Below are 72,089 nucleotides of genomic sequence, written 5' to 3' on the forward strand. Positions count from 1 at the left end.
TTACAATGAGGTTCAGTAGAAAGATCATATATTACACTATCAGCGGAGCCATGGCAGAATCTCAAGAACTCGGACAGACAAATTAGAAGAGAAAATTTGGTCAAACTCATCTCTGAATTATTTTGAAATTAATGATTTTCTGAAGCGGGAATCACGGTCTCCAAAACATTCTTGGATGCTTACGTGTCATTGTTTTTTTGCACGCATTGTATTGTCTTTCTTTTTTAAATTGCGACACAAGTGAAAAAAAAAACGTTTTTCTTTGAAATTTTTCTTGAAACAAAAAGTAATAGAGCAGCAAAAAATGAATGAACAAAACGAGCTGTTAAAACATTTAAATTTATTGCTTTGAGGTAATCGATCTATTTGTCTCTTCGCCCCGGGAACGGAAAAAGAGAAAACGAGGAAAGTGATAGACAAAGATATAACTTCATAGCTGTAATCAACTATCACCAGCTGTTGAAAATCTGAAAATTTATTCGTTTGATGAAGTCAAATTTTTTGTATTTTTAACCGTGGGATCGTAAAAACGAGACAAACAAAAAAATTAAAGAGAAAAAAACAAAAGTTCAAACAAATATTTAAATATTAGAAGCTGTTGAAAATCTAAAAAATAGATCTTTTGACGCAATCGAAGCATTTGTCTTCTAACCGCAGGAACGAACAAAAAATCAGAAAAATTAGGAAAACTCGTGACAAATGTGAAACTTAAAGGCATGCTTTTGCGCAACCGATGCATTTGTCTCCTAACTGCAGGAACGAAAAATTGAGACGAGCAAGAATGGTACGAGACAAACATGAAACTTCAAACAACTCATTAAACAATGCAAGCTGTTAAAACCACGAAAACTTAGATCTTTCATGCGATCACAAAAATTGTCTCAGAACCATGGGTACAAAAAAAAGAGCCAATAAACGAGACAAGCGACGAGTTTACTAGACAAAACAAAACTTCAAAAAACTATTTAACAATAAATAATGTTTACTTGCGCCAAACCTTTAGAAGTTTTAATTGAATAATCAATAAATTAATTTTTCCTTAACGTAGAAATAGAAAATTTCTTAACAAGTCTGAAATCATTTCAAGGTTCAATAAAAACATGTTTAATTCAAATCAGTAATTGTAGCAATATATGTTTTGTCAACAGGGCATATTTCTTTACTCAGGTGAGGTGGTTCAAGGATTAACGCTCTTGTCTGACAAAAATGAAATTGGGGATTCACATTCAACGAAAACCTTCCTTTCGGCTGGAAAATTCCTGAATTTAGCAATTTTCTGATCAAAGAACATGCAAGAAGTAAAGTTTTTTAGAGCGTTCCTGCATCTTTTAAAATTTTCATCAAGAACTACTGCCCAGGTGATTGGATGTTTTTTTGAGTTTTTCTTGTCCAGAAAATTTATTAGCGCAGACAAAACTCTGGAAAGGTATTGCTTCGATGCGCTGGATGTATTTTCGGCTCAAAACGGCGGGTAGTTTTTGCTCAGTGACTTTTTAGTTTTTGTCGTTTTGCTTGGGTTAAAGACCTTCCACATAAACAAGATTCTGATATAACTGTTTTGACGATAACTCAATTAAATTGAGCGGAATTTTTATTGTAGAGCGGCTAAATTTTTTTTAATAACAAAGCTTGTGATTAATTAAATTAGTGGATGTGTGACAAAATTTGCAGATGTAATGCGCGAACAAAAGCGGAAGTATATTCATTATTTTTTCATTTAAAAAAAAGAAGTGAGCCCAATCGAAATTGCAGAAAAGAGAACAATACAAATGATTTAAATTTTCCAGAGTGCAAACAATGGTGCAAGCAATTAGGCTTTCTTAGTGCAAGCAATTAAGCATTGCAAAAAGTACAAACAGTCAACTCAAAAAATCAGGAGAAATACCTCGTAATTGAATCCAGGATTTTTCAATGAAAAATTTTCCTCAAAACTGTTTGCGCGCAAAAGTTCGTGAAAAGAAACTCTTTCTGATCAGGAATAATGATTTATTATGTAATTCTAAAGACAATGCTAGTCATTTTTTTGCAGTTAAATGCAAAACAGGGCTACCATTGTTTTTTTTGAAACTGAGGTGGAGTAGATTTTATGTTCATAGTCGGAACCGGGCCTGAATTTGATTAACTTCCAAACAAAAAGCCTCAACTGGTGTGAAGTGAAGTTTCAAAAGGTGTGAAATGAAGTGTGAAAGGTGTTATCAGAAGTGTTAAAGTTGTGAACTCTTTTGAAAGTCAGGCCCGAGCGCCGGCCCGACCCGGTCGATATGAAGCACGGGCCCCGTTCCAGCTCTGTTTTTGTTAACCGTCCTCATATATTGTCTACTGTACGATATCCAATATACTTGCTGAATTAGATTTAAAACGAAATTACAAAAATTTTCATGCTCGCAACTTTTTACTTTGCTCTCTGGGATTTATCTAATTAAAATATCAAAGAGAAAGTTAACTAGTCGAGCTACAAAAAGTTACAAGGCGGATACACTCTTCAGCTTTTCCCTGAAATTAGCCAAACTAGCGCTGAAAAATTCATATACTTTATAGCTTGTCTTCTAATTGATTTCGGAAAACAATTTTTGCATTAACTTGATCAAAAAAGTCACAGGTTTGCCAAAATAACAAGTTTTGGCGGATAGAAACTTGAATAATCAATAGATCCAAGCTCGGAAAAAATCGACCTTTTGCAATTATTCCGGCTTTTGAATTTGTTTTAACGCGTGTGAGATAAACTTTTACCACAGTTTGATTATTTAATTTAAAAAATCATTAGGAAGCAAAGGTCTTCTCAATCATTTTCGCGCAAAAATACCCAATTTGTTCTGTTATTGATAACCCTGCCGATAAATTGTGGATTTTTTTTGAGTAGTCAGTTTATTTCGTGGAACCAAAATGTTAACGACTGATGCAAGTATATAGTTCATAGTACATAACTGTTATGTGTTATTCATTATTCAATTATAATAAACGCAATTGTTTCATTGAGTCAATACATAAAAAAAACTGAAGACATCAGTAAAATTTTGAACAAAAAAACATCTTTTTTCCAAGGCCATTTTTTTCCTAAGACTTTATCCAATGAAGTACATAGTTTTTGTACATCAAACTTTTTGTACAAAATCGAAGCCCTGGCGAGACAATTTATAAACCCCTCTTATGATCACATTTTTGGTGACATTTAAAAAAAATTATAATCAATCTATAATTTATCAAAAAAAAACTTATAATCTCTCATAATATCTTATGTTTTTTAAATTCTTATATGAAAGATTACAATCCCTTTTTCTATCAAAATGTTATCTCACGATAAAACTAACCATATTGGATTATAAGTTATCTAATCTGCATCAAAACACAGTAAAAAAAATAGTTTAGGTTTCTGCTGTTTTAGGTTTAAGTTTCTTCTTGTTCATCTGTTCCCTTTATTCACGAAAGAAGTGAAGGCACGTTAGATGCATCTTCATGTGGAAGGTGGTGCAGGTAGGATGCACCTTCAGGAGACAGGTGGGTGTAGGTACGATTGGTTAGACTAATCAAAACACCAAACGTCCACGTCCCCCCACATTCCCAACACCAGACCCCCCTCCACCCCCCAGATTGGAATTATTACCGGTGTAGTTATTACGGGAATAGTTACACCCCCCTCACCCGGGCTGAATTACTATAACCTGAACAATTATGTCGCCCAAACTTGTTCAGTTTTCAAAAACTTCAAGCCTAGGTAACTTTTTTTCGAAAAACTTCTCATAGTGAAATGGGTTCTGTGTAGGTCGCGCTTCATTTTGATATAGATCAAAACACTACGGTCGAGAGTGGCAGTAAAAAAGATAAATGGGTTCAATAAACAAAAAATACGTTTTGAGATTTCATAAGATGCATAGTTCAATCCCCGAGTAGAATAAAACTCAAATCCAGTGTTTTAATTCGTCTTCTTTGATCGTGAACGCCATTTACCTTAGTAAATGCCATTCCGAACCACATAATTGGAAATAAAGTTACCGAGAAGCTGGAAGCCCCAGTAAAAGGCCCGAAAAAGAGGTAACCAAGTTATCCCAGTAAAGGAACCCAAATGTAGTAAAGGTATTCCAGCAAAGGTACCCAAGAAAAAACTTACTACTATCGAACTCACTTATTATGACTATTTTCGACCTCACTTCTGATGATTATTTTCGGCCTAAATTCTGTCGGCTAAATGGCCGCCAGTACCCTGGAGAGACGTTGACTCACCTAGTTAAAACTATTAAAGAAGACGTTTATTATCATGTTTTTTGCTTTTTTAAACTGTTTTTTGAGGTCGCATTATTGGAAAGTTTTTTTTTGAAAAAAATTGTTTAAAAAATTGAGTTAAAAAAGGAAAAAAAATTAATATCAACAAAAAATTACATGATTACGTTAATTTGAAACAAAAAGAAGCGTTGACGTTTGTTGTATAATAATGGATTATAATCCGTTAAGATAGATTCTAATTCAATAAAGTTTGAGAAAAAAATTTTTCAAAAAAATCGATTATAATCGATTATATTGTTTTTTTTTGTTTCAAAAAAATAGTAACAGCATTATCTATTTAAAAGCGATTATAATCGATTTTTTTGAAAATTATGGAGACTGACAAAAAAATCCAATATAATCTGTCATTTTCTGTGTTTACCTAATACGGGCTGGCAAAGTTAAAATTTTTTTAAAAGTTGTCCGTTATAATCTATCATTTTAATCTATCAATTTCTGTTTTTACCAAATGCGGGCTGGCAAAATAAAAAAAATTGAAAAATTGTCCAAAAAGTCCAAAACTAGACGATTAAATTAATTTGCTACTCAGTAATTTTGAGAAAAAATCCTAAAAATGGCAACCTTTTTTTGCGGTTGGTTGCTTTGCCTTCCGCGACATTTGCTGATTTCGGTTCGAACCAATAAGCTATGATCTCACCTTCAAATCTAAGGTTTATTAGCGGCTTTTGCAAACATGGCGATTGTCTATTAGATCTAAAAAATGTGTCATATCATTCAATTGAAGTTAGTAATTAAGAAGCAATTCATTGTCTATTTTTCTACTAAAGAAACAATCGGTAGATTTAGTTCGGGAGTTTTACTAAGTTGAAGTTTCATATTTTCTTTTCGTGTTTAGAGCAAACGGCTAACCCGAAAATTGCAATATTTGTTTGAAAATCAGACAAAGTTAGTTAAAAGAGAAATTAACTACACAATTGCAAAATTTATTGTTATATCAACTAAATGATAATCTGTTCATAACTCAAATGTCATAATCAAAGTTGTCAAAGTGAAGGTAAATTAAAAACAACCAAAGAAATTAAACCATTTATTTTTACTTTGTAAAATTTACCAATTAGCCCACAGAATTGAGGTTTCAGATTAATTATTCAACTTAACACAGTCGGAGACTGAGTTGCCCGGCCGATGATTCGAGCGAAATTGTCAAATGATGTCAAAATGTTGTCGGAAATGAACACGGCCATAAATTACCATTGTGTGAAGATTTTTCTCATAAAACTTTTCAAGTCTTTAACTTTACTTGTGAAAAAACCATCAAATTAAAATTTGAAACGAAATCAATGAAATATTGACTTTACGACAACGTCTCATTTTATGTAAATTAAAAAAAACCCAGACAGGTGTAAATTCAAAAATTGTTTGAATTTGCAAAGTCTTTGATCTCTGCGAACACCAAATGCTCATAAGCAAATACTTTTATTACGAGGCCAGGCTGTGCATTGTGTAAATTGTTAGCGAATTCCGCAACAGGCCAGCAAAACAGAACATGGCTATTTTTCTTCGATCTTCTTTGCTGTTTTAGATTCTGTTCTGTTGGATTCCATGACAAATAGCTAAAACACCGATTTGCTCAAAAACACTCCAAAAATAGGCAACAAAAATAGGCAAATTTTGTAAAATCCTAAGCAAACATAATGCTTGTAGTTAATAAACTTAAGATGTCGTGGAATCCACATCGGTAAGTGAAACCAGCAAATTGTAAGCGGAACCCGCAAATTGTTAGCGGATTCTACAAATAGCAGTCAGAATCCGGAAATTGTTAGCCGATTCTGCAAACTGTAAACGGTTGCCGCAAATTTAAAACGGAAGCCGCGTAAATTTGCGGAATCCATTTACATTTGCTGAATCCGCGTAGATTTGTGGAATCCGGAACAACTAACTATGCTCGCTCGTTGCGGAATTCGCAAAAACTAATTTGCCGACAAATTATACCTTACACGTATTTGTACGCGGATTTCACAAAACTTTTGTAAGTGGAAACCATTGAAATTTGGGCAATGTTTTGAAATTTGTCTCTGGAACCCAGGAGCATGCAGACACCAAACTGTGCGCCCATCCATTGCACAATTGGGCCTCGTAGTGTTTCTTACTGATGAAAGTTTCTTAAATTTTACCCTTGCTTTTTTAGACTTGCATTGATTTTTTTCATGTGTGTTATTTATCACACTTTCTTTCTTTATTTTTGGTTCAACTTCCACTGTGAATGATTCTTTTTTACCTTTATAGCGACTCTGTTGACGCTGACAGGTGAGAGTTGGCTGTCTTCCTTGTGACCGATTGGGAGTGAAACGAATCGGTCAGGAAATGCTCGCCACTCGAGTGAAAAAAATCTAAACATATCTGTTTTTGTAGTTAGTTCAACGCGTACCCTTTTTTAAACAATCAATTATCAAATTTGTTATTTTTGAGTTTTTTCTTGCTTATAAGATTGGTGGAATATTACAATTTAATCAAATTTACTTGAAAAGAAATTTGAAGGGCTGGGGTGGCGAGAAATTGACTTTCTGAAGCTCCAAAGGGTCTCCTCCTGTACTTCGTTTCAGTAACCATTTTCGGTCGATCGAGCCAAGAATAAAGTAAACAATGCGCCTCAAGCGCTAATTAACACCATTTTGTGAGAATGAACAGAAGCTGAAAGAAAATGTATTTCTTTGAATGATTTGAATTATTTTTCGGACAATTTAGATTGAAAAATTAATTAGTCCAAGACTCACCACCAATAACGGGATCAACCATTTTTTCAAAAATTAAAAGCCGAACGTTACGAGGCATCGTTTAGTTTCCAATATCTGTTTGCTAGGAGGTTTTCTGACGATGAAATGATTATCATCTTCAAAAATTATGACATCGTTGAACTAACCTATAGGTTTTAATCTACATATAGCAGTCGAGTTTGTCTTTAAGGCCACTTCTAATTTTTTTCGATATTTTTTGTGGCCTTAAAATTGCATCGCCCAAAAAAAAGCAGCAGGGATCAAAGAAATTAAGGATCAGGGAGTTGCAAACTACCATAATCTTCAACCATTGATTTCTTTGAGTTTCCATAGAAGTTTCCCGAAAAGGGGAGCTGTGGGCAAATACACTTAACTATCTCCTTAGCCTTTTAGCCTAAGGCACAATTTTCTAGTCTATTTGTTGTGATAAATTTACTTAAAAGTAGGTTTAAAATTTTGTATCACCTGTGCTCTAGTTGCATTTATCATCGCTGGAGCTTTTTGCTGTGAAAACATGACTGCTGCCATCAGACAAAAAAATTGAACATTTGGACTATTCTATCTTAGGAGAAATAAAAACAGTCTTTGGTCAAATTTTGGATCTTGTCCACGCCGAACAGCAGAACACTGTTGGCATGGAATTTGAGAATGACAAATTAGGACACAACCAGGAAACTATCAAGAAAACGCTGTTTGATATAGAGCGTTATTTTTTCAAATCGTGTTTGATTTTTCATAAACTAGATGCATCAGATCCTGATGATGATGTCTCAAAGGTCATGAACGATCAAATCTATTCTTGTTCATGACATGGACCTCGCAGCTAGTATTTTTCTTCCCAGTGCAGGTCGGAGACCAAAAAAGGGCAAATTTTTAAATAATTTACATCGCGATTTGGTTTGATCATATAAAGATAATTTGAAGAATAAATAAATAGTGCAGGGAAGTCTACCTATGTGGCTTAAGGGTTGACGCCAATGGACAGAGGTACTGGATCACGCCAAAGCTAACCGCCTGTCATCGAAACTAAAAAATGGTCGAGATTTAATAAAAATAGGTTTCAAAAAAGTGAATGAAAAATGGATTGGATTAGTTTCGAATAAATTTAATTGATGTTTTTTTTTTGGTTGGAGAAAAAATGAGGCTGGAGTTTAAATGAGTTATACTGATGCACCCGGTGAAAATGTGGATAAATTTTATCGAATAAAACCCAAAAACGAAGCAGAAGACAAACTTGATCGGCTCATTAATCTTGTGACTCAAGTAACCAATATGGTTTCTCCTCCAGAGAACAACTCGTCAAAAAAGACTTTCGATTGTGATATGAGTTCATTTACTGACGAATAGTTTAAAGCAGGGTTAAGTCGCATAGGATGATAACCACGCTCTAAACATTTTAACATTTTGTTCTTTATCGAAGACCAAGCAAAGATTCAACTACAACAAGGATCGATAAGTGGTTGATTGTTTTTCTCAAAGTACCAATTATAAGACGCAATTTTGTAAAAAGTTGAAAAAACGCTGAACTCGATACCCACAAAATTGGGTCTTATGAAACATGGTTACATAATGACGAACCCTTAGATTTCCCATTAGATTCATACTACCTAGATGGTTGGCAAAAAAACTTTAACACGCGACAGGTAAGGGAAAACGGAGAGGGGGTTTTACGGCATTTGTGATCAAAGGCGCACACAGAAAGATTAAAATTGCTAACTTTTTTGGGTGGCAAAACGGATGAGCAATTATTCTGCATTTTGTGAAGACCAAAATCACGACTTTTTGATAAACTCCTACCCTGTTCGACTCCTCTATCTATTTTTCATTACCCCTCATATCATAATGAAGTGCTGAAATTTTTTTAAAGTATTTTGGAATCAAATCATCCAGTGATCATATTGACATAAGTGGGAAATTGATTAAATTTCGTGCTAAAAGGTATTCAGCTATCCAAAAGCTTATTTGTTCAACCAGCTGTTGATCTATGGAAAGTTTCCACATGTGTGCAGAATAGCCAATGGTCTACAATTTCAGAAGGGCTTTTGAGAGGACTCAACAAAGCTTAGAACAACAAATCTTCTTTCATCAATAAGCAAATTTATTGAAAAATTGAGTTTCAACCGTTTTGTCGTATTTTATATTAGGTTTAACCTTTTTGCAGCAGAACAATTTAGTTTCAGAAAAAATTGTTCATGTATTTACGCTATCATTACAGCAACAGAAGCTATGCTAACATGCGACAACCGAAAAAATTTGAGAATGGCTTATTTAAAAGAATTCCAGAAAAGCTTTTGACACCATGTATCATAATGTTCTGATGAAAAAAGCCAGAAGTCCATATATAAAAGCATATGTTTTAAACAAATACAATCATATTTAAATAAGCGTTACTGATACTTATCATCAATTGGAAAGAAATTGAGTTTTCTACAGATAAATACGGTGTACCATAGCGCTCTGTATTTGGGTCGCTCCTTTTCTGTTAGGCACAAAAGACCTTCCTATCATATCAACAAACTGAAAAAGTGTCTTTTTGGGAAAAAAACAACGTTGTTTTGCACAAATGAAAATTAAGCGGAGTACATCTGTTTAAAGAGAAAGAAACTGTAGACTGGTGATGCAAAGCATAAACAATAACAATTATAAAAAACAGTCAGGTAGCCGAAATTTCAGTTTTTGTCGGAAAACAAAAAAGGCAAAGTATCACTCGGAGGGAAAGAAAATGGAAAATGTAGGTCATTTCAGAAAATTGGGAGTCGTAAAGACATTAAAATGACCTTTACCTTTTGTCAGCATGTTGATACGATTTGCAAAATGCAAAAAGCTAGCCCATTTTATTGGCTTATTAAATCAAGCAAGAAAAGTTTTTCTCAAAAACTTTTTCGGAGATTTTAAAAAGTTTGTGCATGGCCCGTTGTTTCATAAGTCTAAATATTTTATTGATGTTTATAAAAAATTTTCTGAAAATTATTTTTTACTGCAAAACGGATAAATGAAAGTTCGAAACAATGATTCCAGTTTTTTTTTCAATCTAAAATTGAAACCTTCTTCGAAGTCTTATTTGATCAGTTATATAACAAAACAAATGATCAGTTGCTTAAGGAATCTCCACTCAGTTCTCTAAACAAAGAACAATATTCACAGAAGAGTTGCACAAGAGCTCGCTAGTCTAAAACTCTTTATTTACAAATAGTACAAGCAAATTGTGTGATCAGGTCCTTCAGCCAGAGTATGAAAAAATTTTCCATTTTTTTCTTCTTCGAAAAAACTGTTACCTGATATTTGAAAACAATTATAAAAAATGAAATTAAAATTTTTAATTGAAAAATTACGAACTGATTCTGATAGAGAATTCACGTTTTTATGAAAAACTTTTTTGTTCATAAAAGTTAGAATTTCGATCCTCGTATTTTTTTTTTTAAGATCTTGCCTCGACGTTTATTACTGTTTACGCATATTTTCTCACAAAATGAATCAAATCTTTCTTTTTGCCAAAATATCCCAGGCAAACGGATAAAATGCTCGAGCCAAAATGGTTGTTTACGGATACATTCTGTCGGATATTTTTTCTTCGTTTTACCTAGATGCTAATGAGCTGCATGATTTTTTGTTATCAAAAACGCTCTAGGTTGCCCGTCAGAGAAGATAATGGGAAACCAGACACATCCAAGCATATCTTGTAACGAAAATAAAAAACAATGCTTCGCACAATCCTTTTCTTAAAAAAATATTGCATCGAAGTGAATATGTTATAATCACAATCCAAAACTTACATCACCGAAATCAAAGTTTGAGATCTGTCAAGGAATTTTTTACAAATAAATCTTCTAGGGCTGGAATTTTAGATTCATGCGGCTGCATGAACTCAGTCAAATAAACTATCAAGTGTCTTTCTGCTGGCCAGAAAACCTTTTCAGTCTGGTAATCTTGCGTGATCTTGTAAGAGATGCTCCATTCTGCTAAATTTTGCAAGAAAGATATTTTTTACGAGAGTCTTGCAAGAACTGTTTTCCTTGAGCAACTCTTACTATCCTACAAAAACTTCCCATATCTGAGAACTTTTCATAAAATTTGTAGAGCATAAGTGCTGTATATGTACAGTTTCTCACAAAAAAAAATTCTCTCCTAAAATGCCAAATGAACCCGGCAAGTTGATACCAAACTCGAACCAAAAAAATCGAACCAGTCTTTTACGGATATACTTGGTCGAATTTTTGTACGCGAAAACTTCATGGCAAAAACTTCAAAGATTTTGGTGAGAAAAAGCTAAAGCGCGATTGCAAAAAAAATTAGCATTCATGGCAGAAGGAAATAATCATAAGTACTGGCACATAGACAGCTAATTACTATGCAGTTGCCCTGAAATTACAAAAAAAATTTAAAACTGAGATTAATGCGAGTCGCGGAGTAAACTTGAAATTTTATTAAGTCTGTCCAAGCAATTTCAGCGTCTTTCATTTCAGTACAATCTAGATTGATTTTATTCTTTAGAGATCGAAGGGAGTGAAATTGTTTTCTTTGTTTGTTGTAGCTAAATTACCCAACATACCAAACTTTTCTATTTAATTGACCATTTTGATCAAAATCATGATTTGAATGAACAAAAAAATTGAACCACAAAAAATTGAAACAAGAGGTTGATTGCAAGAAATGTGAAACAGTGTTGTATCAAAGTGAATATGTTATAGCCACAACCCAAAATTTACATTATGGAAATCAAAGTTTGAGATCAGATAGGGACTTTTCTGCAAATAGGTGATCTTGGGCAGGTTCTTCGAATTTTAAATTCGTGAGGCTGTGTGACCTTAGTCAAACAGTAAATCGACTGTTTTTCTGCTGGTCAAAAACTCTTTTTAAACAATTTTTTTTAGGATGTTAATCATGCGTGAGCTTGGAAAAGATCTCCACACCGCAAAATTCTGCAAGAAGCAGCTTTTTTTTACATCGAGTCTTGCAAGATCTTGCAAGATAGCTCTCCTTGGGCATTTCCTGGTTTTATCATCCTACATTATCCTCTCAGAGAACTTCTCATAAGATTTTGTAGGAAATCTACGCTTTCGTACAAATTTCATATAGGAAAATTTCTGAGCTAGTAATTTTTCGCAAAGTAGAAAAAATCGGAAGCAGCAATTTGAAGCAATGTCGAGTTCACATAAATATTGACAAAATATCTAGTTTTCAGCAAAAAACTAAAAGTTAGTTGGTTACTCGTAAACTCAAGTAGCAAAACGAATTGTTTGGTCTATGAGTTTGCGTTATTGTTCTCTGTATTGGTGATTTTTCCTAGCTGAACTGGAATTGATCTTTCTTATTCGGTTCAAACTGAAAGATCACTTTGCGATTTATGTTAAAATTAGCTGGTGAAACATGACCTTTAGTCATTGGTTCGAGCAACTTTGTGCGGGTGATTTACCATGTCTATTTGATCTGAATTGCTACTGGAACTATCACTCAAATCTCATTAATTCACTCCTTATCAATAAACCATTTGTCGCTGCAATAACCTTGATACTCTGCGGAAAACATTTAGATTGCGGAAAAAACTCTTCATGAGTTGTAACAAAAAAAATTTAAAAAAAGAAAATGCAACGAAATTTCGAAAAAAAAAATGTAGGAAAAGTTCCTACCTTACAAGTTTTTTCCTCTTCTTAAAAATTTTTCTCAGGAAAAACCCCCATTTTGTATTATTTTTAGAGCCTAATTTTAAAAGATTTTGTAAGGTTCCTTTAAGAAAAGTTCCAAGATAGCACTTTCAGTCAAGGTGGGATAGTTTTTTAAAAACTCTTCAAATCGGTTATAATCGAACATTAAAATTCTTTTTTTTGGATTAAATTTGGATGAAACGTTTGATGTTCAATTAAACCGATTTAAAAGCATTCAATTGTTAAAAAATGAAGAGGCAATTTCTAATCTCTTACAGAAAATCTTTGTAACCTACTGAAATTTTTCATGTTTTTTTTCCAGAGTAGAGTAATTCGTGTTACAAGTTTCTGAGTACTTAAGGTACATAAGGTGTAGGTTCATCTGAAATATTTTCGATAATAGAAGTGACAATGCCCAAAAATAGAGCAAAAAATCAAGTTATAGAGCTGATTCATAATCCAAGCAACCAAGTTCTGACGTTTCGGCTGGCCTGAGGTTTTACATTATTAGCCTTTTCGCATATTTATACGTGTTCTCCTTGCCGTATAACGAGATGAAGCTTCCTCGATTTTGAAAAAATATAAAAAAGTGTTACGATTTTATGAAGTTTCAAATTTTTTCGAAAAAATAAACAAAACAACTCAATCGATGATCTCTCATTAAAAATAGATTTAAAAACTTTCCGTAAGAGGCGAATCATAATCAAAATCAAAATGCAATTTAGTTTGAGTTTGAAATGTAAAAAGTTGAGGTGTAAAAAAAAATTGATGCATTATATAACTCTCAAGGATTGCGTACAATGGCTGAGGATCATCGAGCCGAGGCCCTGCCGAACCATAAAACAAACACACGATTCAAGATACTAAAATGGTTTCTTGAAAGACGGATATAATTATAAGAAAAAAATTTTCAAATGTCGAGATACTACATACAAACTTCAGCGTAGATACATAAACTTTTTTCCTGAATCCAAATTGTTCTGCTACAAGAATGTTAAACTTAATGATAAAAACAAAAAACCATGGAATTGCTTTTTTTCTTTGATAAGTTTGCCTATTTATAAAAGCGAGCTTGTTGGTCGAAAAATTGTCGAGTTTTCGTAAGACTTTGGCTATCAGGCACTTATTTGGATAAATTCCGTAGATTAATACTTGAAGGAACAACAGCACAAAACTTGATCATTTCAATACTTATGCTATCATGACTAATAGATGATTTGTTATAAAGATATTCAAACACTTTCAGTATTATATTTTGATATGCGGGATAGAAAAAAAACAGATTTGTGTTCTTATTGACTCCTAAACTAGTTTTATTCTGGTTATCAAGCAAGTTTGGCTGTTTTTTACCAATGTAAACAAAAATTATTTGAAATCAATCAAAATTTTTGGAACGATTTTTCATTTAGAGTCCTCAAAATACATTGAGTAAAAACGATTTCGACTTTGAATTACAGATAAGCCTGTGTTTTGTCGTAAAACCCTTTTACTCGTATATTTAGACGGAAAACTTGGGAAATTGCATTTTTGGTTGGTTTTGAAATTTACCTTTTGTATAGTCCGACTCTTTTATCGCAAACGATGTTATAATCACGACTCACCCAAAACTTTTTTTGCTGTCGGTTTTTAGCGGGCAAAATTCATGAAAAACGTCGAGAATTGATTTTGTCAACAGTTCAAAAGGAAGTTTTTCAGTTATACTTACCAATCATATGATTTAATCATATGATTAAATAAAATCCAAAAATTCTCAAGCTGAGAGTATATTCAAACGCTAAATTTTAAGGCTGATCAAGGAAATCTACGTTAGCGATTTTGAACAAGAGAATGTTTTCTGGGCGGCAGTTCAATGTAAAACTTTTCAGGCTCCTATATGAGCTTAACAAAGAGTAATCGTGGTGGTCGGTACAAAAAGCATGTTACAGGTTTACTCAAAAATTACCGTATTTCATGTTCACTTTCGATAATTTTTGTACCTACAAGTGTGGCCCAACCACAAAGGCCGCATAACTTTCTTATTTTTCCCTTGCCTGTTGGTTAAGGCATATTGGTAATTATTTAGCTAGGCTTAATCTCAAGGGTCGTCATCATGTAAACATATTTCACAAAAACCTACTACGGTATCTAAGAATCGTACTTTTTCGATTATTCTCTTATTTATTTTCACATTACTGAACCAAATCACACTGATGATGATAGAAAATTTTGGCCACTTTGATCTGCAAGCAACTCCGGAAAAAACGACATCATCGAAAACGTTATTGATAGAAATACCCATTCGGTTGTTATTGACCTTCAAGACAACATCCCAAGGATCTGATGCATCTAGTCAGGGAAATTTTAGACACAATTCGGTGGAATAAAGCTCTATACCATGCATCCCTTTCTTGATAAATCATTGATTGCACAACGTTTGTCATGCGATCATTCTAGGACAACATCCTTCTGCTTTTAGTTGTCATTAAGAACCAGCATTTGAGCAAAGATTTTTTGTTTCTCCAAAAGTAGAAAATGCTGACTGCTCAATTTGTTATATAATGGGAGCGTTCATGATTTTAGAGTAGAAATTCCAGCGAAGATGAATCCAACTAGAACACAGAAGACGTTCAATTTTTTATTAGGTTTATCACAACAATTAAGCTGTCAAAAAGAGTGTTGAGGTCAGAAAACCAACTAGCGCACGGTTGACATTCAATTCTATTTAATAAGTTTATCACAACAATTAGGCTGTCAAACAAGAGTGCTCAGCTTTAAAACTTTAAAAAATAAAAACTTTACTAAAACTTTACTAAAAAAAATAACTGAAAATTAACTGTTGCTACAAAATTGCTTGCCAGGCGTTACTTTTTTGGCATAAAAAATAACTGCGTGTATGTATATTAAGGTTGGATAATGAAAATTCTATGTTGTTTTTTAATCTAAAAACAAGACTAATCTAAAAATCAAAAACAAGTTTCGAGAAAAAATTTTATAGTCCTTCATTGAGTAAAGTTTTGACTGGAAAAAGAAAAATTGCAAAAAAATTCATTGTCCAGTTTAGTTGACATCATGTTGCTTGGATTAAAAAAAAACCAGATGCCCTACGTCTAATATTACCGATGTTGACTTCCAAAGACCAAAAAACCTTTTCATACCGTTCCACGTTTTATACACTTTTCATGAACTTTTGCTGAAATAGTGTAAGGGAACTTTTGAAGAATTTTTTTTTGCTATAACATGAAAAAAGTCGCCCGAGTGAAAAAAAGCTTTGACAAAAAAAGCTACTCAGACCACTTACACAAAGAGAAACTGTATGACAAAGGCTTTTTTTGAGGGCCACTCCAAAAACGTAGAATCGAATTTGCCCTGAAAAGTTTTTGTACTAAAAAAAACAAATTTTGTACTCAATCAACTGTTTTCAACAAAAACTTTCCTCTTCTTTTTTTTGTGTGCATCACATATTCCTGGATAAACAAAACTTGAAAAATTGTTCCTTGTATTCAATTTGAGCTTTTTTATTTCAAGTGCCCTAAAGTTTAAAAAATATTTTGTATTGCAGAGAAATAATGCCTTGGGCAGGACATGATCAATTAGAGTTTCTATGCAAAACTTTATCTAGAAGTTTTTTCAATCTATTGCTCGACCAAATAACTTTTCTTTAGGCCGTTTCCAATGCAGTGTACATGCAAGACCGTCGATACATTTTTATTGGTATTAGCTTTGCGTAACCATAGTCTCTGTCAATTGCGTTCGGTTATAAGCAGCCCAAAAATTTTGAGACATAATTGTACAGTTGTCTTATACGGAAAATCTTTAATTGTAAACTTAGATGCAATTTTGTGATAATTTTATTTGCATGAAGAGTGTATGACTGACAATTTTCCATATATGAAAATTGTAAGAATAGCATTTTGGGTCAAGATTTAGGTGTTTTTCAAGTTTTGTACCTTTTCTTACACAATTTATCTCTAAGAATTTTACAAAACAGAAACTATTTCGGATTAAAATTTTGTAAATTTTTTTTTCAAAAAAATTTTAATTAACCGATTTGAAAGTTTTCCGTAGTTTCAGAAAACAAAAATGAAACCTCGTACGCCAAAAAGATTGTTGTGCTACATAGGTTGCTAATTAAACATCCCGAAGAGTTCGTTTTTGTGGGTTTCTAGTATTTTGAATATTTATACCTGAATACCACAAACAACAAGTTATATTAATGATTCGCAGAAAATGACTTTTTATTTTCTTCAAAACTGTTAAAACTGCCAATTGCGTATAACTAGGATTTATCAGTAATCAAGTTTTCCGTTTCGAATTTTTTTGTTCGAAAATCATCCATGATAACCACTATCTGAAAATTTCTACATGCACAAAAATTGCTCTCTTAGAACTTCTCTGATAAGTAAATTGTAAGATATCGGAAATTTTTCTACAAACGTTTTTTTAGACCTTCTAAGATAAATGAATTTTCAGTGGACGGTCAACCAGGGAGCCCGTGGTTTTTGTTAGAGTCAGGCGTAACAAGTCGACTTTGGTTTCTTTAAACTTTTTCAATAAATAACTGAACCTACATCCATTACGTCGGACGCTATATGACATGATACTACAAAATTGATTTTCTATTGCCTTCAAAACAATTTCGAACCGCTAATTAGGTAAAACTAGGATATTTATTTTTAAAATGAAATAGTTTCATATCTTTTTTTTATTCGAAATGCATACATTATAACCACTACCTAAAAATTTTACGAGCATAAAATGTAAGTGCATTAAGAAGTTGGTATCGTGAAATCTCGATCGGGCAATGCTTAGTTTCGGTTCGCCTTCACATAATTTCTTCACATATTTCTCATTCCATCTTGATTAGCTCAAACACATCTAAGAGACATTTCAAGTCACCAGGCCATTTTTCAGTTTAACACAAATTTTCATGGATTACAAATAAGGAAAACTGACGGAAGATAAATTCTTAACCCTACTCTTCATGGCTCGGCAGTTAAGAATTTTTTTCTAATTTAACAATACCCGCACTCTTAAAATGAATTAGGATTGATTTTAGAATAAAATGAGTATATACATTCAATTGAGATCAATTTTAGCATGAAAGAAGCACAAAGATTAAATAAAAAAAGTAATAGTTTGATTTGGGATTTTCTAAATCGATTTAAATTGATCTGTAATCCCAGCTACATAAATTCAGAGTTTTTGATAACATTCAATGATTTCTTTGCTTAATTTGAGAAAAATCTGATTCAGATTAAACATTTTCTAGATTTGTAACATTGATTGTTGCCAAAAGTTGATTTACTTTGATAATTTTCTATGATTAAAGTTGCTTTTTTGAGCTCAAACTCTAATTTGGAGCAGTTTCTCATCTGTTACCTAAGTTTTTCCAAAAGCTGACTGACTCTGATGATTTTCTATGATTATTATTTTGCTTTACTTTGAGCTTAAAATTGAATTTTTATGGAGATCTTTCTAATTTGTTTCATAGGTTTTAATTGATTGTAATAGTTTGTACCCAATTATTTTGTTTGTAATTGAAAGTTTGTTGTTAAACAAAATATCGACCTTAAATTTCAATATGTAGCTTATGCTCGTAAATATGTTGTTGACTTTTTTGTAAATCAATTAACATAGAGAAATTTGCTGAAACGAATCAGATGAAGCATAACCACAGGCAAGTCTTTCATAGCATTGATAAATCGTTCCAACCCGGGTTGACGAAAATGTAATCATAAAACTCTTATACAGATTTCCAAAGACTTCAGGCATTTGAAAAACCGTAGAGAAATTTTTATGATCTTCATTTTTTATATAAAAACTGAATGCCAACTGGAACCAATATTGGTTATAATGAGGTTTTGTCGACCAAAATCTTGACCAGATATACTACACGCACTGGAGTTCAATGGATAATAATCGATTACAATGGGAAATTGTTGGCTAAAATGTTGTCATTAAATTACAAAAATTGCTGCCAATTTAGACCACTAAATCGATTATATTGTCATTATAATCGATTTTTTGCGTAGAAACTTAATCCACTAAAATCCATTATAATTGAATATAATAGATTATTATTTTTATATTTTTATGCAAAAATCATTTTCAAAACTTTTCTGCGTTAAACACGGCCAACTCGCAATCTAAACCTACTCTAACTATTCCCCCTCACTTTCCCCTTATCCGCTTTTGCCTAAATTAAGTCCCCTCGCCCCCAATCCCCTGCGTTTATCCCTACGGCCAACCCCATGTGTAATAAAGTTTACCCCCAAAACCAACCCCCCCCCCCAAGTTACAGTTTACCCCACCCCACCCAGTTTGTTTACCACTGAACGGGAACGGGGGATGGGGGATACTCAGTGTGAACAACACCTATTTACCCCATTCTCTTTTTTAACCCCCTCACCCAAAATTTTTGTTCCACCATCCCCCCATTTTTTTTACCCCCCTTACGTCCAGCGAACGGGGGGGGGGGGGGTTAAACTAAGATAGGGGGGAGGGGTACAATGAGGAGGGGTAAGCTAGGTGAGGGAGAGGGGGCGGGCGAAGGGTAACTTTTTTTGGGGGGGGGGGGGGGGGGTTATACTGGGGAAGGGGGTTGTTGATGATGGATTAAATTGGTATGAAAAATACTAGGATTATAATCCAATTTTGATGCATTACAATCAATTATTTTTGTAATTTTATAGATACTGACCAAAAAAATCACAATGTAATCGATTATTATCCATGGAACTCCAGTGCGGGTAATCATACAAATGCGAGAATTGAAAACATGGCGTTTTTGCATTGACAAATTAATTGGATTTTGGTGGATGGAGGTCAACCCGGGCTCTTTCTATGTCCACTGATCTTTAAATAGTCTTCGGAGATCGATTTGTGTTCCATTTATATACCTGGAGTATTTTGGTGAAAGAAAGCTTGAATCGCTTAATGTCAAATAATTTTGCAATTTTATAATCTTCTGCATTTTTTTGGCTTTTTGAGGCTAAAATCAATCTCCAAAAACTTGTTTACAGAATTTTCATCCCTATCTAACTAAACGTAACCGTATCTGATTGGTATGTCATTTTGAGGGGTTCTTGAGTTTTCACAGAAGTAAAGTCATGATAGTATTTCTATTTCTGTCAGATTTATATTGAAAGTGAAAATGTTCTGCTCTTAGCTTCATCATGCATCCTTTTTTAATTATTCAACTTCCGATGCTATTTATTCTATTCTGGTCGGAGTTTGGCTCTGCAGTTGTGGATGGGGAGAGATGGGAGTCTCTTGTGTTTGTTCTGGCCGATAGAGAGGGAAACGAATTAGGCAGAAAATGCGCATCCCTCGGGTGAAATGTTTGAGATATATGCTCTCCTAATCCAAGCGAATTTGTTATCTTTCAACGAATTTCTAAACAATTTTTCAAGTTTCGATGAAAATTTCAAAATCACCTTTTGAGCTTCAGAGAAAACCATATCAATTTTAAGGCTCATAATATTGTTTTTTTTTGCAGTATTTACTCTCATTCAAAAGCCTGGTTTTGATGAATCGTTGCAATCCTTTATAAATATTTTCAAGGTAAAAGATCTTTGAGCAAGCTATCCAAAATTTTTGGACGTATGCTTGTTGAAGTAAAATGACCAAACGACGCATTTAAAAATATATGTATACGAATTTTCACATTGCTTCAATCTAGTTAACAGTTTCATCTATGAATCTCTTTAAGTTGTAGAAAAAAACTTCAGAAATGCGAAAAAATGTTTTCGCGTGAAAACTAAAAATTGTTTCTTAGTTATATGACTTTGTATCAATTTTCTGACAAAATTCAAGAGTTATTCCAGCAATAAATTCATTCCATTTTGTTTGCGATTTTTAATTTTGTGACTTCTTTTTAGCGTTCGATTCTGTCTTTACGGCTATCTAATTGACAACGAACATCAAAATCAAAATGAAGCTGGTCCTAGTAATACTCATCACAACGAACACTTAAGTGGTGTTCTGCACAGTTCTGGCAGCGGTGTTCCACACGTGAACAGGAGAGGCCCACGGTATAGTTGGGATGAGAGACTGGAACAGGTGATGGAGTTGGTGATCCGGAAAGATTTCGCCAGTTTGAACTGGTTTTCTCTGGATGACAGTGAGCTGGGTAATATACTGTTCTTTCATAGTTTACAGTTTCACGTTTACTTTTTTGAGAATGTTTTTTTTCTTCTAAAGTCGATGGGTTCTAAGTTCATTGTTTTGAAAGAGATGAAATTTCAAAGGAGTAAGAAAAGAAAAACTTTTTTTTGTGTGTGCGTTTCTATTTTTGTCTATAACAAAGGCAATCTTGTTGACAAACCCTTAAACATTCAACTGAAACGGTAAAAATTAATAGCGCTTTTATAGGTCGCTGCTGCGGCTTCCAAATGCGTCTGTTGAGAGAAGAGGGGGTTGAGAAGGGAGAAATGTCGCCCCCCGAATATTTGGGAAAAGTACACGATTTCCACTCCCAGGGCAAACACCTCAACTACATAAGTGTGAGTTGTTGACGAGTAAAAAGTTCTTGAAGTTATTAGAAATAATTAATAGTTTCTCATGAACATTTATTTTCACATGTAATCAGTTCTGAGAAACTTTAATGTTCCGCCCTCTCGAAGACTGAGAAAATACTATAGCTTAAGGCCCGTCTTTCAATTTTGAACATCCAAATTTTTCTACCTCAAGAAAAGCTCTCAGGCGTTCAGGTGTGGTATCAAATTTAAGTTGGCGTGAACTGGCGCCATTGGGTGTGATTTGGAATGTAGAAATTCTCTGTCAACAATGTGGTGGATCTGTGAAAAATATGGACCAAGATAGTGATACGTGTTAAGATAATACTGACAAAATTATTTTAAAAAAAGTCAAAAAAAATTTTTCAAAGAATTTTGTTAAATAATTTAGAGTTAGAAATAAATTGAATTAGAATTTTTTTCATTTAGGGAGCTGAAATAGTCTCGAAATCCTTCTTTTTATGTTGCCTTTTCAACAGAAAACTGCATTTTTCAAATTATTAATTTGTTTTTAAGGAAACAAACTTTTTGTAATAACTCTACACGTGCTTTTTTATGCGTACATGGTCGTTTATCACTTAAAGGTAACAAAACTGCTTTTTGGCGCTCAAAATAATTGTTTTGTATCTTTTGGTTTTGATTGTACAAGGTTTTTTCATATGGATGTTTTTGAAATTGTGTTTGTTTTTACAATTCCATCAGCTGAGACAAAAAATAAATTCAACGCGTTATCGTCAATTTCACACATGATAAACTGGCAAACCGTATTTAACTTAAGCAAAAAATTTCGATTCCAAGTAACGGTTTCCAACCACTTGAAAATTTCTGAAATCGCAAGAATTTTTTGTATTTGCAAGAACGTCCAACGTTTGGTGCTTTGAAACGACCTGAATTAACTTAGAGCCGTCTTTTACAAATGATATAACGAAAGTAACAAGTTGTTAAATTTTGGCAAAAATTATCAACAATGAATATTTTCAAAATTTAATCAAAGCATTCTAGGACTACGTTATGCTCACAAAAAAAATTTAGCATGCAAAAAAATATCGGAAAATGTTTGATTGATTATAAAAATTTCGATTTGTGGTTGTAAAAAAAATCACAAAAAAAACAAAATTTTGGGGCAATTTCAAATTTAATTGAAATTTTTTTTTCGCCATCAAAAAATACTAGTCATAAAATTGCCATTTATGGAAAGTGTATGATTTGCTTTTTTTGAGAAAAAAATATTACTTTCCATTAAACTATTCAAAATTAAGTCGGTTGAATAGTCTGTATAGAAAATAGAAATTTTTCAAAGCTTCATAGCCGGATTGGATTCGTTTGCTTGAGAAAAATTTAAATTATTTGCAAACCGATTGGTTCTATGAAACTTTTTGGTATGTTTCCAAGTTAAATCACTTGAAAAAGTTGCTTAGATAAACTTTGAATTTGTGCATTTTTATCCGTTCTATATGTTCTATGATACAACGTGAAATTTCATCTTGCTATAAAAATTTATCAATGTTTCATGATTAATTTGCTTTGAAAAATTGATCTTTTCGCGAACCTTTCGAATTAACTTGACTTTTTTTTATAAATAATTTATCAATGTTTCATGATTAGTTTGCGTCGAAAAATTGATCTTTTCGCGAACCTTTCGAATTAACTTGACTTTTTTTTGAAATTCACACAGAAACCAAATGTTGTATGGAATCATTTGAATCTTTTCATAGCTCGAATAGCTTTTACAGAGAAAAAACATTCAGGACCCAATTGGCTCGGTTTTTCTCAAGCTAACCGAGAGAACAAATGTGCGCGAATTGATTATTTGTTCTTTCCGTAGCTTGAATAGCTTGCATACAAAACTTGAATTTTCTCCAAACTCATTCGCTCTGTGGAACAATTGAAATAAGTTAAAAGTTTCAGAGCTTGCATGAATAACTCGAATTTGTCGCAAACATGTTCACTGTATGAAATAATTGTAATTTTTTGAATTTAAATTTCTTGAATAGCTTGCGTTAAAAAGTTGCTCTATGAAATTGTAAAAAAATTATTTCAAATTTTTAAGGCATAAATGATTTTTCTTGAATTTTTGCAACCTAATTTGCTCCACAAAAAAGTTAAATTGTTTCAATAGCTTGAAATTTTTTGAGTTAACTTGCTCCAAAAATTTTGAGAAATTACAAAGTTTCGTAGCTTGAAATGCTTGCTTTAAAAAGTTTGAAGTTTTGCGAACTTATTTGAACTATAAAAAAACTGAAAAAATTCCAAAGTTTTGTAGCCTCAATCGCTCGCTTTAAAGAAACTGTTTTAAAGTTTTATTGCAGGAATAGCTCGCTTGGAAAAAAATTTGAACCATTTCGCTCTAAAGGTGAACCATTCCGCTCTATGTAATAATTTGTAGTGTTTTAAAAATATTTCGCTTGAAGAAGTCGCTACAAAAAAAATAGTTTTTAGCAATCCTGTTCTCGCTATAACATAACAAAAATCATTTCAAGTTTTCATCGCTTGAAGAGCGTGCTCAGAAACCTTAATTTTTGCAGAAAAAAATCGATCTGTGAAACAATTTAATATCTTAATTTTTCCAAATTGTCATGTTTTAAACTTGCATTGGATGAAAATCTTTGTTTTTCTGCAAGTGATTCCGTCTAAAAACCAACTTGAGACAATTCAAAGTTTCGCCGCTTTAAAGGGTTTTTAAGGAAAAAATTTTGCCGTCCGATTATCTTTAAGAAATCAACCAACTAACTGATTTCATTAAGATTTCAAAACATGTTTCACTAAAACTTGATTTTTTTTTCTGCAAAGCGAATCGTTTTATGAATTAGGTTGAACTTTCACAAAAAATGAATTATTTGAGTAGCTTGCATAGAAAACCTGAATTTTTCAAAAAAAACTAATTTGGTCTACACGACAACTTCAAAAACTCATCGCCTTATTCGCTTCAAAAGAGAAGTTTCATTTTTTGTCATTCGATTTGCTCAAAAAATCAAAAACGATTCAAATTTTAATAAGTTAAATGCCAAATTATTTGAATTGTTCTCGAACCTATTTGCTTTATCAAAAACTTAAATATTTAAAAGTTTCAAAGCTTTGTTCGCTTGCCTAAGTAAAAATCATACATTTCGCGAACTGATTCGCACTATGAAAGATTTTTTGAGTTACCTCAAGAGTTTGCACAGGAAAATATAATTCGTTTGCTCTTTAAAAATTTTGAAAAATTTCGAAGTTTCAAAGCATAAAGATCTTGTTTTAAAATACTTGAGTTTTGGCAAGCCGAATCAATCTTTGGGTCATATTACAAACTCGAATTGTTTTGAAAAAACAAATAACTGAAAGAGCTTGCATAGGAAACTTGATTTTTTTGCAAACTGATTCGGTCTATTGTAAAAATAATGTAATACAAATGTTCTGTGCTGGAAAAAATTGCTTATGAATACTTGAATTTTTCGTAAGTCGAATCTCCCTATCAATCTGTTGAAAATTTTCAAACTTGATTCGCTTGAAAAGCTTGAACTTTTCGCTGATCTGAAAAATGTTTAACCTGAACTGTTTCAAAAATAAAAATTGCTTGAATGGCTTTAAAATAAAAGCTGTAACTTTTTTCTATCTGATTCCCTCCTATAAAATAGGTTGAATTGATTCTAAATTGAATTATCTGAATAGCTTACATCAAATTGTTATTCTCGAACAATCTTTGCCAGTAAAAAGTTTAAAATATCTTAAAATTTCATAGTATGACTAGCCTGCTTAAGAAAAATTTGACTTTTTCGCAAAACGAACTACTCTAGAAAATATTTTGAAATACATTAAAATTTCATTGTTTGAGTAGTTTGCATAAAACTTGACTTATTTGTGATTCCAATCGTTTTATTAAATAATTTGAAATGTTTTAAAAAATAAATGACTGAATTGCCTTCATAGAAAAACTTGATTAATTTACAAAACATTTTGGTCCTCAAAGGTCAAAGCTTCATCGCTTCAATGACTTTAAGAGAAAAGTTTGATTTTTTTGCCATCCAATTTTCTCTATGGAAAAAATTTCGAATTTTATAGCTTGACTATTTTGGTTAAAAAACTTTAACTTTTGCTGAAGTCTTTCGCTCTATCAAACAATTTGAAAATTAAATTCGACTCAATAGCCAGTAAGGGAAAACTTGAATTTTTCGCGAAGCAGTTTTTTGTCTACAAAAAACCTGAATAATTTCAAAGTGTCATGTACAAAATTGCATGCTTCAGAAAACAAATTTGCGAAACAATAAGTTGGCCTATCAAAAATTTGATCAAATTCAAAGTTTTATGGCTTGAAAAACAAGCTCAAGAAGAAAATGATTTTTTGGAGAACATATTTGCTCAATGAAATAGCTCTTCAAAAGTGTAAAAGTTGAATCGCTTGAATATCTTGCTACAAACAACTTCAGTGTTTAGCAAACCGGTTCTTGCTATGACGTAACAGAAGTATCTTCGCCTCAGAAGTAAATTTCATCGCTTGAGACACGTGCTTAGAAAACTTGAACTTTTCGCAAACCGATTTGCCCTGTGGAACAACTTGAAAAATTTCATTACTTCAGATTGAAAAGCTTGCATAAAACGAGCATAAATTTGAGCTTAGTCAAAACATTTCGGTGGAATACTTACAATGGGACGGTCAAAACTTTTCTTGACTGAGTTTTAAATAAAAATTTTATGTTTTTTCTTGCAATCTAATTAGCTCAATGACTCAACCTGAAGTAATTGAAATTTCATAGCTTGAATAAATTGCTTCAAAACATAATTTGCATGAGTTTTTTGCATACAATAAGGTAAGTTTTTTAGAAAAAGTTTTGGCATACAAAACAACTTGAATTTTTTTGAAATTTCAATGAGTACGTGTCTTCCAAAACTTGGAAACTTCGCTCTCCATTTCACTTGTTTGAATTAATTCAAAGTTTAATCATTTGAATAGCTTGCATAGAAAATTTTAACCTGATTGGTCTACCAGAAATCTAAAATATATCAAAATTTCGTAGGTTGAATCGTTATCTTAAGAAAAACTCAACTTTTTCTCAAACTGACTCGCTCAATGAAACAAATTGATGTTTTTCCAATCAATTGCCATGGCTTGATAAAGATTAAATAAATCAATTTAGAAGTTTCTCAAAACGAATCCAAATAAAAAATCTGAATTGTTTCAACATTTCAACCATTCTCGAAAATTTTTGCCATCCGAGTAGCCTTATGAAAAGTCTGATATAAAAAATTTTCATTGCTCGAAAAACTTGTTGAAAATCATCTAAGCGTCTTGCGCAATGATTTACTCGATGAAATAATCAAATGTTCAATTGCTTGTGTAGCTTGCTTATAAGAATCTGATTTTTAGGCAAACTGAGTTGGTCTATGGCCTAATATAAAAAAATTAAAAGTTCAATTGCCTAAAAAGGTTTCATAGAAATTTTTTTAAAAAAAACTTGGAAAGCAAATTGATTTAGTGACCGACTTGAGATAACAAAAGTTTGTAGCTTGTTTAGAATCACACCATGAACTAACTTGAAAAGTTTTGAATTTAAATCGCTCGAATATCTTGCTACAAGTTTTGAGCCTCTAAAAAACCGGCTCGTATAAGTATTTCAAACTTTTGCTTGACAAGCGTGCTTAGAAAACTTGAAAATTGAAACCGAAACCGATTCGATCTGTGGAATAACTTAAACATTTTCAATGTTTCGTTTTAAAAAGCTTGTCTAGGAAAATTTTAACTTTTCTCAAAATGAAACGGTCTAAAGTCAACTTAAGAGAGTTCGTGAATTTTTTGTTACTTTAGCTCCGCTTAGTTTTATGGAATAACTTGAGTAAGTAAAATGTCATACCTTGAATAGATTGCTTCAGAAACAAAAAATTATATTTTTTTGCAAACTTAAATGCTTAATGAACTAAAATAAAATTTTTCAATTTGAATAGTTTGAATAACTTGCATAGAAAAACTCGAACTTCATGCAAACCCATTTCTACAAAGCCAAGTTTTAAATTCTAAAGCTTGACAAGTTAGCTCAAAAAAATTGTACTTTTCAAAACCGAATTGCTCTTTGAAACAGTGGTTTGAACTCTTTCAAAGTTAAATGGTTTGAAATGCTTGCATTCGAATACCTTAAGTTTTTTCAAAATCTAATGGTCTAAAACAAAACTGCTGTTTCAAGATTTTATCTTTTTAATGGTTTTCAGAAAAAAAACGTAAATCATGCTCATCAAATTGGCTCTCTGAGATAACTGAAGCAACTAAAATTTTGTTGCTTCAATAGCTTGATACGAAAAGCTTGCATTTTCATTTTCTGCAAATGAGTTCGATCTATGAATTTACTCTCGGAGTTTTCATGGTTTGAATAGCTTGCTTTAGGAAAACTGATTGCTTCATGAATGACATTGAAACGTTTCGAAGTTCAATCTTTTGAACCGTTTGCTTAGAAAAATTTAACATTTTGAGAACCAAAATAATCTGAGAAATAATTTTCCAAGGTTTCATCGCTTGAAAAGCTTGCTCAAAAAAGAAAATTTTCGCAAAGTGATTCGCTTTAGCAAACATGTTGAATGTTTCAAAATTGAACCCTTTTAAATGTTTGCAAATAAAACAAAAAGTTTTTGCAAATTGAATTGCTCTTTGAACTAGTTTGATTTGTTTCGAAAAAAAAGATACTTCATGATCTTGCATCAAAACTTTGCATAAAAAACTCAAAACGATTCCCTCATTGTACTTATAAATATTTCGAAATTCATAGTTTGAAGAGCCGGCTTAAGCAAACTAATTCGTTCTATGAAATAACTGATGTATTCCAATTTTCTTTGGCTTCAACAGTTTGCATAGGAGAATTTTAATTTTTCTCACAACTTTGGTCCAAGAAAAAATTGATTTAATCTACGGTTTTTTTGCTTGAATATTTTGAAAATAATAATTTTACCATCTAATTCCTCTGAAATAACCTCAAACTAAAAAAAAATTGCTTGAATATAAATTGACATAATCTACGGTTTTTTTGGTTGAACGATTTGAAAAATGTTAATTTCACCATCCAATTACTCTCTGAAATAACGTCAACTGAAAAAATATCGCCTGAATATCTTGCTTGAAAAAGTCGAATTTTTTTGCAAACCGAATCGCTCTATGGCTTAATCTGACAAATTAAAAAGATTAATCGCTTTATTAGCTTGCTTAGAAAAACATTGAATTTTTGCGAACCAAACTTCTCTATGAGATAACTTTAAAAGATTCAACTCAGGAAACATTATACAATTTTTCTTAAACTCATAGCCTAAACAGCCTGCTTAGGAAAAAGTTGAACATCTGCGAGGCGATTCGCTCAATGAATAAAACGAATAAATAGTTAACTTGTAAAATCGATTAGCTTGTTCAGAAAAACCTAAAATTTCCGCAAACCGAATTGGTCTATGGCTTCAATTTAATTTAAACTACGTCAAAAGTTCAATACTTGATCGGCTTGATCGCAAAAAAACTGCTTTTGACGAGTCTTTTGATTATTGAAGCCGGGCTCGATAGTTTCAATTGATGCAGCATTCATTGCAAGTTTTCTTTGGTCAACAAGTCTGAATCAAGTTATTTTAGTCACAAACTGTTCGTTTAAAAAACGGAAAGCCAACAATTTTGCGTATATTTATGAGGTTACTCGAAAAATGAATACAAGTATTAAGATCCGTGTTTTGACCCATAAGAACAATCAAGCTTGCCAATACTCGAAAAAAATTCATTTATCCCATACTGGAAGCGTTTGCATGTTAGATTTTTAGACGGATTTATTGTCTTGAGCACTTTCTGAATCAGTTCAATACTCAAAATCCCAGAATTTACTTTCAATTTGGTTTCTAGAAAATTAGACCGAGTGCCTTTTGCAGGTGAGACGACTCGGTTCCTTGTGTGAAAACATAATCACAGCTATTGGTTTTGGAACTGGACATCTAAAATTTATATCAGAAGATATTTACGTATCAGATGAAGATTTCTACTCATTTCCGAACGTTACATACTATCTGAAGAGACATTTATTTGCATCCCTTTTGACATTTAATCTAGTAAAACGATCAATAATTTGTGAAGAACAACCCTGGATTTGTGAAAAATATTGACCTTGTCGAACATGAAAAATAAATTAATGTCTGCAAAACTGTGGCGATCTATGCTAAATAGTTTTCTCACAATTATTGTTTTAAATGAGGCTGGTTTCAACTATAAAGCAAGTTATTTTTAACAGTTCCTGAACATTTTTTGAACTTTTCCAACATCGCCTGCTAGACCAAAAAATTTAAAATCATCAAATGGCTTCATTTCTGTTGAATTTCGCCTGATAATTTTTCCTTTTTCAGGTTTTTTGTTATTGCATTCGTTGATTTTAATTGCTTATCGAATGATGAAGATGATATAAACACAGCTTAAGAACTTCAACTCTATCAGAACCGAGTCATTGGTTTTATGTTTTGACTGAAGTGGTCAAACCAGATGGCATAGAGTGACCAAAATTCCATGGTTGTGTGAAGCATATGTTTTAACTGAAATTTCAAAAAAAGGTCCTTGGAAGTCGAATCAAAATCGGGCATTTTTGAAAAATAAAAATTTTGCTAGATTTTTCTCAAACGATGAAAAAAATAGAATTTCCAAGCTCTCAAAAAAAAAACGAAAAAGACAGCTCAAAACTGAAGCTTTTGGGCACTTTTTGCCAGACTTTGACCACTAAATGTATTTTTTTCTCAGCGCGCGCTTCGTCTCAAGTTTAGTTTATTTTGCCCTAAAAAGCTTAATAAAGAGCAAAGCCTAAAATAAAGAAAAAACGTCGATGAGCCGAAAAGATATTCTAAAATAGAACAAAAAACCCTTTAGCGCTTGCTACATCATTTGAAAAAATTTCTATGCAACAGACCCCCCGAAACTTAAACTTAAACAATAACTTTGATTGGAAAAATTGGGAAAATCAAACGTTTTTTAAGCAATAAAACTAATTTTCATTAGTCCTTCAGAAAAAAACGGGCCGGTCAGCCAAAAACAGCAATTGTAGAAAAAAGTACAAAATTAGTGAAAAAGAGAATTAGTGGCACTGATCAACCTCAAAAACCATCCTTGAAAACGGACTAACGATTTAAATCCTCTTTTGTTAGTTTTTTTTTGGTTTCATTTTCCAACAGTTTTTGTGACAACTTTCAAGCAACAGAGAATTAGTGGAAATAAGATTTTAACGTATGCTTTTCGAATAATTTACCCTGTGAGTATAACTAATATCTAGATTTCTGCATCAAATCGGATATTCCTAAATTCAGTTTTTTGTATCTATGCCTATCAAATTGACCCCAAACTATTGAAAATGAAATTGACATTTGATAAAGTTTTGCATAGTTGTACTTCTCATTTCCGCGAGAGCCCTTAATTTTGCACAATTCGAAAGAAAATCCCTTCAGCGCAAAAATTTGTGATAAAAAACTCTCGTGGTGACTTTTGTTCACTGTGGCACAGGTGGAAGTTTGTTCAAACTTCGAAAAAACTCGAGTACACAATTTGCTCAAGTTTCGGAAAAAAATAGTTAAAATTACTACCTTGCAAAAATTCATCGAATTGAATTGATTTGGACCCATTTTTAGGGCAATAAAATACTTTTTTTTAAAATTTAAAAAGCCATTTAAACCATTCTAAAGTTATTTGCTTATTAATGGGCTATCGTGTATCGATTTCCATACAGTATAATGTCTGTATAAACACGATTTAAATTGATTTCAATCTCAATTTTGTCAGTGCTGGAATTGGGCGTAAAGTGTCAATTTGAAACATTGCCAGGTTCGATTTGATCCATGCCGAGGAAATATCATCACATCTGTTGGGTTTGGTGCCGGTCAGATCAAATATATCTCGGAATCATATGCAGTCAACAGGCTATTTTCTAATTTCCTCTCAAGTTTTCACGGTTAAAAAAACTATAGAAATTATTATGAACGCTCCAAAAACGTTTTTACCTTACTCTCTTAAGTAAAAATAAAACTATACCTCTGTCTATGATACCTTTGTTCAACAAATGTGAGCAAGATAATTTAGCCCTCAACTGCTCTTCTCTTTATTGCTAATAAATTTTGACTCATTTTAACAGAAAAAACTGCCAAATAAAATATATTCAAAGTAATGGAAAAATTTCTGAATGCAGGACTAAGCATGAATTATGTTTTAAAGACGCAACCCATCCATATTTAGAAAATAGCCAAAAAACCAAATCTAGGGATGGTTATCACTATATGCCAAGAGGTGATTTCCTGGCCCAGAGCATGGGTACAAGTGGCCAATATCTCGTGATCTGGTTGAGTTTCAACAAATTCAAGAGACATTTAGTCTGTCGAGATCAGAGTTGGATTTGTGATATGCATGGACCGCCTAACTTAGACGATCATCTCATGTAGCATGAAGACACAATTGCTGTCCGTTCTGATGAGGAAGGATTCAATAATGTGATATTCTCACTCTAATGAAAAAGAGGAAAAAGAAAAGCAGACTTAGAGAAGACCTTAGTTCTGCAGAAAATAGCTCAAAAAACGTTAGTTAAAACCAAAAAAAAACTCTATCGGCATAGAACGATCGGTACTCCTTTAGAAGTGTGATACCTTCCATTTTGCGGAGTCTCATTCAAAAACTCGTTTAGATGTGTGATCCCGCCAGATCTCTCTATAAATGTACTTCAAATACTTCAAATTTGTAACATCCTACGAGGTATCTTCGTGGGAAACTAAATTATAATTCCAAAAGAATTAAATTGGTTCTTGAATAAATAGTTTTCTCTTTTGACAACTGCTGAGATCTACATAGGTTTATGTTAGTCTGATCTCTCAGCGGTGTACCGATTTATAATAACAAGTAGTAGTTGATGTTGGAGCTAAAGTGGTGGGGGGAGGTGGGTGACCCCCATGTATTAAGATAGGGAATAGATCATCCGGTCACCCAGCTATGTATTAAGATTGGGTATAGAATCTACAAGATATTAAGATAGGGAATACCAATGCTAAGTTTTTACGGTTTATGTGATGGTAAGATAATGGTAAGAAAAACGATTTTTTTGGAATTTTGTGTGGAAATTTTGTGTAGTTTTTCTCGCAAAAATATTGGCGCGGTATCTAACCTTAAAATATCACTAATTAATTACGTGTAGATTGTGGAATGAAGATTTTTTAATTAGTATTTTGGTACATGGTAAATCAATGGTAAGAGTTTGAGCAAAAATTGAGAATTTTTTATCAAAAAATTTGATTTTTTATCTAAAAAATCTTCAAAATACGAGAAGTTTGGGTATAATTTGATCTATTATTTACTTTATTACTTTTTGAAAAAGTGCTATATCTACCTAAAAGAATGCTCCAATCTACTGAAACTTCGAAAAAAGCCGAAGGTTTTGAAAAAAAAACGTAAATAATTCAAGTAACTCTTGAAAAAATTGCAAAAATATGGATTTTTCCACAATTTTCACTCAAAACATTAAAATATGATACATCTTACCCTAATGTGAGCTCAGAAGGAGGTTATATAAGTTTCTGAGTATCAAAGGCAAAGCTCATAATGGCTTCAAACCTACTGAAACTTCGAAAAAAGTCAAAGTTTTTGGAAAAAAATGCAAAAAATTCAAGTTTTTGGAAAAATTGCAAAAATTTCAGGTTTTTGGAAAAAAATTGCAGAAATCTCATAATTATGGCTAATGCATTGTTGCTTCTGATCTAATTGAAAAAAATTTTTTACGTACAGAGGTTAAATTTGAGCTCAATCTGTCTATTATTTGGCATCATGTTGAGACAATGATACAAAATTTTGAATAATAGGGTTTTACGGTTTATGTGATGGTAAGATAATGGTAAGAAAAACGATTTTTTTTTGGGATTTTGTGTGGAAATAACTAGTTTTTTTCGCAAAAATATCGGCGCGCGTTATCTAACTTTAAAATATCACTGTTTAATTACGTGTAGATTGTGGAATGAAGGTCTTTTAATTAGTATTTTGGTACATGGTAAATCAATGGTAAGAGTTTGAGCAAAAATTGAGAATTTTTTATCAAAAAAAATGATTTTTTTTTTCTAGAAAAATCTTCAAAACACGAGAAGTTTGGGTATAATTTGACCTTTTAAATACATTATTATTAAAAAAGTGCTATATCTACCTAAAACAATGCTGCAATCTACTGAAACTTCGAAAAAGCCAAAATTTTTGAAAAAAAATTGCAAAAATTTCAAGTAATTCTTGAAAAAAATGCAAAAATATGGATTTTTACACAATTTTCACTCAAAACATTAAAATATGATACCTCATACCCTAGGAAGTAATATAAGGAGCTCAGAAGGAAGTTATATAAGGTTCTTATCAAAGGGAAAGCTCCTAATGGCTTCAAACCTACTGAAACTTCGAAAAAAGTCAAGATTTTTGGGAAAAAACTGCATAAATTTCAAGTTTTTGGAAAAAAATTGCAGAAACCTCATAATTATGGCTAATGTATTGTTGCTTCTCATCTAATTGAAAAAATGTTTTTACGTACAGAGGTTAAATTTGAGATCAAAATATGTTTTAATTGGCATCATGTTGAGACAATGATACAAAGTTTTGAATAAAAAAATGAATTTTTTCACAAATTTTTCTCATATTACTGAAATACGATAAAGTTTAGTTAATTTGTGCTAAAAGCGGGTTATATGATGCTCTATACACTACAAAGAAAGCTCATAAAAGAAGAATCAATATTGAAACTTCCAAAAATTAGCGAAATTAGTCGTAGGTAAAGTAAAAATTAATCAAATTTACCCAAAGTTTTCCATTTTCAATCTTTTATTTTGTTAATTAACTGTTTTTTTCTTTGTCTTTTTGTCCAGTTCAGGGAAAATTTTACCAGCCCTTATTGTCCAATTCAATTAAACAATAAGAGCAATATTCCATGAAATTTCTAGATCAAACTGCATGATTCAACTCCTTCTCAGTTTTTGATTTTTCCCAAATTTGGACAAAAATTATAATTTGTGAGACTTTTTTTCATTTTAATAATTATAAATTTCAGTCAATGATCAAAAGTGAACAGTTTTTTGCTAAAATTAACCAAAACTGAGGTAAAATTTTCTTTAAAAGGTATTAGATTTTAGAAGAAATTCAACAAAATCTTCTTCATAACTGACTATTATCTCTCTGGTGCTTTCAAAACATAATTTTCATGGTTTTTCTGTAGAAATGTTCTAAAATTATAGTTATTATTGTTTTCTGCCCAATACATGCTTTCGCGATTGAACTCACTTTGCGAGAAAATTTGTTCAGAACTGGGAAGTTTAGGAGGAAAATAGTATCAATTGAACAAACAACTTGCTGGCAGAGACAAAATTAGAACTGTTACCGTCTGATTATTATGATATAAATTGTAAATGACTTCTTCAAGGTTCCCTTGTTTATGTGCTAGAGTAAAATTTTTAAGCAATTTTTGAGAAAAACACAACTTTTGATATCATTAACTATCACTTCTCTTGCAAATTAATTAGTATATTCCTTTTTATTCTTTATTTTTGTCGGAAGTTTTCTCAAAAATGTTCAAGTGATAAAGAATTAGGGCTAGTTGAAGCATTCACAAGCACATGAAAAAATGAGAATATTAAAGTGTATTTTATCGTTGAGCTTTTAGAGCAAATTAAGAGCAGCCATTTTGATTATAATCTGAAAACATAGTCCCTAACATCTAAAAACTTCTAAAAGAGCGCGTCTCAAAAAAAATAGATTTGGCAAAGGAAATCAAGGTGCAAACTGGAACAATTGTATAGTTTTCCGAAATTTATCAAGCGAAAAACTCTATAGCTCTACCTAATTTTCTATTTGAAAAAAAGCTAAACAGAACAAAACTTTTACTGTTGTCTAATTGGAACTTTTCATGTTGAATGTCAAATAATCAATACTTGGTTCTGCTAGAGTGTTATTTTGTTCTGAAACTTTCAGCAAACTCCATTTTATTTTCTTTAAAAACCTTTCCACATCAAATTTTTTTTAATCCAAAAATTTGAAATGTAGAGTATAAAAATTGAAAATTTTAGTGTAAATTTTTAAGTGAGAATGATGTTCATCATTATCTTGAAAATTTTCAAAGTTTAGCAAAAAAACATCTTTTTTTTTCCAGGTCAGTTATCATTTTTTTTCTGAAATCATTAAAAAAACAAAAGAAAGCCATATTTCTTAATAAGTCAACAGCCCTTATCTGCTTAAAAACGCTCGACTCTATGAACACTTTTACAAGCACTAAACAAGGAAAAATATAAAATAGTAACTACACAAAACCTTTTATTTAGACAATGTTTTAAAAATATCCAGGTTTTACAATTCTTAAGCAAATACTTAACTACTCATTAGCAAATGTAATGCACTTTTTCTACAAGATTATCGCAACAAAGTCTCCGCAAGCTAGCAACCGAGGGAGTTTTTACTGTTTACTAAAGATTTTGGGATCGAGTTCTATGGAAAGTTCCACGACAATTTGAACTCGATTTTTGCTGTCCTTATCTTCAATCAAAACTTTTGATTAAAAAAAAATGAGAGTTCAGGTATTGTGATGAAAACACTGTATTATTTTTACTAAATTTATCACAATTGTATAGAATTTTCAGATTCAGTAAAAATTGATAATCATATTAATATCTACGTTTTTAATAAAAAAACACTTATTTTATTTTTCCTTGAAGTTTGTTTGGAGACTGCTGAGCATATAATTTAACATTATGTTGGCAATGCTTCTTGTTGAAATGATTAGTGCGTTCCTCGCCGCTACTTGTATAAAAGTTACAATTCGAACACTTCAAAACACCACAGTTTCTACGACGTCTTGATGCGTGTAAGGGAGTGTTATCTCTACTATATTAAAGACATGCAATTCTATCGTTTCTAATTAGTGACGGCATCTCGATAAGAAAAGAAAGAATAAATGGGGATTTAAAATGTCCTAAACTTTTAGATAAGAAGAGTAGAATAGCCTCAAAATTGAATAAAAGTGAACAAAAACAGCAAACTTAATAACCAAATGTTTTTAACGTGAAAGAAAATCAGAAAAGGTAACATCCTATTTGATCAAATTGAAAAAAAATCATTCAATCTAACCATGGAGTTTCAAACGTATCAACGAATCAAAATCGAGCATTTCTTAGAATTAAATTTGGATCTTTTTTGATACCAACCAATTAGAATCAAGCATTGCTTCACAGGTAATATTTGCAAAAATAACCAATCAGAATGAAGTATGGTTTTGGGACCTTAAATTTGGGAGGGTAATTTTTGGGACTTCAAGTTTTTTATAGACCAGAACAAAACTATGTTTATCAAGCTTCACACTCAGTCATTTTTATTGAATTTTTCTGACATAACAAACCTAAGTCAAATTATTTTATCATTTTCAATTTATTTTGTAATATTAATAACCATAAAATTTTTTCCGTCATTCAGAAAATTGATATAACCTATCAAAAACTCAATTTATGACAAAAAAAATTTAAAAAACAAGGAAATTCTTATATTCAAAAAAATTGATAAGGTTTTCAACTACAATTTTGTGTGTAATTTTGTTCAATTAAGATAAAATTTACTTAAGTTTAGACAAAGCAATAAGTGGAAAATTATCTGATAATTGGTAAATGTTTTATGTTAATTTGAATTGAATTGTATGTTTTGTCTGACTTTCCTCAGATATCATAGCTCTAAATATACACTACAGTGAAAAAATTTTTTTTTGAATTATTAGGATGTCAATTACTAAGCATAAAAAACCTTACAAAGCATTACTGAGGCTTACAATTATCAGCAAACATAAAGTCTCCCAAAATTTGGGATAGTTCTTTGAATTCATTCAAAGTATAGTTGAAATAAGCAACTTGCTTCAAGTCTTCATTTTCCTTTGCAGTGAAGAGCAGAATCTGAAGGTAGGGCGGCTTATTCATAATGTAATTCCTGACTGTGACACACACCTTCCTCATGTTTTATTTTGCTATTTCATATACTCTATTACAGATGTCGAGCTCTTGCTCCATAGTTGATTTTTTACCAGATTTGGCTTCATATATAGGTACGAGTCCAAGGTTTTCAGCATCGTGAATAACAGTATTCCGGATTGCCGATATTGTTTCTCCCTCTTCTTCACTAAGAAATATTTGTTGAAAATTTTCGAATTGTCCCAAATCACTTATTTTTAAAAGTTGAAAACAGGGTTCGAATTATAATTTCCCCTAGCAGGATCTTTGGAACCAAACAAAACTCCCAATTCTTTTTTGAATTTCTGACAATTCGGTATAGTTGGGACTATCAACTTTTATTAAGTACATTTGTGAAGAATTTACCGATGAGATGAGGAGAAATTAGAGAAATTCTTTTGAGATTAAATGAAAAGGGAAGTAAGCAAAATGAGTCAACGCGATTTCCATATATGAAGGTAGTACCAAATATTGAAGGTTTTGTATGAAGTTTCCCACAATGGAATTTGCGTAAGTTTTACTACTTCTACATAAAAGCAGCAGTTTCTGCAAAAACCATTCTTTTCAATGACAGCTGCTATGTGTCAAGCTCTTCCCAGCTTTCATTCAGATTTTAATAAAAAATCAATATTTTCTGTTTCCATTGAATTTTACGAAATTACATAGTAACATAAAATGATTGCGCGTCTACTCACAATTTTTTCTGTTCCTTGGGAATTTGAAAGTTTCATTCAATTTTGATAGGAACACCTCTTTGCCAGATTCTGCAGAGATTAGACAAATATCAAAACATCTATCAAGAAATTGATTGTCTTTACATTTTGTACAAACACAGATTCTTTTCGAGTTTTGTCACATCAAGTGGGGAAGTGTTCAAACAGCTTAGTTGCGGAGTTCAGCATACTTCACAATGGGAAGGGGCCGAAAAAACATCAAGCGTATCAAGGAAACGACTCGCGGAAAAAGTTCAAAAAACATTATCTAAGTTCAAATCAAAATGGCTCAGCTTTGTAAGAGAGAACTCGAAAAGTTCGAAAATCAAAATATGAGTCTGATTTGTTTAATATAACTGATTGTTTTATTGATGGTTATAGTTCTGTAAACAGCGAGCGTGTCAATGTTTCTTTTATTTGTGAATAGTTTTTCATAAAAATTTTGTCAAAGATAATTATATATCATCTTATATGCTTTTCAACGATGAAGTTTATGTTACTTTTTTTTCAAGATGCAAAAAATGTAATGATTTTTTAACAAGTATGCTAAATTTTTCGAGAAAAAATTTTGCAAGATGCAACTTTTTTCATGATTTCTTACAAAACATATGCAAAAACCAAACTTATTTTTTCTCATGCAAATGCAAAAAACGTAACATTTTATTGTTAAAAGGAGGTGTTAAATCCTTGCCAAAAAATTTCAACACTTTCGTTTTTGTGTTCTTTTCTTCATCCTATTACATTGTTTTTTTTTTGATCTTTTTAATCAACATACCTGCAACAATTAGATTTCTTTATGATAAGAAAAAAAAACAAAAAAAACATTTACTTTATTTATTAACAGTGCAAGAAAACAGTTGTACGATAATTTTTTAAAAGCGTTCCAAACTACCCTTCCGCCCCGGCGGCTTAGGCCTATTAAGGGCGTTAATGTGAGCATCCGCTCGACGCGGAGTGCTCGTTAACGGTTCTGCCGGTCATGATGTTAAAAAAAGAATAACACCCAGGAGCGCCATAAAAACATGTATGTAACATTCGCCCGGAAGATACATATCGACGGAAAATAAAACTAAGTCCTAAGACGACTGGCTAACGTCTAAACAGAGCTTTACATGCTTTTCACCGTCTCTACCAAGCCAGTACTTTCGGTGGTCTTTCTAACATCGGGTCGACCAAAAACGTTACTGCTTTCGGCTTCGGTCAAAACACTCAAACTAACTTAATTACATGCAGAAATAGTGAGCTCATGGCTGGGTCTCAGTATCCCCAGACCACGAGGTCACTTCTAAAAACAGGGCTACTACTACTTATTGAATTGTTATTGTTTTTGTTCAGTAGATAAAAATCATCAACTCAATCGAAGATGGATCAACCCTTTCCCCCAACTCCTAGCTTCTCATCCTAGCAAAATGAATTCAGATGTTAATTAAATTCAAATCAGGACATGACAGGGAAGCTAAAAGTTTATATAAGTCGATAAAAGTTTCAGTCCCGAGAACCCTCCGGATTCTTGAATCCGGGTCAATAAGGCCCTTATCTTCTTTCCGGAAGGCTGGTTCTCCACCCTTCACCGTTGTTCGCAACGGCCTTGCAACTATTGTAGCGACACAATAGTTGCAACTCGGAATGGTCTCTGCTGTTCCTGCAATCTGCTGCCGTTTCTCAATCACGATTTCCGTTGTTATCGTCAGCGCAACTAATGTTGTTGTGTTTTTCTTCGACTTTCTGTCAAAATGGCCGTTTCTGACATTTCTCAGAAATATGACGTCATAACTCGAATTTTTAAAATTTTCGAAATACCAGAATATTCTAGCCCTCACCGTTTGGCCAATCGTTCCAATAACGCTGTTATTCCTTCAAAATTGCCAATTTGGAAGGTTCACTGCTAAAATTTAGAACATGCTGAATCTGCATTTTGATCCATTCTGGTCGAATGTCACACTTATCTATTAATCAATCGTTTTTTTTACTCTGTATCTGTTACTCAAAATGATTTTCTCAGTGCAAAACAACAACTTTATGTTCTCTTTTTTGCCTGATCTAGTATAAATCTAAGTGCGAGATACAGTATCTGAAGTTTTTCTAGCTAGAATGGACATCCCAATCCAAGTCTGGCACACGGTGGAGGTGATCCGATGAGATTTCAACGAGCATCAATTGACTCAAGTACCCATGACAGAGAACCAACTAGAGATAGGTTTAAAAAGATAAGGTACGAGGTTATAGAAAAATTTGTAATACACATTTTTGCACAAATCATATGAGTTTTGCATTTTGCAAAAGACAATATATTTGCAAAATGGTTAAAAAATTAAAACAATTTCGTCTTCTTCTGAAAATTTTCAGATCATTTTTTATAGACTTCATAAAAAAACATCACAGTTTTTGCACACATGACAAAAGCATCTTTACATTTTTTAGTGTTTTTCTTGCAATGTTTTTCTTGCAGTGTTTTTCTTAACGTTTCCCGCATACTTGTTAAAAAAATCAAAAAAATGCAAAATAATAAAATTTTCCCTTAATGTTTTTGCTTTTTAGAAAATTATTATAAAACTTTATCTTGCTCTGTTAATAATTAGAGTAAAAGATTTTTTTTGTTTTATTTTTGTTCATAAAGAAATCTATTTTTTGCATGTATGTTGATCAAAAATCTCAGAAAAACTATGTATTAAGATGGAGAATAGCACTCAAAAACAAAAATGTTCAAACTTTTCGGCAAGAATTTAACACTTTTTTACAATAAAGTTTTGCGTTTTTTGAATTTGCATAAGATAAATTGTATAAAATAATTTGTAAGAAACCGTGGCAAAATTTTTTCTCGAAAAATTTAGCATGCTTGTTAAAATAATCAGTACAATTTGTGCATCTTGTAAAAAAAAATTGACATAAGCTTATTCGTTGAAAAGCATTTAAGATGAAATTTAGTTATCTTTGATAAGATTTTCATGAAGAACTATTCAGAGTAGTAGAAAAATTGACACGCTCACTGTTTACAGAACCATAACCATCAATAAAACAATCAATTATTTTGAACAAATCAGAGTCATTTTTTGACTTTTGAATTTTTCGAATTGTCTTTTAAAAAGCTGAACCCAGAGTTTGCGTACATGCAAGTTTTTGATTAGAACTTAGATAATGTTTTTTGAACTTTTCGAACGAGTCGTTTCCTTGATACGCTTGATGTTTTTTAAGCTCCTTTCCATCCTAATTTATGCTGAACTCTGCAACTAAGCTGATTGAATACTTCCCCACTTAATGTGACAAAACTCGAAAAGAATCTGTGTTTGTACAAAATGTAAAGACAATCAATTTCTTGATAGATGTTTTGATATTTGTCTAATCTCTGCAGAATCTGGCAAAGAGGTGTTCCTATCAAAATTGAATGAAACTTGCAAATTCCCAAGGAACAGAAAAAATTGTGAGTAGACGCGCAATCATTTTATGTTACTATGAAATTTCGTAAAATTCAATGAAAACAGAAAATATTGATTTTTTTATTAAAATCTGAATGAAAGCTGGGAAGAGCTTGACACATAGCAGCTGTCATTGAAAAGAATGGTTTTTGCAGAAACTGCTGCTTTTATGTAGAAGTAGTAAAACTTACGCAAATTCCATTGTGGGAAACTTCATACAAAACCTTCCATATTTGGTATTATTTCCTTAAATGGAAATCGCACTGACTCATACTGCTTACTTCCATTTCCATTCAGTCTCAAAATCATTTCTCTCATTTCTCCTCATCTGATCAGTGTACTCTTCAAAAATGTACTCAAGAAAAGTTGATTTGTTTGCTTGCAAAGATCGTACAAGGGAAAAATATACTTCAAACTGTGCTATCAACTACTTAAAATAAATAATTTGGGACCAATTGAGAAACCTCAACAAGTCTATCGTAGTGAAAAAGAAGGAAAAGCAATATCGAAAAGCAATATCGGCAATCCGGAAAATTGTTATTCACGATGCTGAAAACTTTGGACTCGTACCTTTGATTGAAGCCAAATCTGGTAAAGAATCGACTATGGATTCTCGACATCTCGACATCTGTAGTAGATTAGTAGCTGTAGGAGAGCAGCTCGACATCTGTAGTAGATTATATGAAATAGCAACATACAACATGAGGAGGGTGCATGTCACAATCAAGAAGTACATTGTGCACAAGCCAACCTACATTCAGATTGGACTCTTCACTGCAAAAGAGATTGAAGCCATAAAACAAGTTGTCTATAACCACTATACTTTGAACGAATACAAGGAACTGTCTTAAACTTTTGGAAACACTTTGTTTGTTAATAAATGTAAGCCTCAGTAATGCTTTGTAATGTTTTCTATGTTTAGTAATTGACGTATTAATGGTTCAAAACTATTTTTTCTCACTGAAGATTAGATTTAGAGCTATGATATCTGAGGAAAGACAGACAAAACATACAATTTAATTCAAAAAAACATAAAACTTTAACCAATTATCAGTTAATTAACCAGTTATTGCTGAAAAATTACAGAAAACCTTACTCAATTTCTGTTTTGTCTAAACTGAAGTAAGATTTGTCTTATTTGAACAAAATTACATACAAAAATGTAGCTAAAAACCTTATCAATATTTTTTGAGTTTATGTATTTCCTTTGTTTTTTTAAATTTTTTTTGCCTTAATTTGAGTGTTTGATTGGCTACATCATTTTCTAAATGAGGAAAAAAGTTTTCATGGTGATTAATATTACAAAATAAGTAAAAATTGACAAAACGATCCAAGTTTTTAATGTTTATTTGTTCATTTCAGTATGAAAAATGTTTCCACCAAAAGTGTTTTCAATGCCTGAAATGGACATTCATCAGACTTTAAAATTGAACTACTACAAAAAACTACAAGAGTGGCAAACCGATGACGTTGATGGTGATTTAATTAGTTTTAACTTGTATAGAAACACAGAATTTTCAAAAATTTTGTTAAAAAGATGGAGAGGAGATTACAGAAAAAAAGAATACTGCCAGATTTATCAACAATGTTTATTTTAGAAAAGTTAACTCAAATTGAGTGGTCTATCAGTAAAAAACAAAACATTGAAAGAGCCTATGAAAAAAAGAATGAAGATAAGGATTATTTTGAATACTGTTTTGATTTTGATACAAATCCAAAATCTAGATTTGTCAGAATATCTTTTAATCGATTATCCAAAAATAAAAGACTTCCGGTTGTTTATGTTACGATATACCAAAAAAACATAAAAAAATGTATGTTTTGGCAAGTTCTTTTTTCACTGGTTAGAAGTAGAACAAATCAAAAATGTTGATCGAAGTATCACAATTTAAACTGAGTAGAGAAAAAAAAACAACATAAACCAGACAAGAAATCTAATTTAACTCACTTTGGTGTCAAATGGATATAACGGTTATGTCAGAAAAATTCAAAAAAATTGACTTACTGGGAAGATTAAAAAACAAAGTTTTGTTCTGGTCTATAAAAAATTTGAAGTCCCAAATATTACCCTCCCAAATTTAAAGTCCCAAAACCAATCTTAATTCTGATTGATTAATTTCGCAAATATTACCTGTGAAGCAATGCTCGATTCTGATTGGTTGATATCAAAAAAGCTACAAACTTTTTTGTAAGAAACGCTTGATTTTGATTGGTTGATACGTTTGAAACTCCATGGTTAGCTTGAATGATTTTTCTCAGCTTTGTCAATTAGGATGTTATCCATTCTGATTTTCTTTCACGTTAGAAACAATTAGTTGATGAGTTTGCTGTTTTGACTCACTTTAAACCCTTTTTTGAGGCTATTCAACTCTTCTTATCTAAAAATTTGGGACATTTTAAATCCCCATTTATTCTTTCTTTTCTTATCGAGATGCCGTCACTAATTAGAAACGATAGAATTGCATGTCTTTAATGTAGTAGAGATAACACTCCCTTACACGCATCAAGACGTCGTAGAAACTGTGGTGTTTTGAAGTGTTCGAATTGTAACTTTTATACAAGTAGCGGCGAGGAACGCACTAATCATTTCAACAAGAAGCATTGCCAACATAATGTTAAATTATATGCTCAGCAGTCTCCAAACAAACTTTAAGGAAAAATAAAAAAATATATATTTTATTATTTTAAACATAGAAATTATTATGAAAAATAATTTTTACTGAATCTGAAAAGTTTATACAATTGTGATAAATTTGGTGAAAACTATACTGTTTTAATCACAATACCTGAACTTTCATTTATTTTTTTATTCAAAGGTTTTGATTGACGATTAAGACAGCAAAAATTGAGTCGAATTGTCGTAAAACTTTCCATGGAACTCGATCCGAAAATCTTTAATCAACAGTAAAACTCCCTTGGTTGCTAGCCTGTGAAGACTTTGTTGCGATAAATTTGTAGTAAAAGTGCATAACATACGCTAAACAGTAGTTGCCTAAAAATGGTAAAACTTGGATATTTATAAAACATCGACTAATAAAGGGTTTTGTGTAGTTACTATTTTAAAATTTTATTTGTATAGTGCTTGTGAAAGTGTTCATAGAGTAGAGCGTTTTCAAGCAGATAAAGGGGGTTGTTTTATTAGGAATCATGGTTTTCTATTGTTTTTTTAAATGATTTCAGAAAAGAAATTGATAATTGATCTGGAAAAAAAATGTATGTTGTTGCTAAACTTTGAAAGTCTTAGGATAATGATATACAACATTCTCAACCAAAAATTTATTTCAAGATAAAAATTGTGATAAGTTTGAATTGTATTAAGTTCAAAAATTGCTTTAAATTGGAAATTAGTAGATGAAACAGAAAGAGAGAAAATACTAAATCGAGATAGACACTCAGTTTAATTCATCGAGATTTTTGAGATAATATTACTAAAATTTAGCTTATAAAGTATATCTTGAGAAAAAAAACTGACATAAAAAATCCTAAAGATTTATAATTATGAGTAATTCATTAGAAACATTTGTTATCATCTGATATAATAGGTAAATTTATATGAAGAATCAGTTGTTCTGAGGATAAGTTTTGGAAGATGATACTTGAAGCATGAAAAAAATTTGCTTTCAAGGTCTATATTTCAATATTTGGATAAAAAAGAAGAAAATTTTGATGTGGAAAGGTTTTTAAAAAAATAATATGGATTTTGCTGAAAAGTTCTTTGCAAAACAAAACTCTAGCAGAACCAACTATTGATTAATTGACATTTAACATGAAAAATTTCAATTAGACACACAGTAAAAATTTTATTCTGGTTAGCTTTTTTTCAATTAGAAAATTAGGTAGAACTATATAGTTTTTTGCTGAATTCGTTTCGGAAGAAATCACTATTGTTCCAGTTTGCACCTTGATTTCCTTTGCCCAATCAATTTTTTCGAGACGTGCTCTCTAAGAAGTTATTCATGTTCGGGACTAGGTTTTCAGGTTATAACCAATAGGGCTGCTTTTAATTTGTTCTAAAAGCTCAACGTTGAAATACACCTTTATTTTCTCAATTTTTCATGTGCTTTTGAATGATTCAACTAGCCCTCATTCTTTCTCACTTGAACATTTTAAAGAAAACTTCCGACAAAAATCAAGAATAAAAAGGAATACACTAATTAATTTGCAAGAAAAGTGATAGTTAAAGATTTCAAAAGTTGTGTGATTCTCGAAAGTTGCTTAAAAATTTTACTCTAGCCCATAAACAAGGGAACCTTAAGGAAAATATTTACAGATTACATTGTAATAATCAGACGGTATCAGTTCTAATTTCATCTCTGCCAGCAAATTGTTCGTTCAATTGCTACTATTTTCCCCAGTTCTGAATAAATTTTTATGCAAAGTGAGTTCGATAGCAAAAACATGCTCTAAGCAGAAAGCAAGAACAACCTTAAAACATAAAAAAAACTCTACGGAAAATCATGAAAATTATGTTGCAGAAGCAACAGAGAGATCATCATCAGTTATGAAAAAGATTTTGTTGAATTTTTAACTGAAATTTGTAATTATTAACTTGAAAAATTTCTCAAAATATGTTATTTTTGTACAAATTTCGGTAAGTCATTTAGAAAAAATTCATTTGAATGAGGAGGAGTTAAATCATGGAGTTTGATCTAGAAAAATCTTGATTTTATAGAATTTTGCCTTCAATGTTCATTTGAATTGAGATTCTAATTAAAATTCTCTCTGAACTGGACGAAAAAAAAAACAAGTTAGTCGCCAAAATAAAAGGTTGAAAATGGAAAATTTTTGGGTAAATTTGATTAATTTTTACTTTACCTTCTCAAAACTTACGATTCACTAATTCCGGAAGTTTCAAAATTGATTCGGCTATTATGAGCTTTTTTTATTGCTTAACCCGCTTTTTTGCTCAAATTAAGTAATTTTATCGTATTTCAATAATTTGAGAAAAATTGTGGAAAAATTCATTTTTTTATTCAAAATTTTGTATCATTGTCTCAAAATGGTGCCAATTATAAGACAATTTTTGCTCAATTTTAACTCTGTACCTAAAAGTTTTTTTTTTATTAGATCAGAAGCAACATTACACAAGCCAAAACAGTGAGATTTTTGCAATTTTTTGCCAAAAATCTTGACTTTTTTTGAAGTTTCAGGAGGTTTGAAGCCATTCTGAACTTTCCCTTTGATATTCAGAACCTTAAATAACCTCCTTCTGAGCTCACATTAGGGTAAGAGGTATCATATCTTAATGTTTTGAGTGAAAATTGCGGAAAAACCCATATTTTTGCAATTTTTTCAAGAATTACTTGAAATTTTTGCAACTTTTTTTCCAAAAAACTTTGGCTTTTTTCGAAGTTTCATTAGATTTCAGCATTGTTTTAGGTAGATATAGCCCTTTTTTAAAAATTAATAAAGTAACTAATAGGTGAAATTATACCAAAACTTATCGTGTTTTGAAATTTTTTAGAAAAAAGTCAGTTTTTTTGTTTTTAAAAATCTCAGTTTTTGCTCAAGCTGTTGCCATTGACTTACCATGTAACAAAATATTAATTAAAAGACCTTCATTCCACAATCTACACGTAATTAACCAGTGATATTTAGCAGTTAGATAGCGCGCATGAGATTTTTGCGAAAAAAAATAGATATTTCCACACAAAATCCCAAAAAAAACTGTTATCTAACCATCACACAAACCATAAAACCGCACCATTGATATTTAATATCTTAATATTTTGTAGATTCTATACCCAATCTTAATACATAGCTTGCCGACCGAAAGATCTACTCCCTATCTTAATACATGGGGATCACCCACCTAACCCCCAAACACCAATCTCGTTTCAATCGGTCTCTCGCTCCGAGGTTTGAAATGCGTTAGTCGTCTTCTCTATTCTTGCAAAGTCGCTGTTAGTAGTGTTCCTCCCGATATTTCTTCCTCCGAATATTTTTTGATGGAATGCTTTATGGGCTCCCCAAAGCATTGGAGTCTTTTGCTTTTTGTTTGGCGTGAGCTTCTTCTCACTCCTGTGTCTTCTATGTTCGAGTCGTATTATGCACGCGATGGATGATCGAATCTTTCATCTCGTTCACCCACAAATTGCTTTTTTTCTCTCAGATCGTTGGCCAGCTTCTGTACTACCCTCTTAAGCACTTGGTCTGCCAGGGTTTCCCATTCTGTTGGCGCTAGGTTTCGAGTCTGGAATGTGTCCAGGATATCTTTGGGTTTAGTGGACAAATCCACTTTCTTTGGTTTGCTCTTCTGTTGTTTTCTGGACGTTGAACTCGATTGTGTGTCCTTGTTAGTTTTAGCAACTGATTGACTGTCAGTCGTTGCCGGTTTCTCTTGTTCCGCGTCTTTTCCTTTTTTCGTCTTCTTCTCGGTATTTATCAGAGCGACCTCTTCTTGAGTTTTTGATCCGCTTGACAATCCTGGTCACCTTTTTTTGGCTCATCTCGAGGTTCAGGTCCGCTCAGCATCCATTTTTTTTGAGGTTACGATTAGGAGACTCTGTTGAAAATGTTCTATTGGGTATGACAAGTCAGCCTGCTGCGCCTGTCAATGCAATTCCTCATCTGAGTCACTCTCCTCCAATCTTTCACGTGAGCTGATTTTCTGAAGTTTTTCCGTGGCTCTGCAGATGGAATCTTACTCGAACCTTGTGTTGGTTCTGGTTGTAGGCTGACTTTTGCTTCTGCGATGCCTGACTTTCGGTATCTCGATCCTGCAGAAGTTTTCGCTGTCGACCCTGTTTTGGACGTTACTTTTCCTTTTAGCGGTCTCGTGAGTGCCTGGCCGCTTTTCCCTACATCGTTTTTGCAATTTTTTTTTCTTTGGTGAATGTGTGTTTCTTCATCCTTATCTTCAATGAGTCCCTTCTCCCATGAGTAGATCATTTCCTTCCTGAGTTCAGGATTGGACTGGCCAGCTGCATCCACAATTCGGCATGTGTCGTTCTTCCCGGCGTCTCTATGTTCTTCATTCCACCGGCCGATCGCTTCCAACAGCTCTCTGAGTGTTTTCACTGGTTGGCGATCCAGTGCTGTGTTCAGTTGTTGTTTGTACATCGGACTGTTGTCTCTGCTGAGTTCTCCCTTCACACTTTTTATGTTTTCACTGGATTGGTCGATCCTCCTTTTGAGTTGCGAAGCTCTCAAGGCCGATCGTTCCAGATAATGTATGTCCAAATAGTCAGAATCTGTTATAAGTTTGTCACGTATAGTTTTAATTTCATTTCTCGGGAGTCTTCCAAAATGTGTCAGGAATGGAGAAACTAGGATGGTTTTCTGTTTATTCTACCTTAGATCACGAAATATTGTGCTGAGACAGAGCGTGACTGAATGTTTGTTTTCTTCTTATAACATTACCCCCAGTCTTCGCTTTATTAATTGAATTGTTCGTTAAACTAGTCCACAACCCCGATGGTCACCCATTGGGCAGAATATTTGTTCAATGTTAATTTCAGTGCGAAATTTTTTAAGTGTTTTCCCCTTGAAGCCAGAAAATTGGAATTTCAATGAAAGTTCAAAAAAAACCCACAGTACAGTTTCCGCTCGTCGATTTTGTTACTTTCACTGACGGAAGTTTCGAGAATCTATCTATAGCTACCAGCAAGCAGATTTTTTTCCATTAAGGTTTTCTATCGGCCCCGCATAATCTAATTGTAATTCCTGCCCGGCTGCGTAAGTAGTGGTAGTGGTTTCGAAGCATTTTTAGGAATTAAATATTTTGGGTTCTTACCATATCTAGTACAACTACGGCATTCTTCCGCGAGATTCATTATGTCCTTGTGCATATGAGGCCACCATAGGTATCGTGAAACTCCCAGCATCGAGGATTCCTATCTCAGGTGTCCTCGATGTATTCGCTTCAGTACTGCTTGTGGCAATTGTACTGGTAGGGCCATTCGGATGTCCACCACAATACAGTTGTTTTGCACCCCCATCTGTATCTCCAAAAGAATGGTATTAGTTCGAAGCCCTGTTTGTCCCCTCGTTATATCTGCAGCCTGAGCCGATCCAACCAGGTATTCTCCGACAATAGCTCAGCCAGGAGTTTCTTATCAAATAACTTCGAAAGGTTATCCAGTGTTTCATCTCTTGGCTGCTTTGGCAGCTGCCGGTCTTCTCGTGTGCTGTGTTTATTTTGTCGTGGTGGTTCCTTTGTACAGATCTATTGTTTGTCTTCGTTAACATATGTGGTCATAAGATCATCTTCGAGCCCCTGTAAATCGTTCATTTGGGTTTCTTACGGCTGTGCTGGCAATACGCTGATGTGCGCTTGTGAATTCTCCGCTTCCAGTTCACGGGTGCTGCTTGGTGGTGTACTTGACTCCCACCAATTAGTTGCCGAACGGTTAATATTCTACTATCAGCTTCTTTTTGCTGCTCATCCGACAGTTGCCACTTCACTCGGGGCTTTCTGATCTGTCTCTGTTTTTTCGGCTCCCTCTGATAATTTTTTTCGTTCTCTACAGCGTCTCTGTGATCTCTTCCTCCTCCGACATATCGTTGTTCATGGAGCAATTCCACCGCGGGTCCATTATGCTTTTCGCGGTGTCTTCACTTCGCCAATGTTCCTGTGGTGAGTCTGACCACCAGTCGTATGATCGGTTTGGTGTAATTTCTCTCGGCAATTCTTTTAGATGAATTCGTATTTTTGTTTTTTTGCTGATTTTGGGATTGTTTTTGCAGTTTTGCGGATCGACTGTTGGTTGGGTTGAAAATAAGAGAAAATGTTTGGTTTCGTTTGAAAGCTGCGGTTAAGATGTTTAGACAGTCGCGAAAGTTTATTTAATTCGTTTCGATCGAGCCATGATAGTTTTCGACCGTTTTAGTTGCCATAGCAACCACGAGAGGATGATCTTTTTTCTCCATTCCTTCTAGAATATTCTAGAATGTTTTCGTTCCGGTTTGGTGGAAAAATGTTTCCTAGCCTACTGTTCATGCAGTCTAAATTTTTGCGAAATGAGTTTATTGTGCTACTACAAACTTTTCGTCTAATTCTGATTCGGGCCAACGGATCATTATACGGGTCACGCGATAATTAATTGACAACCCCCATGTCCTTCCCTTGTATGTGAACTATTTTGAATTGATCTATAGACAAATAGGGCAATATTTTATAAACCCACAGGGTACCACAGGATTGATACGTTTTGCTTGATTTATTCCCAACTAGGGCTGATGTCAAGGCTATATGGTCCGGTGCAAGGATAAATTCTTTTCCGAGTAGATAATGTTTGTATCTGTAAACTGTCCAAACAACTGCAAGTAACTCTAATTCGTTTGTAGATTTTTGTTCTTTTACATTTAGGTACCTGGATGCGAACCAGATTGGCTACCACGTCCCCTCGACTATTTGTTGCTCAAGGGTGGCTCCTAGACCTTTGTGGCTTGCGTCACACTTAACCCAACCCTTGTGTTTGTTTTTCATCCTACTAATGTACTTTTGAGATAAAAGCTACTGCGTTCTTTATAGTTTCGAACACGAATAATGTTCTTAGCCCCATTCGAAGTTTTTCAGTGCCAATTTCTCGTTTTTTCAACCTTTTGTTTTGATTTTCTTCTCTCAGAAGTGGTCGAAGCTTATCCGTAAGATTTGCCGCGTTTGGGATAAATTTTGCTTGATGATTTATACTACCTAGAAAAAGTTTTAGTTGCTTCATTAACTTAATTGGGTTGAGATTTTGAATTGCTTTTTAGTGAATTTTGGCGTAACTCCCGAATCTGATAGGTGATGTCCTAACCAGTCTACCTCATTACTAAAGAGTTCACACATGGAGAATTTCAACGCTCAATTCTCATCGTTCAGATTTTTTAGTTCTTTTTCCACTAATTTTCCATGTTCTGTTTCATCACCTTTTGACACAATGAGAAAACAGCAAGTGTTCTTTGCCAGATTGATCGGTCTGTCCATGGCTTTTTGGAACTCCGCAGGCATGTCTGCCAAGCCATAAAATCTTTTTACGAACCTATAGGTTCCTATAGCGTTTCCCCGGCATTATTAAAATTACACTGTCGAGCTGTGTCTGCAGCCCGTTTTAACTGACTGTACGCATATTTTAAATCTAACACAGTGAAGTAGCATGTGCCTTCTTTCCTTTCACTAACAATTTGACGTACTCCATCTATAAGTTTGTCAACATTTAGCATTGGATGTTTTATTTTTTTTTGCAAAATTGCCTGTTTATTGGTTTTGAATCTATTTCGAATTTTATCGAATTGCCTCTTTTGACTGTTTTTACAATTGGGGCGATGAAACAATCGCTTGTACATTTGTCCAATTTTGTGATATGACCCTGTGTTAATAATTTCCTAATTTCCGTTTCCACTTTGCCTTGTATATAAAATGGTATTTGCTCCCCCTTTCGCTTCCTAGAGAGTGGAATAGTATGAATACAAGCTTATTCCGTACCTCGTGATGGTAAATGTTGGGACCAACCCTTAGCCCACGTGCTCTTCTCTCTTCGTTCTCAAGTGTCACTCGGTCTCTTACTAATTTGTCTCTGAGATCTCTGGCTGTTCTCGCAGTTGTATTTTGTACATCTCGTGGAGTTTCTGGTCTTGGTGGTGGTTCGTCCAGTTTTTCTTTTGGGTACTCTAGCATAATTTCTGGGTTGACATTTTCCTTGTCATTAGAAAGCTGAAGGCCAAAACACTGATGTTTTCATATCAGTGCGATTGTCCTGAACTGAGCAACCTGCTGGCTGCGCCATGTGATATCCTACGAGGTATCTTATTGGAAAACTAAATTAAAATACCAAAATAATTAAATTGGTTCTTGGATAAATAGTTTTCTCTTTCGAGAACTGCTGAGATCTACATAGATTTATGTTAACCTGATCTCTCAGCGGTGTTTCGAAGGTCTAACATATTGTGACCTTGGACAATGGTATAATTTAAGTAGAATAGTTCCTTGAAGGTTACATCACATTACTGCTATTGCAGTAGCAGTATCACAAAGTTGATGAAAACAAATAAAAATTTAGTAAATATTGAATTATCAAAAAACAAAAGTTCACTCGTAAGAAATGAAAACTTCCCTTAAAATCTTTTCCTTCCGATATTTATATTGAACCCTTAGCACGCTTTTTTTGAGACCAAACTTCTAAGTTTCTTATGGGATCATACTTTCTAAACGAGTACTTAACGATTGCTCATGATAATATTAATACTTTTTTGTTGTATTATCCAAAATATTTTAGATATAATTCTTAATGTTTCTGAATTTTCTTCTTAACCAGTTTTCTTGGTATTTTTGCGCATCGTGATTCCAAAATTGTTGTCTTTTGTCATTATAATCCATTTAAAATCCATTATGATTGATTATAACGGATTATAATTCTTACTACCCTCAAACCCACACCCCCCCCCCCTACAGTTTACTTACCACTTAACGGGGACGGGGGAGGGGGATTTCTCAGAGTTAACAACACCTATTTACCCCCATTCTCCATTTTAACGCCCTCACCCAAGTTTTTTGTCTAAGTCGCCCCCCCCATTTTTTTTACCCGCCCAGATGGGGGGACTTGGGAAGCGGGTTGCTAAAAGAGGCGATGGAGTTTACGTAGTATAGAAAAAGTAGAGAACATTGAAACAAATAAAACCCTATGTGAAAAGTAAAAAACTATGAAACGTAAAATGTAGGAACTGTACAAAACAGGAATGAAGTACCCTCGAAAAAAATTCAAAACTCATAATTTTTTCCCAAAAACTACCTTAAAAATGATAATAAACTTTTTTAATGGATTATAAGGGCTACAAAAAATTAAGATTAGAATCGATTTTTAATGGATTATAATAGATTATAATCGATTATAATGGATTTTATTGGTAAAAAAAAAACAGGATTATAATCCTTTTTCTATGTATTACATCGCTTTTTTTGTAATTTTATAGATACTGACTATAACATGACAATATAATCGATTACTTTCTTATCCGTGGAACTTCAGTGCGGGAATGCTTAAAAAGATCTATTTATGTAGAAGATTTTCAAAAACACTGTTGCTTTGTTCGCGCACTCACTGATTTTGAGCGAAATTGTCTTTCAATCCGAAACCCACACAAATAAATTTGAATTAATTTTTACTAGCCTAAACAAAAAGTTCATAGTGCTATCAAACAAGCACTTTGAAATGTGATAAGACCAGCACTGAAAATTCAGCTGTAATACTTTCCTACTTTCATTACTGTTTCTTTTTTGATTTGCATGCAGAAAAAATGGAAACTTTTCTATAATTTTAGTAATAAAAATTTATACAACACTTTTTGGCTAAAAAATAAAAATGAAACGAGTCTCGGTACTTTCCAAATATAGCCGCGACTCATAGTGTATTAACTTAAAACTATGTCCCTCAGCCACTGTGAGTTAACTATTAGGGGGACTGTATTGCGAAATCCCCAAAATCTGTTGTCCGCGCCTCACTGTACAATAAGATTCCAACCAAGGCCTGTCGAAAACAGGTAATGTGACTTTTGTTAACCTTTTTGTGGTCGGAAAATTGTTTATTGTTGGACCCAAAAACATCCGAGCAAGTTGAAGCTTCGTTTTTACAGCAACCTCCCGGGTTGAAGTTCCTAAATTGCTAATAAAGATATAGTAACTGCTAATAAGTCACTGGCTCTCAGAAAAAAAAACATATATAAAACTTTAAAATTAGATTTGCATATTTTAGCGCACTAATTGCGAGAGAGCATTTAAAATCACATACAAAAACTGAGACAAAATCCGCTGAAACATTTTTATAAATAAATAACGATAAAAAGATCTCAAATAGTACGCAAAACGAAAACAGCTATTGATCATGACTCTGGGGAGTGACCCCCTTATGACAAAAGTTGTTATTCAGAAGATTTCTTTTTATTGAAAGTCCTTGTCAAACCCATACCAATCTTTGTCAAATACAAAACCATACCAATCTTTAGGAAAACAAAGTCAAATGAAAGTGGCATGACTAGCTTTTCGTTCACTAATGGAATTGTTGGTCTAACCTTTTAATCATAGATGAACACATAGAAATCTCTAAGGAAAAAATAATAGGTTGATCTGTAGCACTAGCGCAAACTAAACACAATTGTGACTTTTTTTGCAGATAAATTGAAACAATGAACTTCATAACTTAAGGAGCATAACAAATATTGAAGAAAAATGACTTGAAAAGCATTTAAAAAAAAATTTGAAAAAAATTCAAAAATTTTTTTCATTTTTTTTCAGAATTATTTTGAGTTTTCAAATTTTTGATAACCAAAAATGCGCTTTAAATCTCCAAAAACTACCTTTACCTGAGTGAAACTAAGTTTTTACGGCTTAAATTAAGCTTATACAAGTTATCGTAAGCCTACATGGTCACCTTATTAGCTCGAAATTAGACCAAAAATCAACGACATGGTTTTCCACGACATTGTGAAGAATCTTTCAAAAGTTTAGAAATTCACGCCCGAAAGTGCTTTCATATAACATATCACTTAATTCGATCCGATTAATATTTGCGGCACCTGATTTTGCGAGGAAAACAGAAAGAAAAAAAAGAGACAATTGATCACACCCGAATACAAAGTTCCTCCCCATTTTTAATGGTCGGATTAATAAAGAAGTTTTGTGACTGACTAAGTAAAACAAATTTTTCTGGCACGCAGAAATTGTAAGGCATGGTTTATTGACTACTGGGAATGAAAACTTGCTCCAGGCGTTCAACTCTCTCAACTTTTCAGTTCAATTTTTTTTGCTGTGGGCCAGTGGGTCGGTGAAAACTTTTAGCCGTTTTTTCCACTTGCGCTAATTTTTCAAATTAACGTTGACAACAATCATCGATGGGGTTTTCAAAAAAAAATTCCGTAAAAAAACATGTGATTTTACATGTTTGGACATGTGAATTAATTGTGACACGCAAATTATCCCGAGGATTGAATCACATGTTTTTTTCGTAAATTTGCATGTTCATATTTTTGAGTGAAGTGCTAAACAACTACAGAAATAGCCATTAAGCACTATTTCAGAGTTGAATTAGTATTTTAGAGTATTTCAATAATGAAATGCATTCCAGGGGAGTGGAGTGTGCAATGTGTGTTTTGGGAGAGGAGTTGTACCCCTTCCACCAACACCCAACCCTGGGATGAGCGGTGTTGGGTGTTGGTAAGGGGGGGATTAATTGTAGCTCCACAGTTATCCATCATCGCAACTCCGAATTAGTTCCGTAAATCTAAAGTAAGTTCTGAGAAAAAATGTGTTTAAAAGTTAAAAACAATATTTGTAATAAAACTAAATGTTCTGGAAAAAAAATTGTGATCGGTGACTGAAGGAAAAACAAAATGAATGTTTTTGGTGTTTTATATTTTGTTTAATTTGCAAAAAAAAACAGATGTGAAATAGCGATGAATTATCATTTTTTTGCTTTTTTTCTTGAGCTAAATTGTTATTTTTTGCGTCGCTAAACCATCAGTATTTCAACATTCTTCAAAAAGTCATCCAAATTCATTAATAAGAAACCGCTAGATCATCGATCTATGAAATAACTCAGAATCATTCATGAAAATGTTTTTGAAACAGGATTAACGAGTTTTCATCCATGCTTATCCCTATGACAACAGCGTTTTCAAAGGCCAGTTCAAGAGAAGTACTCAATGCAGGGGCGGATCTAGGTTTTTCTCGGGGGGAGGGGCGGACTTTCAAAAAAATTTCGAACAAACTTTTTTTTTAGGTCGAGAAAATTGATTTTCCGAGCTCTTCTAAAGCACCAAAAAACGCTTTTTCGGCCAAATATTCTGCGCCGCAGGCAAATTTTTGAAAAAAAAACAGGTCAAAAAGAAGCCGTTTTTGGGTACATTTTGGAAATATTTGGCAAAAATATGGCTTTTTTGGCGCGCGCTCCCGCTCATAGTTGGTATATATTGGCGCCCAAGGCGCCTTTAGAAAAGTTTTAGGGTCGGTCGGCCAAAAATTGTTTTTTTAAAAAGTACCAAATTGGGGACCCTTTGGGTTGGCATGGGGTCGAATCCCTGAGGGGTAGGGGAGGGGGGGGGGGGGGGCGTTCTTATACTCTAAGGAAGCTTGCATTGAAGTTCATTGTATCCGCACACTAGAAATTATTATCGATTGGCGCAATTTGTCAGAATGAAATCAACGTCTTAAGTTCCCAAAAAAATTGTCCTCCGAACAGCTGTCATGTTTGAAAACAATTATGCGTATTTTTGATCTCAGTAATTTGAAATAGTCTAAATCGAAATCCTTGTTCACACGCCGTCATTCAAGGTCAAAAACACAAACAAACTTTAGTGTATCGGTATCTTGTGTATTCTCCAAGCCGACAAGTTTCTATTAATAGCCGTATCGTTTGTGAACTTCACTACTTTTTTATGATTTTGATCAACATGTCTATTAGGAATCCAAAGAGATTGAATAACATCATGCACATCAACGTTTGAGGTCGAAGTCCAAACTCCAGTCCATTCTAAATCGGATATTCCGATCCAAAACTGATTAGTATTGAGCAGTTTTTCAAAAAACTGAAGTTGCGCAATTGAACCATTCAAATCACCAAACAGTCTTGCGCCAATTTCAGAACAATAAATTTTTGCCGCAAACCAGTTTTTCGGCTCCTTGACCAAACGATACTTATGAGTGATGTCCAAATATGAGCCATTGAAAGAGCATTCGTTGATACCGCCGTAAGCAGTTCTTTGGAACGGTCGACATTTATGTTCGAACCCTGTCTCTACAATTGAACCATTTATATTCAGATAGTCGATTGTTTTCTCGGCTGTATCAATCGCTTTTTGTTGATCCGACAAGCACCGGGATTGGAATCGTCTCTGATTGATTTGACATCGCCATTTTCCAGACATTTTGGTCCGTCATCTGCAAAACTTAACTCAACATAGTTTAAATTGTGCAAATTGCAATACACTTTAAACTGTGCGCGGACTGTAAGCAAAAAACAAATATCGAGATACGTAAGATAAAATCGATTGCCCTAGAGCCTTTAAATTCCTGTCAGGAAGTCCAAATTTTTCCTCTGGGTAGGTAACCAGGGACTGCCCGCACCGAGGGCCCAAGGTTTTTAATTGATTTTAAAGGGTTTCCGAGGCGAATATAAACCATTCCACTCCATTGGTCCAGCAGCTTTTTACGTATTGTCTAAATGTCAAGATCATGAAGTCAAACAGTAAAAACAACACAATAGTGGCCGCTGCAGCCACGCTACTGTGTTGCAAGCTTGCCAATAGATGGGAGTTTCTAGAAAAAGAAGAGCCGAAAATGAACACACAAAGTTGTGGTGACGAGCAAAGCGCGCCCATTGGCCTTTTAAAACCAACCTTAGGCGTTGTAGTAACTATCAGTAAAAAATTGCGGTCAATTCTTCAGCTTTTTTGTTTTCAAGACCAATCAGATTCATTTGTATGCTGCTGGACCGGTTTGATAATAATATTGTATTCTTGTTGCTAAATAAACATATCAAATTTTCTGACTATGTGTCAACATATGAGAACCCATCAATAGACAGAATGTAATTCTGCTCAAAATATATCATACATAAGTTTACTGCCTATGAACTTTTCCTCTAAATTAACTTTTTTGAGCAGAAATTTTCCATCGAAAATCCGCTCGTTGTTGCTCTTCCCATGCAAAAAAACCCTGAGGTAAGTAAGGTTGAGAGCTTAACAAATAGTTTTGGCTCCTGCGAACCACAGACGAATTATATGCAACCGATTTCAAGTTTAGGCCTATGAATATTTATGCCGATTTTTGACACTTTTTATTGGTTATAATTACCGAAATTAGATGTTTAATCGTTATGTTTAATAAGAAAGCAAAATCTTTTATAATACATAAAACAAAAGAAAACGGAAGAACAAAGAAAAAATTAAAATGGCGTCTTTGTCGCGGAACCCGGTCACAATTCACAAAATACATAGTTTGAACTCGCAATGATACAGAAAGATTATTAAATTGATTATAGTTGATTATAATCGAATACAACGAATTATAAAAAAAAATGCCAGAAAACTGTCAACGGAAAAGTATATATTTTTTAATATCCCATAGGTTAATATTTTGTCAGAACAAAACTCTAAAAAAAAGAAGGTTTTTCACACTTTGGTTCAACCAAACACAAAGTCTTACCACGAAAGAAAAAATTCATATGAATACCTTCATATTAAATGAAAGGTTCTCGCAGAAGGTGAAGGTTTTTGTCACATAACGTATGAAAGTAAAGCATTGTGCCAATACTTTCATGGTTAAAAAAGCAAAAAATGCGCATCATAAAACAGGTTTCACCGAGAAATGAAAAAAAAAAGAAAACTATAAATTTGAAAAGTTCGAACTGCTAAAACAGTTTCCCCATTTTTCACATTAACCAAGGTCTGTAAAAATCATAGAAAACAAGCATTTAAAATACAACATGAAAAAACAAACATGCAAAAAGATTTAAACTCTTATATTAATTTGAAATGGTTCTGTGCTGCATAACAAATTAATTTGGCAATGGGATAAAAATAATCGTTTATAATTGATTATAGTTGATTAAAAAAGAATTACTATGAATCAATTTAAAATGATTACAATGTCTTATTTAAAAGTGTAGTTTGTTTATTATAGATTTTTTTTTCAATTTAAGCGAGACTGGTACTGAAACCGAGAAAAAATTAACAATGAAAAATTAAATGTTTTAATCGATTCGAAAACTGCTAAAACAGTCTTCCCATTTTTCAAAGTAACCATGGAAAACGACAAGCGTTAAAATAATTGACTAAAACGCCTCTCCATGTCTTCTAAAACCTTAACCAATATCGGCTGCAACAGTGATAACACGTGAAACAAATTTTTCCCAGAAAATTGCTTCAGAACTAAAAAAAGAGCTTCGCTCATCACAGTTACTGTCATGATTGTGCAGAGAGAATGCAAAGGCGGAATTCTCAGTTGGCTTGTTAAATTCTACTGATAACTCCTCTCTGCGAATTCTAGGCGCCAAAGTTTTTCTCAGTCGGAATATTTCACATAAATTGCCCAAAAAAGTGCAACTTTGGAAACTTAGGCAGAATTTAAGTAAGATTTAAGCAGAATTTTCTAAGACTGGTTATCTATTCATGGTCGTACTTTTTGGGTGACAATTTTTTCCGGGTTTATTTGATGTCTTATGAAATTTACAATAAATCAAGCCAGTTTAAGAGTTTGAAAAGTTTTCGAGTGAGTACAAAAAAGTCGGAATTTTGACAATTTCATGAAGTTTGGAAAAGATCATTCGAAAACGGGATAGAAAACTGAAAATTTCCAAGTAATCTCATCTTATCATAAACTGTTTTCTTCATAATTGCAATTTTTCCGTTTAAAAAAAGTCACAAAAAGCAGGAAATTAACCGAGATCCCGACTTTTTTGATCTTTCCACTGATAAAAAAAGGCCAAACTGAAACCGAAAATAAGTTTGTAACAATGCTTGTGTATGAAGCTCATCATAGTTGTTTTCGCTATTTTTTGAGTTCTAGCTCGATTCGGATTTGCGGCGATCTTAATGTTTTTGGAAGTCTTTCCTGTTATACGGCCCAAAAGAAACTCCAGCAGAAGAAAGAGAGTTTTTCTATTAAAAACGGATTCTCAGTTAATAACCTGGTATTTTTGGGCCGTATAAAATAAAAGACCCTAATTTTGAGGCTGATTCATTTTTTTGCCTCTATTTTTCGTTCTTGTCGCAAATCTTTTCGTTCTTGTCGCAAATCTGAAGGATTCCACCATATAAACAGTTGGGATCATGTCTGATTTTGTGGTAAAAGTGTGCTGAACCTCGATTTGGCTGGCATTCATCTCTGCAAAGTACATATAACCTGCATCTATGGTGTCTAGTGCACAAAAACGCACAAAATAGTCTGGATTTCACTTTGGTTTTATCGATGATGTTGACATTTCTCAGATATGACTCAAACAGGACATGTTCATACGGGATCCTTCTAAATTTAGGCCCTATTTAAAAAATTTTAGACGAAAACACTAAGTGGTCAGCTAACCACTTAGGATTTTGCTTGAACTTTATGCTTGCCGAAAAACTAAGTGCTTTAACTTTGCTGCTACAGGAAGTTCTGTTACGTGCATTTATTAGGTGGGCAGACTATTTCGGATCGCTGGATTCAGAGGCGGATCTAGAATTTTCTCTAGGGGAGGGGGGTGTGGATTTTCAAAACGGATTCTTTTTTAGTTCGGATGGCTGGATAAGTTCGGATGGCTGGATTCAGGGGCGGATCTAGGATTTTCTCTAGGCTAGGATTTTCAAAGTGGACTCCTTTTTAGCTCGATTAAATTGATTTTCTGAGCTCTGCCAAAGCAGTAAAACACAAAAAAAATACTCCCTTTTCAAGCACTTTTTGCAAAATTTTTGCCATCGCGTTTTTTTTTTGGGTTTGCTCAAAATTAGTATGTCTGGGCGCCAAAGGCGCTTTTAGAAAAGTTTTAAGGTCAGTCAGCCAAAAATCGATATCTCAAAATATCCCTTTGGGTCGGCAGGGGGTCGAATCCCACAAATTGTACCGCTCAATTTTGACATTTTTATAAAACTCTAAAAAAGTTTGGCTAACTTTTCTGCTCGTACATCGCAACTTCTTGATTCCCCCAAACATCCTACAAACGACTGGAAGATGATAATAAAAATGACCAACCAATTTTTTTGATTTCATCACCAAAAGTTTGTTTGTGCACCAAAATTGTTGGATTTTGACTTTTGGATGATTTTTATCCGTTTTGCAATATATGAAGGTTTAATAGCTTTGCAAAGAAAAAAGATCCCTTTTATATTAAATAAAAAATAGGAAATTTTTTTCAGGAAATTTTTTTCAACTACAGAAATTAGTTTTTTTTTGTTGAAAAACTAAGGAGACAGTTTCAGAGTTAAGAACAGAATGGCGAGAAAATTATTTGTTTTGTGGCGCTATTATTTGTAACGCATTTAATTTGTAACGCATTTTTAATTATTTACGAGTGATATCCATGTTCAGGGACTACTTTCATTGAAAATCGAGAGAGCAAAAAATAAATAATACAACAACAAACAAACTTTGTGGCGTCCAGCCAGAGCTCGAATGGAGCCCAGAAGTGGATTTTCAGTGAAAAAGATTTTCCTGAACAGTACTTAAGCCATTCACCATGTCTGGATAAAAAACGTTGCGTATACTGACCAACATAATATACACGAACTCCCTCATTTTAAACATTATTTCCGCAAATGTAAATAACAGGGTGCAAATTTAATCAGGCTAGGATTCTTTCAAACGTCTTTGTTGGCGTCGTTTTTCATTTAATCATCCATGAAAGTTTTATGAAGGTGAAAAAGGGGCAGTTTTTGATCAAATGTGATAAAATAAGTTATGATTTGTGTGCACTTCGCGATTGGATAACTATGGATATCTTGTTGATTGTTACAACCACGAAATTGTTGTCGTAATGTGATGTTGGTAGGGCTTTTTCGGAAGATAATCTAGATAAACGGTCGGTAAATCCCATTTCCTTTGCTGGCATGACTAACTTTAAAAATTAAACATGAAGGTATATTTAGCTAACGGGTCACTCTGCTGTGCATGGTTTTGTTACCGTGATTTGAATTCAATGCGGATAAAAGGGCCTTATGGTCGGTTACATTTTCAAACTCAGGGCCGTATAAGTAGTTCATAAAATGTTCACTTGCCCAGACTACTCCCAACAATTCAAGTTCGTTTGTTGAATATTTCATTTCATGTGTGATTAAAATCTCGAAGTGAAGGCAATAGTTATCCATACGTCACCGTCCCATTGCTCCAAAGTAGAACCTAATTGACTGTGGGATGCGTCTGTTTTTAATCTTGAAGGTCTTTTAATATTAAAGTGTTTATTTTCGGTACTGTTGACAGTTTGCGTTCTAAGGTCTTCAAAAGATGAGATGTGGGAGTTGTTCCAATGGTAGATTGATTGCTTGTTTAAAGTGGTCTTAAAGGAGCGCACAGGATAGATAATTTTCTAATGATTTATTGATCCAAAGAAAGACTGCTTTCGGGAGTTTTTGTATTGAATCCGCTTTCCCGACTATTGGTTTTACTCTTGTTTTTGAAATCTTGAAGCTCAACCATTCGATATCTTTTTGGAAAAAGGCACACTTTTCCCATTTGATACTTTACACATCTTGTCTTGGTGCTCTTCTGGAGATTATTTTGAGGCAAATAGGTAATCTTCATTGTAACAGTTTGTACAAGGTTTATTCTTTAATAGGAAATCCATTACCCGTTGGCATATCACCCAAACCATAAAATTCGTTTAAGAAGTGGTACGTCCCAGTGGTTTCTCCTCCCACAACTCCTAAATTACATTGCTGGCTTGTGTTTTCGATTAATTTTAGACGACTATATGCATTTCGCAGATCCAGACTATTAAACCACACCGTTCCCTTTTTTAATGATCGAAAATTGTAAAGCGATATTGTCGATCAATTCATGTATGTTCGGCAATGTTTTTTTTAAATTTAGTCGTTTTGCAAGTTTGAGTCGAGAGCTAATTTTATTGCACCGTCTTTTTTTCGAGTGATAACTATGGGGCTTATAAACCATTCTTTGTCACATTTTTCCATTTTCCAGTTTGATGACGTACCCATTTTTTTCCATTCTTTTTTATTCAAAATTTAACTTTTCTAACAATTGAAGGGGTACTCTCCTACCCTTGGCTTGGGATGGTTTAAAAGGAGAGTGGAAATCTGTAATTTTTCAACCAAATGGGAATTTTCCGACTCTTGTGAAAAGACCTTTAAATTGTCTGTACACGTTTAAAAATGTATTTGTGACGATGTTTGACTTACACATGTCTGGGAGTGAGATGATGTTGACTGGGGGGAGACACTGCTCTAGAGCGATTTCTATGCGGATTTTTCGCAGACTGTCATTCCCTTATAATTTCCTCTCGATGTGTCCCGACGTGATGAAGAATGGGGTTTCCATGGAAATCCAACCGTTGGATCGAATTGGGACCACGGTTTTTCCAATTATGTTGATAGTATCGTAGGTGAATCCACATTAGATTAGTCGTGTCTTCTTGCGGACGTGAAGTTTTTTCAGCAAAGGATAGCTCAGTTTTAATTCGTGGAGGACGTTTTGTTTCAAGAAGCTGACCGTGCTGGCGGAGTCCACTGATATCTTCAAGTTCACAATTGTGTCCTCGATTATCCCGATATTAACCAGCTTTTTGATCTCTAAACTATTTCTTCGTAGACTGTTCTTAATTTTAAAACGAAGTAATCGTCGTTGTCGCTAGTTCCCTCTTCATACCAAGCATTTATAACCCCACAAAAGTTCTCTTGATAGCTCGATTGTGGTTCCGACGCGGAGAGTTGACTACTCACATTTTCATCTACACTATTTACAGACGGTTTTTCACATTTTGATTTACAGAGTTTTCCAAAATGACCCTTGTTTTTACAAATTTTATAAATAATGTCTTTCGCTGGGCATACGTTCAGGTGTTCTTTGGTAAAGGCGTTTCCAATTTTTATACACAAATTTGATTTTAATATGTTCAGGTTTGATTCTCTTCTTACACGATTGGTACATCTTCTTACAAAAACTTGGTACATCTTGCTTTAATTATTGGAGCTGTTGTTAGCCCTAGTCACGTTGGTTAGTAATTATCCTTTTTTTTCGATTTTTGCCTGATTTAGAGCCTCAACTGGATTTAAGTAGGAGATCGCAGCTTCTCATATTAAAGATGAAGATGCCTCGAATCCATTCTTCTTCGGCAATTAACTCGATTTTGCGAGTTGTAGCCAACTCCGATACTGCTCCCCAGAACTGTTCATAGGACTAGCTGTCTTTTTGTTTTCGGCTCAATAAATTGTACCGCTCGAAATTTATTTTTAGCTGGTTTAACAAATGCGGTTTCCAGGAGATCGGAAATTCTTTGAAAGATACTGATAAAACTTTCACTCTAGGGTGCTTCTGTGAAAAAACGATTTTTCCTTCGGATCCATGAGCTAGGTATAAAATCTATCTTACTATTTCATCCGCCTCGAGTTTGAATTAAAACTTCTTTTCTTTATTTCAATAGAAAAATGATGCGAAGTCCAACGGCGAGGTCAGGATGGATTTGAAATAAAAGCACAATCATAACAAACACGTAGAACTTTAAAGAAAAATGTACAATAAGCAAACAACATCTTCAAAAAAAGAAAAAAAACTAACAACAAAAGGAGAAACAAAGTTTAAGAAAATAAAAAATCTTCTTTTCTTTGCACAATAAATGTTCAATTAGTTTTTAAAATGCTTGTAAGCATGCGCTCAGTGAAACTTCCAAAAAAAGGTTTTACACTATTAATATCAAGTTTTCTTAGCGTGAACGATCAATTTTGATATAACGGACCTTCTTGATCGCTTTACGTGCGAATTTACACTAAAAGTTCAAAAATTTCATTTGAGTTCTTCTCGACATTAGGGCAGTTTTTGAGAATTTTGAAAAGTAGTTCAAATCATAAGAAAAATTGCGCTAATATCACATATTACTCAGCTCATTCCGATGATTCTTGTGATAACTCTTTTTGCGTGAAAAAAGAACAAAAAATGAAGACACATTCCAACAAAAAGTTCTTCTCCATTTCTAATGGTCCCCATTTTCAATTTTTGTCAAAATGTATTAGCAAATTTATGATTGCTATCAAAGTTAAACATGACATTTACTCTAAATGAAACTATTATAATCTTTCAACGCACACACTTTCAACGCACGAGTATGTTTGTTCTTGGTCTGTTTTTAAAAAGCATCTTGGCACAACAATAAACAGATTCAGTACTTTTTCGAAGTACTTAAGAATGAGAAACCACATCACTTAGCATGACACTCGAGGAAGGTAATTATTCATTGTAATGGTGCAATTTAAAGTAGTTTAACTAAAAGAATTTGTTTGATTTGTGCATCCTAGTTTTGCAGATACTGAAACTGAGTAACCACGTTTTTCAGCAGTAAGAAATTTGTAATGAAACAAAGTCGAGTATCATGAGTTTTATGAAGGAAAAAAAACAAATTAAAGGAAACAAAAACTAATACAACTGATACCAATGGATTTTATTATATATTTTTTTGTCAAAATAATCAATTATATTGAAACATTTGCACAATGCACTGTTTGATGCACAGGCAGCATTTTAACGACAGCAGTCCATGAAAATTGGTATATTCAACGGCCAATACCGACACAAACTTCCAGCGAGACTTACAGAGGTTACCTAATATACATAAATGAAAAAAAAACTTGTTCAAAGATCTTTTAGCACAAATATGAAACATCTGAGAACAAAATTTTCAAAAAAACTTGTTCAAAGATAATTTAGCACAAATAGGAAACTAAATCAATAGAAAATCTTGATTTTGAAAAATTGTAAATTTCATAGCGGATTCTTTTCTCGGAACTTGTAGCAGAACAGCTTGCAGAGCACTCTGAGTTCTTCTCTGTGAAAACACCTGGTTAGCTTCCTGGTTAGCTTAATTCTGCTAGTAAGGAAAGCTGTGGTATTTCCGTCTCAGAGTTCAGCCGGTTATTCAATGGACTAGATTTCGTTCTTCGACCAAGGAACACCAAAAAACTAATTCATCAAAATACCGTTTATGCTGTCTAGATCAGTTTCCGCCCTCAACAATTTCGTTATTCAACCGCATAACTCTATCTTGAACGCATTTGATATCAAATATTCAATTATAAAACATTATAATCGAGTATAATCGATTGTTTTTACCCGAACTTCTTATATATTCCTTTTGCAGAAAAATCCATTATTATCGATTATGATTGTTTATAATCCCTTTTCTCTGCCCATTTTGTCCTCAACCTTCTACTTGAATTGCTTATATTTTATGCTTTTCGTAGACGGTGGTTTATTTGAAAAATGGGACAAATTGTTTTAGCAGTTCTCAAATCAATTCAAATTTATACCGTTTTCTTCATTTTTTCCTGATTTTAGTTATTTCATGATGCACTTTTTAAAATTTTTTGATCACCAAAAAATCAGCACACTGCTTTAGTTTCGTGATTTATATACGAGAGTTATATTTCATCTACCGCAGGACTCTTTCAACTTATATAAAGGGATCTCTATGAAACTTTGTGGTCAGATCACATGAGTGACATGACGTCTCACATTTAAAGATTTGTGACAGAAAAAAAATTATGATCTATTATAAAAGATTATAATTGATTATAAGAGGTTATAAGAGATATTCGGAAAAATTATAATCAATCATAAATGATTATAGTTTATTATAATGTCACGAAAAATGTTATCATAATGATGGATTATAAATTGTTTAACATTTAAATTTGGCGCTTATAATTAATTATAATTTTGATAAAAGTAAATCAATTATTTTCTCTTTTTGCTGAGTGCGGATAGTTACGATTGCCGATGCCAGTTCGCTTATGGACCCCAACCTGTACCAAAAATCTTCTCTGTCAACAAGTCAACTTCCATCAGATGAACCATTCCCAGTTCAAGAAAATCGTCTCAAATTTTTAGCCTCATCAAGACAATTCAAACAACCTACAACGATGTGAGATCTCTAATTTCCCCAAATTTTCGAAATATCAATTCTCAAACTTGTCTGATTTGTAATTTTGGCCAAACGCGTGGAGTTACGATGCGCAATATTGTAACATGTTGGGATATGGGCTGACCATTCATCCCACAGACGGTTTTTGTCTTATGTCCTAAAATTTGAGGTAATATTGGGCTACCTTGAGAGAAAAATTATCTAGAAGGAAGCGTCGGCTACTGTAAGTGGTTTGCAGTCAAAAAACTTTTTCATAGGTTTTGTGCGAGTTTCAAGCTTGTGTGACAAATCATTTATGCTTCAGTTGATTTTCGCAATTAAATTTTTGTATCGAATTTTAGCGCCGAATAAATTTGTGAAACTTGATTGTTTCACGATTCTGACCTTTTTGTTGTCAGGAACAAGGATATCGCGAGCCCTTTACAAGCCAGTGGGCCGATCAGTTTCAACAGACAACTTTCCATATTCGATCAGTGGGTCCTCAGCAGTTGGGTCTCAGCAGTGTAGTGCAACAAATTGTTTCTCGGACGACTCTGTGGGACGAGTTGGTTCTCAGACGCGTATGTGCGGTCCGTGGGTCATCAATCGAGTGTGTGCAACCAATTGGGTCCCAGGAAATCGTGTGCGACCAGATGATCATCACAGCTTCACAAATGTGTAAGAACCACACAATCCTACAAATTGAGCTCTGCCTGTGACTCTCTTCAAAATCATTTTGGAAATTGTAATTTTAGCTATTTTTGGTTGAAAGTTTTTTATTATTTGGTACTCTACACCAATTTTTATGGCGAAAGAAGATAAAAGTTCAAAAAAATGTATGAATTTGTATGAGTAGTATTTTTCCATAGACTTTGTTTATAGAATTGTATGATTAGCACTTTTGGTCTATGGATGTCATTGTTGAGGACAGACGAGCTCAATGCCAGACTAGTGAAATACCAGACCAAACTCAAGGTCAGACTTGAGCAATAGAAACCTAATTAAAGGTCAACTGGTATAAAACTCAATGCACTCAGACAAGGTCAACTGGTCTGCTGGTATTTGATAAACTAATTAATTAACTGGTAATTAATTAACTGGTACTATTTGATGCTCAGTTTGTCGTGTCATTTTAAAAACACAATCTCAATTCATTCTTCAACAATCAGTATCTCTTCTCTCTCCTCAGTTGAAACCTCAGATAACTCTCAAACCTCTATCCCCTAGTCCTACTTGCTCTAACTCTGAATCTTAACAGGTTATGGGCCCAGATTTCTAAACTTTTTGATTTAATAATTATTTGATTTCTGTCAGAGTTTTTTTAGCTTTTATCTAGCCTTTAGCAAAGCAGAGATGGACTTGAAACTGGCTGGATTCAGTGGAAAGTCTGAAGATTTTCCAGCTTGGTCGACGAAGTTTGTGGCACTGATGCATACCAAAGGCCTGTTCAGGACTGTGATGGGCAATGACGATCTACCAGAAGCTGAACCTACGCTACCTGAGAATCCGAATGCTGACCAGATGACGGCATACAACACCAAGATGCAGGAGCGAGCTGTGCTGATCCAGCAGAGGAAAGACAACCGAAACACAGTGTGGTCACATCTAGCTCTGGTCCTGAACAACACCACACTGATGTACATCAAGAACGACTGCGTGGCTGCGGATGGCTATGGCGATGGGACGAAGGCCTGGAGACTGCTGCAAGAGAAGTTTTGCAGTGTGGAGAGGCCTACAGTGGTCAGTCTAGTAGGCCAGCTTGCGAAGCTGCGCCTAGGATCAGAGGAGGATCTCGATGACTACTTCGTTCGAAGTCAAGAGCTGATGACGCGGCTGAGTGAAGCTGGGGAAGCAATTACGGACACACTCTTCAATGCGCTCGTGATCAACGGACTGCCTGACAGCTTTGAGCATTTCGTGGTGCAGGAGAGCTTCCAGCCGGCCAAGACTTTTACAGAGCTGAGAACGAGGTTGAGGAACTATGATGACTCGAGACGAGCTCGATGTGGAGAGAAGACTGGGAATGGACACATAGCTATGCAAGCTGTGAGGAAGAAGAAAGGAGCGTCGGGTGGTGGCTGTTTTGTGTGCGGTCAGAAGGGTCATTTGGCAAGAGATTGCAGATCCAGAAGTGACAGTGGTCAATCTGGTGCTCGAGGCAGTGGCTCGAATGAAGCAAGTGGTCCAACTTCAAGGAAGCAAGGGTGCTTCAAGTGTGGACAACAAGGACACTTTGCAAGGGACTGCAAGCAGGCAAAGACAGGGTTCTTCAGTTGTTGTGCAACAACCTCAATGAAGGGAGATGATCTCATTGTGGATACGGGATGCACCGATCATGTAGTGCGCGACAAGGCTGTCTTCTCAAGCTTTGAGAAATGGGATGAGGGGACAACAGTTGAGAATCCGAACGGTACAATATCAAAGATTGAGGGCATAGGCTCGGTGGAAGTGGACATACGAGACTGTCAAGATGTGACGAGGAGCTACACTTTCCACAATGTGCTGTTTGTGCCGAGCTACAACGTGAATCTGATGAGTGTGAGCTCAGCAATAGCTAGAGGGTCTAGTTTCAGCTTTACATCAGACTCTTCTCATCTTGTGGCACCGGATGGTCGACGGCTACCAGTGAAGCAGCGCGGCAAGCTTTTCTTCCTGGAGTGCAAGTTCAAGAGGAACGCGATGACTCTAGCTACGAAAGCGAAGATGGAGACAAGTAGTGCAATGCTGTGGCACCGAAGGCTGGGGCATCTCAACAAGCATGATTTAATATCAGTTGTTGATGTCGGCGAGCTAGGGTTCTGCGAAGTGTGCACAGCTTCGAAGATGCACGAAGTAGCAATGCCAAAGAAGACAGAGAACAGGGCAACTGCAGAGGGGCAGCGGGTCTTCAGCGACATCCAGGGACCATTTGAAGTTGCGAGCATGCATGGAGCGCGCTATGCCGTGAGCTTCATTGATGACTTCAGCCGTCTGGCAGTGGTCAAGTACCTGGTTAAGAAGAGCGATACTCTTTCGAAGTTCAAAGACTTTGTAGCTGAGCACGGAACACCGAAGTGCTTGAGAACTGACAACGGAGGTGAGTATTCGTCGAATGCTTTTCGGATGTTCTGTAGAGAAATGCAGGTGAAACAGGAGTTTACAGTACCTAATACTCCGCAACAGAATGGCGTGGCAGAGAGGTACAACAGGGTGATAACTGAGATGACTCGATGTCTACTGGCCGATGCAAAGCTCTCAAAGATGTTCTGGGTACGAGCAATGTCAACGGCAGTCAGGGTTCGCAACTTGTGTCCTACATCCAGCAATGAGCATCGCATTTCATCAATGGAGATGCATTATGGGAAGCCATCGAAAGTCAACTACCTGCGAGTGTTCGGATGCCTGGCGTACTACCTGGACAGAGGAAACCGGCGGAAACTGGATCCGAAAGGCAAGAAGAGCAAGTTCATTGGTTATGACGAGGAGAGCAAAGCCTACTTGCTGATGGACCTGGAGACAAAGCGAGTGGTACGAGCAAGAAGCGTAACGTTCAATGAAGACATCATTCCAGACGACTTTCTGGTAGACAGTGAGCAGTCACAAACACTGGGTCTATCAATCGAGGGATGCATTGATGTAGAGGAAACTAGCACGAAGACCATCACTGAGTCTACCAATAAAGCGAATGATAGTGGAGCAGCAGCTTCAGTGGGGGTTACGGAAGATGACCCAGTCGAGACTGAAGAATTGGAACCACCTTCCACAGAGCCTCCAGAGCAGAGGCCAACAGAGATTCCAGAGCAGCGGTCAACTAGAACGCGGAACCCTCCCATCCGATACGGACTGGCTTACACTCATGCTTCAGTGATAGCACAAGAGCCAAGAAGCTACTTGGAAGCAGTATCTGGACCAGAAAGGGAGCAGTGGCTAGCAGCTATGGCTTTGGAGGTGCAGTCACTGAAGGCAATGGGCACCTGGACACTTGTTGATAGACCAAATTCTCGCAAGGTCATTCCTGGACGCTGGGTGCTTGCTGTGAAGAGAGATGCAATGGGACAAGTGGAGCGGTTTAAAGCCAGATACGTGGTGAAGGGTTTTATGCAAGTGGAAGGACTGGACTTCAATGAGACCTTTGCGCCAACCTGTAAACCAGAAACAAAGAGAATACTACTGGCTTTGGGAGCGCAAGATGATCTTGTACTTCATCAGATGGACGTGAAGTCAGCCTTCCTCAACTCGCCGTTAACAGAAACTGTGTATATGGAACAGCCCGAGGGGTTCAGCAGCGGGGACAACCAAGTGTGTTTGCTACAACGCAGTATCTATGGGCTGAAGCAGGCAGGAAGGGACTGGTACCAGACGCTGAGCACGTTTCTTCTGGAGACTGGTTTCACTCGAAGCACCAATGACTTCTGTTTGTTCACGATGAGGGGAATGGATGATGCTATGATCTATGTTCTAGTATGGGTGGATGATATCATCATTGGCTGCAAACTGCAAGCAGAAGTTGACAGGGTGAGGGACCGATTCACTGACCGATTCAAGATGGATGATCGCGGTCCATTAGCCTGGTTTTTGAAAATGCAGGTCAAACGGGCACCTGGTTCTCTCACTGTGAATCAGTCTCGCTACATTGAAGACTGCTTGGAGCGCTTTGGGTTGGCTGACTGCAAACCAGTAGGGACACCAGCTGATATCAGCACTCAGTTGACGAAGAAGGACTGCCCTGGAGCGGGCTCAGAAGAAGCAGTGGCAATGCAGCGTGAGGACTACAGAGGCATAGTGGGCTCGTTATTGTACATAGCCAAGCAAACGAGGCCAGACATCCTAGCTACTGTGACTCAACTTTCACGGTTTCTGGAGAATCCTGGGAGAACACACTGGGTGGCTGCTAAGAGAGTACTGCGATACCTGAAAGGAACCAAAGATCTGGAGCTGTGCTACATCAAAGATCCTGATGGGTTCAACCTTTATGGTTCAGCAGATGCTGACTGGGCTGGTGACGTTGATGACAGAAGGTCAACAACAGGCTACAGTTTTCATGTGCAGCGGTCAGGAGCAGCAATCAGCTGGAGTACCAAGAAGCAACCTACTGCAGCAATATCTACCAGCGAAGCTGAGTATCAAGCAATGGCAGCGGCTGTTCAGGAAGGCCTCTACTTACGATCCCTACTCAATGAGATGGATATGACGTGTGATGGTCCAACTGTGATCAACGAGGACAACCAGAGCTGCATCAAGATGTGCAAAAATCCCGTAATGCAGAAGCGTACAAAGCACATTGATGTCAAGTATCACTTTGTCCGAGAGCGGGTCGAGGATGGAACATTTGCGCTCGAGTACTGTCCAACCGAAAACATGGAGGCTGACTTGTTGACGAAATCTCTGAGCAAGGCAAA

General features: G+C 34.1%; 1 protein-coding gene across 1 annotated transcript; it reads left to right on the forward strand.

The window, feature by feature from the left end:
- The first annotated feature begins 19,756 nt into the window (after nt 1-19,756).
- On the forward strand, nt 19,757-42,051 carry LOC134855062 (uncharacterized). Its single transcript, XM_063871441.1, has 5 exons — nt 19,757-19,946; nt 20,494-20,744; nt 20,987-21,117; nt 30,911-31,005; nt 41,661-42,051. Exons 1-5 carry the CDS (start codon nt 19,789-19,791, stop codon nt 42,049-42,051), a joined length of 1,026 nt encoding a protein of 341 aa, XP_063727511.1. The 5' UTR covers nt 19,757-19,788.
- The last annotated feature ends 30,038 nt before the right edge of the window (nt 42,052-72,089 follow it).

Source organism: Symsagittifera roscoffensis, chromosome 10 (genome assembly GCF_963678635.1).
Source record: "Symsagittifera roscoffensis chromosome 10, txSymRosc1.1, whole genome shotgun sequence".
Taxonomy (NCBI): domain Eukaryota; kingdom Metazoa; phylum Xenacoelomorpha; order Acoela; family Convolutidae; genus Symsagittifera; species Symsagittifera roscoffensis.

What these genes read in the sequence shown, in the direction of transcription:
- LOC134855062 (XM_063871441.1), top strand. Translation starts at nt 19,789, where the DNA reads ATGCATCCTTTTTTAATTATTCAACTTCCGATGCTATTTATTCTATTC. An exon ending in TCTGGATGACAGTGAGCTGG is followed by an intron (nt 20,745 to 20,986) that starts GTAATATACTGT and finishes GCGCTTTTATAG; the next exon opens with GTCGCTGCTGCGGCTTCCAA. An exon ending in GAATCATATGCAGTCAACAG is followed by an intron (nt 31,006 to 41,660) that starts GCTATTTTCTAA and finishes GGACCAATTGAG; the next exon opens with AAACCTCAACAAGTCTATCG.